Source organism: Alosa pseudoharengus, unplaced genomic scaffold, assembly GCF_046254945.1.
Source record: "Alosa pseudoharengus isolate Yale_2024_CS ecotype anadromous, Long Island Sound unplaced genomic scaffold, YU_APseudo_1.1 YU_APseudo_1.1_scf_13, whole genome shotgun sequence".
In the NCBI taxonomy this organism is placed as follows: Eukaryota; Metazoa; Chordata; class Actinopteri; order Clupeiformes; family Clupeidae; genus Alosa; species Alosa pseudoharengus.
In genome coordinates this window covers 4519830-4591242 of record NW_027468598.1, presented here as the reverse complement: position 1 = coordinate 4591242, position 71413 = coordinate 4519830, and the positions used below count along the sequence as shown (strand labels likewise).

Sequence of the window (71413 nt, the reverse complement as noted above, 5' to 3'; positions counted from 1 at the left end):
ACACTTGTTTAATCGTGATTGTTTTTTTTTTTTCGGATCTTGTTCATATGGAGTAAATAAAAGAAATGACTTTGCTTTCTAGGTTTTGCTTGATTTAGTTGTTAACGTTTGAGGGGGGTATTTGAGTAAGGACTTAGAATGGGTTTGGGGAAAGTGGGGTCGCCAGACCTCGTCATCCTTTTTTGTGGGGTCGCCAGACAAAAAGTTTAAGAACCACTGATTTACGGGGTCCGAGCAAAACGAACATGAGGTAGCATAGCTTTTAAGTTTTACATATGCTTTGATTGTTTGGGCCCAATTGTTCAAAAGAAACGTGATCGGATTTCGGTTATCGGATTTCAGTTACTGGATTTCAGCTATCGGATTGGATCAAATCTTGAAAATGGGTTGTTCAAAGGGAAACAAGGATCCTGAAATTGGATTAGATCACATAATCTATTCTTGGTTTTGATCCGGATAAAACCTTCACTTTGTGTTGTTCAAAACTTTTGAGTTGGATTGGAATACATTTGATGCATAAAATTAGGATTACCCTGCAGTGCTGTAACATTATAGTGTGCTAACCTCCACAACCTAATAGTATTCTAACAATTCCCTATTCTAGTGTGCTAACCTCCACAACCCAACAGTATTCTAACAGTAGTATTCTAGTGCGCTAATCTCCACAACTCAATAGTATTCTAACAATACTCTATTCTACAGGACTATGCATTTGTCATGGATAAGATGAAGGGTCTGATAATGGAAGGCAGTGTTTCCCACAGAATGGAATTGTATTTGTGGTGGTAGGTGAAGGGGGGTGGGGGTGGGTTCTGTGTTGGAGTCAAGATGAACAGCCTATAATTATGCAGTTATACTTGCCTTGCACGACAAGTCCTGACAAGTAGCTGTAACGTTATAGTGTGCTAACCTCCACAACCCAACAGTATTCTTAACAGTATTCTATTCTAGTATGCTAACCTCCACAACCCAACTGAAGGAACTGTAGGGGGCGATGTGGGTCGAGGTAGAGTGAGTGTGTGGTGAGCAGGCAGAGCCTCGATCAGAAGGCTCAATGGTATGGAGTGATGACACGGAGATGGCAGGTTTCGGTGCAACACAAGTGAACTTTATTTGAGTTTCAATTCATCTGTTCTTTCGTTCTTTACTTGTATGTGTGCTGCATCACAGAGGAAACAAACAGAAAATGGAGTAATCAGTGAAATGGGGTAAATCAGTACTGATCCCAACTCAAACCAATTGACATTTGAACAATAAACTGAAATCATATGGCTATATAAGGTACAACTAAACAATACTGGACATCCCAAGTCAACCAACATCACCTAATCATCTCTCACATGGGACTCCAACACACCAAACCAACAAACAAAGACCTTAACTTTACACATGATGACAGAGCTACTCTACAAACTGATAAACATCACAAAAGTCATAGTGAGGGTCATTAAAGTGATGACTTACGTTAACTCAAAGACGCACACAGAGCAGGACACACTGGAGTGCTGGGTTGAGATGAACAAAAGAGTGAACTGAGGGCGAGCAAACAATTTATCCTGGTCTGAGCCCCTGCTCCGGAGCTACAGGGTGGCTACAGGTAAACTGGGTGTGGTTAGGTGGCAGAGCCAAACAATCCTGCAATAGACCTCTGAAGTTCGCCTACAAAAAAGCAGCCATGTTTGACATCCGGTATCTGGCGATTTTTCCTATGGGAAAATAACATGGGGATTTTGAATTATCGCATCTTTTAAACTCTCGCAGGGATGAAAAAGTCTAAAATGCAGACGTTTTCCTGAACACACTTTTGTCCTCTACCTTCGAGTGGATACTGTGATCTCCGTTACGTGAAGGTGGCACACTTAGATTTTTGCTACCCCAGAGCTAACTTGCAATGCAACTTGCCATAGGTAGTTAGCTTCAATTAACAACCGGATCTCCTTATATGGGCAAAGATGGCTGTTTTGGTTCTTTTTTGTAGGCGAACTTCAGAGGTCTATTTCTCCACAGCACTTTCACCTCAAGCCCTCCTTACACTGACAGACTTTGGAAAGATTTGCAAAGATTTGGAAAAGATTTTTGAAAGACTACAGTCTCAGACCCTCTCACATCTAAAGACAAGTAGTAGAGTTTTAAGTCACAGACTATGATTTTGCAATGACTAGGGATCTTGCAGGGTCACTATTTACAAGACTGCAACACGATTCCTTTAAATTATTACCCATTGTGCAATAGATAAACAGGAACTGAAAATTATAGCCTACTAAACACAAAGTCGTATTTTCGTGTTTCTGCAGCATTGTTTCATGCGTGCGTTCCTTAACCGATATAGAGTTGTTCTGTCAAGTGGAAGAGCCGACTAAATATGTATAAGAAATGACAAATATTATAAGAATAACAAATAATTATAGGCTACAGCTGTGTCGGAGTCAATAAGATAAACAGCCTATAATTATACAGTTATACTTCCCTTGCACTACAAGTCCATATTGACAAGTAGCTGTAATGTTATAGTGTGCTAACCTCCAGAACCCAACAGCATTCTATTCTAGCATGCTAACCTCCACAACCCAACAGCATTCGAACACTAATGCTTCAAGTGGGATTTGAACTCTCAACCTAAGAAACACCAGTACAAGGCATTATACCACTGAGCAACTGACAGTGATACACATTGGGCAGTCACTTTCACATGGTGAAAATGTGTGTTGATAAACACATAAGAAAAACTCCAAGCATACATTTGACAATAAAATGAAGGGCTTTCCTGAAAGAGTACACCTGAAAACTTTTTGAAATTCTGGGGCAATTAGACATTTGTAGAGAAGAACACTAATGGATGAAATATAAATATGATAGACTTAATGATGAAGGAAAAATAGTAAACAAAGAAGTTCCCCTAAATGTCAGAGTGTCTCGGCATTCTGATTCTTGGCAACTAATGACTGTGTATGTTGATTGCCTGATGTCATTTAGGTGCTGTTCATTGGTGTGAATCTTCAATAACCAATAGCATATGCAGGTTGAGCCTAAAGCTCTACCAGGATTTGAACTCTCAACCTAACAAACACCAGCTCTAGGCATTATCCCACTGAGCCACTGACAATCCTACATATTGGGTAGTCACATTCACATGGTGAAAATGTGTGTTGGCAAACACACAACATCAAGAAAATTCCTAGCATACATTTGACAATAGAATTAAGGGCTTTATAAAAAAGAGTACAGATCTGAAAATGTGCACTGTTAATGGTATTCACCTAATCATGGTTGTATGGTTGTTATCCAAGAAAAAAAAATTACTCATAGGTGATATAGGATAAATGGGCTGAGTGGTCGAACTTTATTGGCCTATATCTCTGAAATGGAACAACATATCCAAATTATTTTGATAACTTTTGTGAGGCTTTGTCTAAACATTGTCTGTGAGAATTGTGGTGAAGATTTGATAATTTTTGAAGCCTGTGAAACTTTTTATGATGTTTGGCTTTTCTCTGAAATTGTGGCAAAAGTAAACATTTTTAGAGCATAAGACCAGGGTGGAAAAGATGCATCTGAATGTAGAGATTAATATGATGAAAGAATTTTCAGTCTAGGTCAATCTGGTAAGGAGAAATAAGGGTTTTTGACAAGAGCGCCACCTTTGGGTGCAGTACCCCAAATTTTGGGTTATGGGTAGTGGGGGGTACTGGTAACAATACTTGAAAATGTCAAGTTTCTAGGACTTACGGTTTATAGGAATATAGGTGATGTAGGAAAAAAGGCCTAAGTGGTCTAACTGTTTTGGCCTATATCTCTGAAATGGAACATAATATCAGAATTCTGAGAGATAACTTTTGTGAGGCTTGGTCTAAACATTGTCTGTGAGAATTGTGGTGAAGATTTGATAATTTTTGAAGCCTGTGAAACTTTTTATGATGTTTGGCTTTTCTCTGAAATTGTGGCAAAAGTAAAACATTTTAGAGCATAAGACCAGGGTGGAAAAGATGCATCTGAATGTAGAGATTAATATGATGAAAGAATTTTCAGTCTAGGTCAATCTGGTAAGGAGAAATAAGGGTTTTTGACAAGAGCGCCACCTTTGGGTGCAGTACCCCAAATTTTGGGTTATGGGTAGTGGGGGGTACTGGTAACAATACTTGAAAATGTCAAGTTTCTAGGACTTACGGTTTATAGGAATATAGGTGATGTAGGAAAAAAGGCCTAAGTGGTCTAACTGTATTGGCCTATATCTCTGAAATGGAACATAATATCAGAATTCTGAGAGATAGCTTTTGTGAGGCTTGGTCTAAACATTGTCTGTGAGAATTTTGGTGAAGATTCGATTATTTTTGAAGTGTGAAACTTTTTATAATGTTTGGCTTTTCCATGAAATTGTGGCAAAAGTAAACATTTGTAGACCATAAGACCAGGGCCAAAAAGATGCATCTGAGTTTAGAGATTAATATTATGAAAGAATTTTGAGTCTAGGTCAATCTGGTAAGGAGAAATAAGCATAATTAACTTTTTTTTCCAATAGCGCCACCTTTGGGTGCAGTACCCCAAATTTTGGGTTATGGGTAGAGGGGGGTAATGACTAAGCGAAGCTGCGAAGGCACCCATTGAGTTACTAGCTTTTCCTATTATTAGGGGTCCGAGCAGCGTATTATACTTCCGCCATTGGAGTCTATGGCAGCCCATATAGTAGAGGTCCTGGGAAAGATTTGTATGCGCTTCATTTAGCGGAGAATATCTCAACTGTTTTAGACTAATATGACCCCATTGAACAACGTGGGATGTGTGCCAAAATCGCTACCCGGGACGAAAGTCCTGAAAATGACCACAATAGGTGACACTATTATCACATTATAGGTGAATGGGACTTTTTTTTCCCTGTATAGATATTCTCATAAACTTCTACCAGTTTAATCTTCATATTAAGAGAAATACTTTTTGTATTACACTTTGTCTTAAAAATAAAATAAAATATGCAAATTAGCCAATGTCTCATTAAATATGCGTACATATAAACCCTTGAAGCTATAGATTTTCTGAGGTGATCACAATGTTCACAATGACCATGATTGTAAGGTCATAGAAGAGTGTAAGCATTCTGATTTGATATAAATAAAATGGCTAAAAAACAGTCAACCAATTGCATAACCTACAACTAGCAATAAACAAGAATTGCCTATTATTTATTAACCTTAACTTTAAAAGCTATTCCTATCTGTTCTAAACATTGCTGTCATCACAACTTTTTTTTTCAACAAAAGTTTACTTGGCAGCCATAGTGACCTGAGATCATAGCAGAGCACATGGTTGTCAAGCAAGATGACTTCAAGAAAAGTAAGGAAATCTACTCTTTATTCTTTGTGTTACTGTGTACACTTATTACGTGTCATTATCATAGGAGTTGTAATTTTGTGTATTTAAATAATTATAATGAATTTGTATCAGTTTTATATTTAATTTTGTATTGTAGCTAGCTAACTACAGTTTGTTAGCTAACTAGCTGCTAGTGTTTTCTTTTATTTTGCAAAATGGGGAAAATGTCATCACAACTTGTAATCACATAGTCTCAGACAAGTTGATGAAGTTACAGTTTCTTCATGTTACAGTTTCTTCATGTCATGAAGTTATTCCTCCCAAATAATAGATAAGTTGTATTACTCATATTTGAAACCTTATTTTACAAAATATCAAAAGATCTGGAGAGAGTGAAAGAATGACTAATCCATCCAGTGTCACATAGCTAATACTTCATTGACTGGGCTACAGCAGGAAACATGGTAAGATAAGCTTTAATTAATTCATTTCAATTTACAGTATCTGTGGATTATGGTGGTTAAAAAATAGAAAGTGACATGCCATGCTTAAGGCAACTTTTGTTTGAAGTAGGAAATGTTTTATAGTAGAAAAAATGAAATCTAGCTTTTTTGAGCAACCTAACAGTAGTATAATTGTTTTTTTTCAGGATGAGGTACCTCTCACTGTTGCTTGTGCTACACCTAAACCGATCAATCTTGACGAGTGCATCCTATGCCAGAAGAAGAAGCAATCTGAGTACCTCTCTAGTGGTGAAATTGGCAGGGGTGTTATTGTTTCAACTGAGCGACGAAGCGAGAGATTTAAGACCAGTGCAACTAAAAATGTATGTGTCTTTTGTAGTTCAGATTGCAAAACAGTTAAACAGAAGAAAATACACAAATTGTTCAGAATCTGTGAAAAACCAATGGCCCAGAAACTACTAAATGCGGCCATGTTGTTCAAGGACCATGTGTATACCCAAACAGTGGTAATGTGCGAGGTAGACAATGTTTTTGCGGCTGATATCCAATATCATGACCCTTGTCGTAAAGACTATTTCAATAAGTATAATACCAAAATTGAGGACATACTGAACAACCTTGAAAAGGAGGATTCAATAACAGCTGAAGACAACTCCTTGAAGGTTAGATTTTTAGCTCTTGGGCTTGATTTGAGCAAAACAGCATACAGTCTGACTTCCATCAGAGACAGACTCAATGAAGGTTCAACTCAAGTAGTGTCAAACCGAGCTGCAAAGCAGCTAATCATCAAGCTGTATGGAGACACTGTCTGCTTTACATACCCAAATAACAAACGAACATCTCAGATGGTATTTTCCACCAACAGTTCTCCAGAGGTCTTGTTAGAGTCGATGAGAGTTTCACCTATCAGACAGGTGGCAACTGAGCTGGCGCAGGAGTTGAAAGAATACAGCTTTGGACTACAGAAGAGCTTCTGTGAACCGCAAGACCTCCAACTGTCCAATGACATATTCATTAACAACCGACCACAAAGATGGCAGGAGTTTTTCTCCTATATGTTTAAGGGAAAAACAGCCTCTCAGCTGAAGACTGATGTAGTCTTTCAAATTCTGCATAAAATCCTAACTGATGGCAAGGAACCAACACCTTTTCATGTAATGGTGGCTCAAGGAGTGCACAGTCTGACACGATCAAAAGAGCTGGTAACTGCTCTTAACCATCACGGAATATGTGTCAGCTACAACACAGTCAAGAGGATAGATGTGGACCTTGCTGAACGTATCATCACTACAGCAGGTAACAACAGAGTACCTCTCCCTGCTGTCCTAGAAGCAACAAGCCCATTAAATGGGGCATTGGATAACTTTGACCGCAATGAAAGCACCCTGGCAGGAACAGGCTCCACACATGATACCATCCTTGTAATCTTCCAGAATGTTCCAATCAATGTAGAGAAACCATCAGCGGAAAGTGAGATCTCTGCAAGGTCTGTTGACAATCAGAGCCGGACCTCAGTGAAGCTTAGGTCTAAAGTCCTTTGCCAACAGATTATCAGGATGGGGTCAGTAAAACAGCGTGGGGAGATACACACTGACTATAAGGTATCAGAGACTGTCTCCAATTCTACTACATTGGACCTGATAGCTCCAGCAACAGTTGTTGATCAACAAAAATCAGAACTCTCTACCTCAGCAACAGAGTCTACCACAGTCGGACCTGTGATACACACTTCCAGGCAAACAGATATCTCACCCATGCCAACAGGCCCCATTGCAATGGCCACAGAACCTACTCCAAACACAAAGAGCTCCACTGTTGCAGCATCAGAATTCTTTGATATGTCAAGAGACCCCTCTCCCACAACAACTGACAGCTCTGCCAAAGCAACCGAGTCCACCAAGTCAATAAATTCAGACTATTTTCTGTGGATGGTCAATCGCTTCTCCAAAAAAATGACACATGAGAGGGACAGTGTCCCAGAATTTACAGCTGTGAGAAGTGCAATTGTGAATGCCAACTTTCATCCTACCACCAAAATTCTTACACCCATCCTTCCTTATCCCGCAACAACATTTGATGCAATCTTCACCACAATGATTAACTTTCAGGATGTGCTGAAACAGAAGGGAGATACCTATGGTGGGTTGTGGGCTGACGAAGGTATGTACCGTATTGCCAAAGAAATCCAACTTATGAAACCAGACCAGTTTAACAATATATTCCTTGGTCTATGTGGGTTTCATATGGAGAAAATTGTGTTGGCCTGTCTTGGTACATACCTGGAACCCTCTGGAATGTTTGATGTTCTAGTTGAAACAGAGTGCTACGGTACTGATGTCATTAAGACCGTGATCTCCTGTTCTCACTATGCTCGGGCCCGCACTGCCCATTCAATGATACACGAGGTCCTCACATCTATGATCTTGGAAGCATTCCTCTCCAAATACCCTGAGAGGAAAACAGAGCTAGAGGCACAGCAGGTCAACTGGCAGTCCAAAGAGCCCACACATGAAGAATGGAACACCAAAAAGGAGCTTTCTGACACAGTGAATGCAGCCTTTCAAGTCTACCTTAAGGAACGGGCATTGCAGTCCCAGTCCTTTAATTACTGGAACACATATGTTTCTGACCTGTTCCCAATTGAGGGATCTGACCAATTCTCTGCGCTCTGGAGACTGGATTCTCTACCTCAGTGCAATGGAGAGGGCAACTTCATTATTCTTTTTTTTTGGGAGAACAAATTACTGTCGATGGACATTATTCCTGCAGGACTGCTATCAACTGAAGGAGAAGTTCCCACTCCTCTATGATTCCTACATAAATGGTGGATTTGTTGTGAACACCACCAGGAAAGGTAGTGGAGTGCCATTTGACCAGGCACTAGAGCAGTGTTACAACCGGCCTGCCAAAGTGAGTGGAGGGATAATTGGGGTCACCAGGAAGAAGGAAGCAGTGGCTCTTTGGGGAATCATCAAGCATAAAAAAGACCAGTATGTTGATCTCCTTGAGATGAGGGATAATGTTGGAGGAGAACTCTCACTTCATCATGACTTCAGCTTGAGCACTACAACTAAAATAGTAAAGATGGTGCAAGACATAGAGGAATATCTCCTGAAGGTATGCAGTCCTCTACGAGACCAGGTAACGCTTAAGAATGTTCTCACTGGAGAAATTGTGACCAACGTAAATGTAGACAAGTTGTTGTGCTGTATCACAGAGGGCAGTGCTGCTTGTGCTAAATTTATCGATGATCGACTCAGAAATAAGTCGTTATCCATACACTCGACTATTAGTAAAGTCAAGTTTACTTTGCCAAAGACCACCTTGAATTTGGCTTCCAAAGCAGACATCAAAGATGAGACAATCAAAGCTCTCATGTTTATTGAGTATGAGTGTCACCGGGGGTTCACAGTTGAGGAGCTACTCCAGCATGAGATCACCAACTTTGCATTCTTCTTGGTTGACAAAGACGGTTACTTGAGGAAGAGTGCCAAATCACAACTTGGGACTGAGCTGCTGAAGTTGTGTCCACAAATAGATAAAAAAGGTCCAAATACCCTCCCACAAACACACGCCATCATTATCGACTTCATGGCATTGGTGAGAAAGGTCTCCTTAAAGAAACTTGTTCCACCCGTCAAGACTTTCCACGACTTTGCTATTGCTTTGACATATATGGTCACCAAAGCTGGAGGCAACTGTGGTGAGATCCATGTTGTTTTCGACACTTACAGAGACGACAGCATAAAACATGGAGAGAGGGAGAGAAGAGGAAAATCCAAAAACATGGTTGTCCTTGATGTGATCTCACCAAACCAAAATGTTCCATTGGTATTAGAGAACTTTTGGTCATCTCCCATTAGCAAAACTGCTTTTCAGGCTTTCTATGCTGAGTGGCTGACCACCAATTACAAAGGCACCAAACCACTATACCTTGGTATATCACCACAGGCATGGATTGTGTCAGCTGCGAGTGCTTCTCCATTCCCTCGGCTCAACTGCACACACGAGGAAGCTGATGACTGGATGATGTTCCATGTGCAGGACATTTTAAGTCACCGTACAGGATCTACATCACTGACACTGTCATCAGGTGATACAGATGTCTTTGTGTGCCTATAATACCACACAACAGTCAATTGGAGAAATCTTGGCCTCCAAGAGCTCTGGCTCATCCGCAACTCAGGAGTGAACAGATCAATATTGCCACTTCACGATATCTGCATAGCGCTGGGAGACGAGCTCATACGGTGTCTCCCCGCACTACATGCGCTGACTGGGTGCGATACAACCAGCAAAATATCAACCAAACTTGCAGCTCTGAACACTGTCCACAAACCAGACAACTCATCTCTGATCCTCAACTTCAACTGTCCACAACTAACAGAGAGTGCAATACAAATGGCGGAAACATTCTTGGTCAAATGTCTCAAACCATCAACAGACATGGAGACATTTGACGACCTGCGCATTGCTGCGTTTGATAGCCATGCCCTTAAGATGGACTTTGAGAGGACCGCTTGCACCTCAACTAATGCGAGAAAACACATACAAAGAGCCTATTATCAACAGCAGCTTTGGGTCCAAGCACCATTTACAGACGCCACCTCGATCTTAAATGCAGATGCTTATGGTTTTGTAAGAGAGGGGAATTTATTAGTCCCTGAGATTGTAATCTCAAAGCCTGAAGGTTTGCCAGATCCCTGCTCGTGTGGCAAGTGTGCACACAAGAATGGCTGTCCCTGTCGGGTAGCTGGTATCCATTGCTGCAAGTACTGCAAATGTAAGGGAGGCAATAGTTGTAAAAATCCTATCAATGAGTTCTCATTATAATCCCCATACCTGGACTCTGTTGAGAAAAAGTTGAAAGTTTTACCTTGCAACACAGGGAATAAACCTGTTGTTCTGTATTTTTCACTTTAAGTTAACGTTCCAAAGATAATAGCAAGGTTGGAAATAAAATGTCTTTATTAATCAAATGCTTGTTTTCTTTCTACAGTTACATTACATTTCTACAGCTACATTACATTGGTAACATCTACAGAAGCACAATTAAAAATATAAAACCAGAATTCTTACACTACATGGTCATTGTAAACATTGTGATCACCTTAGAAAATCTGTAGTTTGAAGAGTTTATATGTACGCATATTTAATTAGATATTGGCTAATTTGCATATTTTATTTTATTTTTAAGACAAAGTGTAATACAAAAAGTATTTATCTTAATATGGAGATTAAACTGGTAGAAGTTTATGAGAATATCTATAAAGGGAAAAAAAGTCCCATTCACCTATAATGTGATGATAGTGTCACCTATTGTGGTCATTTTCAGGACTTTCGTCCCGGGTAGCGATTTTGGCACACATCCCACGTTGTTCAATGGGGTCATATTAGTCTATGTCTATATTAACAGTTGAGATATTCTCCGCTAAATGAAGCGCATACAAATCTTTCCCAGGACCTAGACTAATAGAACGCCTGGCTAAAAAGTGCTGAAATTTGGCAGAAAGTTTCGGGACACTCCACTGACCACTCACGCTCATTTACGGATCTCTAAACCCAGCCGTCTAGCGCCACCAACGGGTCAAAATCTGTCCGAAAATTGAACCGATGGGTCGAAAGTTATGAAATTTGGCGCACTCATTCAGGACCGTCCCATGATCACTCTCACCAATTTACAGAACTCTATGCCCAACACTCTAGCGCCACCAATGGGTTGAACCTGGTTTGCATTCACGCATGTGACCATTGAACGGTGCGTCCGATTTTCACATATCAGGCACCGTTATGACCTAAGTTCAATGACCTGTATTACGTCACTTTCCGCCATATTGGACCTCCGCCATATTGGATTTAGTCCAAACTCTACGAAAAGTTTCAGCGGTCACAAATTTCATCCGATTTTCACGGATCTTGGCAGAGATGATATTCTGTCCGAGCCGCACAAACGATACTTGCCAGATTTTTCAAATTCCACTTTATTGGCCCATGACAGCCAATCAAATATGGCGATGAAGCCGCAAAATAGGAAGTGGGTTAACATCTCAGTGACACTTTGAGTTAACATAACAAATCTTGATACCATTTAGTGCTGCCACTAACGACTAATTTTCTAACGACTAATCTTTCGAATAATTTTTCGATTAGTCGACTAATCTAAACGACTATTTTTTTTTTTAATCAAGTGTTTGTTATTTTGTTGTGTACGTTTTATTTTGAACTCAACTAAAGGGAAAACGTAAAATATATATCACCCTACTTTTGTTAGAAGCTGTATTACTGTAAGTAAACTGTTCAAAAACATTATGTATTATATTATTATGTTCTATTAAATGTAGTTTCATAATTAAATAGCTTTCCAATAGGTTGAATTGGAGATTTGCTACCAACGTTATCAAGTGGTTTCAGTTTCTCTCGCGCATTGAATGAAAGCTCATACCACCATTTAATTGTATGCCTCTATGTTTGATGACACCAAATTAGCAAGTAATTCATACTGATTGCAGAAAAGTTTGTTTTCTTTTTCTGTCGGTCCGCGGTTCCTTGATCAATTGCGCAGCAAATTATCAGACGAAGCCCCGGGAATAATTTCACTCAGCGGCTCCGGACCAGCAATGTCCACGTTACGGCCGGTGCTGGTCCGCGCGGCCCATAGTTTGAGAAACGCTGGACTTTGAAAGGCGACAGGAGTTGAGGACTTTGCAAATGAGCCTAACATCAGCATGTTCAAAACAAGTAGGCTACAGGCACTTTGCGCGTCTTACCACATAGGTTACTTCACTTTATCAGTTGGCTTGAACGCTAAAAAAATATGCGTCGTGACTTATTGACCATGGGAAATGACGCGCACTTTGATTGTTGATATCACGGGCGGCGGCATGTTCGGTTTAACGTTTTTTTGTATGAATGAATTACAGTAATGACACGCCGTTGCGTTGTCAACGTGAGACACTTCACTTCACTTATTTCAATTTCCACAATAGGCTACTATATTAGTCAGAGTCTGGACTAGCATAACCTACTAGCTTAGCTCCCCCCACTTAGCTCTGCCTAATAATTAATTGCGCTGAAAGCAGGCAGGCACGCAGCTTTGCTGCTGGCGTTAACACTTGCGTGCATAGTGGGGTTTAAAACATGCCAAAGTCTTAGTAGCCTGTTTAACATCCAAAGACAGTCATTGTACTTTTCAAGAGTTAATAACATATGGTTAATATAACATTACAGCCGTGTGAGACCAAAAATAAATAGGCGGTCAATAGTAAAACGACTCTTTGACTAAAAAAATTGCCGTCGACTAATTGTCATGGTCGATTAGGTCGACTAAGTCGACTAATCGCGGCAGCACTAATACCATTAGTTAGGACACTGTCCCAATCACTCACAGCAATTTTCATGCATATAGATTGAACACACTAGCGCCACCACCAGTTCAATGCTGGACATGCGTTCATGCGAATGATCCTTGACTCTTTTGTCTGATTTTCACAATTGAGGTAGTGTCTGATTCCTTGGACCATACAGAGTTCATCGACCCCTATCCTATCACTTTCCGCCATATTGGACCTCTGCCATATTGGATTTACTCCAAACTCTACCAAAAGTTTCAGCGGTTACAAATTTCATCCGATTTTCACAGAACTTGTCGGAGATGATCTTCAGACCGAGCCGCACAAACGATACTCGTCAGATTTTTTAATTTCTTTTTTGTTTGCCCGTGACAGCCAATCAAATATGGCGATGAAGCCACCAAACAGGAAGTGGCCTAACATCTCGGTTATGCTTTAATGTATGAAGTCCAAACTTGGTACAGGGACTTGGTATCTGATTGTGGGGACGCACTAGGAAATTGGCATCATGTGGCCTCTATAGGGGGCGCTGCAATACAGGAAGTGAGATTGTATCTCAGCAACGCTTTGGTGTTTTTGGTCCCAAACACCAACGGCGCATGCTCTGCTGCGACGACACTGTCCGTACACTTGTCTGCCTCTGTTTGTTTGCCGGTCTAGTCTGTGTCCAATCGTAAACTTGTCTTTTCGTGTCAGTCGATGTTTTGTACAGTCCTGTGTCCGTCTAACCACCACAAGTATTATCATGAGGAATGAGGTGATAAAAACAATCTGGATCCTAATTATCACCGTATAGATCATCGCCGGTGAGAACCGCGCGCTGCTACAGGAGCAGGATAACACCAGGGGACTCACCTACACCCGGGAAGACCTGCTACAACTCCGGCTGTCCACGCTAGGCAGGATGAAACCATCGGTGTCCCTCCCGCCAGAAATCCGACGGAGGAAGAGAGGTAGGAGAGGGGGTGTTCGCACCCGGCTGAGGAATCGACCCTTCAGACCTCCGTAGCATCATCCTGGCTAATGTGCAGTCCCTCCGGAGCAAGACTGATATACTCCATGCCAAATGCAGGGTGCAGAGGTCCTACAAAGAGGCCGGTATCCTGGCACTAACGGAGACCTGGCTGAACGACACCGTTCCTGACAATGAGGTACAGCTTGACAACTTCAACATCTTCAGGGCGGACCGGACTGGGAATTCGGGCAAGGAGCGGGGTGGGGGGGTCTGCATGTACGTTAACAACAGATGGTGCAACAACATCAAAGTTCATGGCCAGGTATGCACACCGAACCTGGAGATGCTGACACTGTCCATGCGCCCCTTCCACCTCCAAGGGAATTCCCCACCATAGTGGTCAGCTGTGTTTACATGTCGCCCAGTGCGAACGTCACAGCAGCAGCTGAGCTAGTTGTTAGCACCGTTATTAGCATGCAGGCGAAGTACCCCGATGCTCCGGTGTTCATTATGGGCGACTTTAACAGCTGCAGGCTTGACAGTTCACTACCCTCCTTCCAGCAATACGTGGACATTCCAACAAGGAGGAAGAACACACTGGACCTGTGTTATGGGAACTGTGACGGTCGGCCCTGCGCCGCACATGAGAACTACGCATAGCTGCGTGGCAGCGCGGTGAACACGTCTTTCAACTGGCAAGTGCCCACACAAACATTTAAACTGAAACCACATAAGCACATTTTAACCCGCTTACTTTGATTTCATTACTTTCTTTTAGTGCACCGTCAACTTCTCAACATTTCATTATACCATATTTAGTTTGTTTGCTTCATTTATCGATTACATCATTCAAATCTCAAATCTACAATAACCACAACACACTAGTTTAATTTACGCATCTTACCGCTTTATTTAACTTCATACATATGAGTTTACATACACGTTAGTTTGCAATACATATAGTATCTTTTGTTTGTTAATTACTCACTGCCCTTTGTTTGAGTTTCTTTAAGTTCCGCGGGTTGATCTGTGGGAGTCGGCGAGCTCTTCCGCACCCGGCATCCAGACGTCAAGACGTAAAGATGGTCGCGGCGGAAGACGCCAGATTAAAAGTCCTTAGGACACCACCTGTGATGAAACGTCATGGGGGGAAGAGAAACTTATGTTTAGTTTAACAATTAAGTTATTTTCTGTTGAATATTATTTTTGATTATTTTGAGTTAAAAAATATTGTTTACTTACTTAGTATTTATGTTTAACTGATCTTTGTCTTCGTCTGTGTCTTCAATGTGAATATTATTTATTGTCTGTATCCCTCTTGTGTTCGGTTGGTCTGATCAGCCAGCTTAAATGTTCCCCCATGTCTCAGTATGTGAGGTCAGTTCTTTGTGTTCAGTTATGCTTATGTTGCTCTTTATTTCTTGATTTTGAGTTCTGTTTAGTTGACATCATTTTGGCCAAGAACTCTTTAGTTAACTTATTTTTGTGTTGAGCATTTTTCTATGATTTTGAAATGTCGCTCAATATTTTAGTAGAAATAAATATTATTTGAAACTTTATTTCTGCGCCCTTGCCTAACTGCCTTGGTCCCCCTTACAGGAACATTAACAACGCGTACACCTCCCGTGCTCACCCGCCACTCGGTTTTGCAGATCACAATGTCATCACCCTACTTCCGCTCAACAGACAGGCTCTGAAACGAGAGAAGCCTGAGACCCACAGCGCCAAACAGTGGTCGGAGGATGCCACGGCAGAGCTGCAAGGCTGCTTTGCATGCACGGACTGGTGTGTCTTTGAGGGGAATCTGGAGGAAAGGTTCCCTGTCATCACGGATTATATACAATTCTGTGTTGACACAATCATACCAACAAAGACCATCAGGACATTTCCGAACTCTAAACCCTGGATCACTAAACACATCAAACTCAGAATTAGGGAGAAGCAGGAGGCCTTTAAGAGGCAGGACTGGACTACACTCAAACACATAAACCGGCAAATAAAAAATGACATCTTTAAGGCTAAACTCAAATACAAGGACAGACTAGAGCATGAATTCAGCACCATGAACACAAAACAAGCCTTTCAAAAAATAAGAACACTCACAGGACTGAACAGTAAACACAAACTACAGGATAAATCAGACCCAAGCTCTTTTGCCATAGAATTAAACAACTTCTACTCCAGATTCGACACAGTGGACCACTCAGACACCTGCAGGACTCTACTGGAGGCCATTCCCACCCTGGAACCAGACCCCCAGGTCCCATTTACATGCGTCAGCAGCTGAGGAGATGCAAGCCTGGGAAAGCCCCGGGTCCAGACGGCATCCTTGCCCGGGTGCTAAGGGACTGCGCAGCTGAGCTCTCCCCCATCATCTATTCACTGTTTGCCGAGTCATACAAAACCGCTACTGTACCAGTGCTGTGGAAAACATCTAATATCATACCAATACCCAAGAAACCCCGCCCCTCCGAACTCAACCACTACCGGCCAGTTGCACTCACCTCAATAATCATGAAATGTCTGGAAAAACTGATCCTCAGAACCCTCCTCCCAGTTGTCAGCCCACAGCTGGACAGCCACCAGTTTGCCTACAAGGCCAGGAAAGGGACGGAGGATGCTGTGGCATGTCTCCTCCACTCCCTCCTCCAACATCTTGAAACACCCACAAACTTCGCCAGATTACTCTTCATTGACTTCAGTTCTGCCTTCAACACCGTCCAACGCCACCTGATGATCAACAAACTCCACTACCTGCACGTCCCCCCGACCCTCATCCACTGGATCCACAACTTCCTCAGTGACAGACCACAAGCCGTCAAGATAAGTGCAGTCACATCACCACTCACCACAATTAACACCGGCGCCCCGCAGGGGTGTGTCCTAAGCCCCTTCCTCTTCACCCTCTACACCAATGACTGTGTCAATACCACACCCATCACCACATACTTCAAATACTCTGACGACACCGCTGTACTTGCACTCCTCAACGACAATAACTCCATATCTGCATACCAAGACTCCATTTCCCACCTCACACAATGGTGCACTGACAACTACCTTCAGCTTAACGTCAGTAAAACCAAGGAACTTGTAATCACCAACACCAGAACACCATCTGACACAATCCACAACCCCACCTGCATCAACAACGACACCGTAGAAATAGTGGACTGTTTCAAATACCTTGGACTCACCCTGGACAATAAACTCAGCTTTGAGCAACACACCACTGACATACAAAAACGCAGTCAACAGAGACTCTATGCCATCCTAAGCTCAGATCACTTTCTGTTGCCCCCTGACACCTGCTCCTTCTGTACAAAAGCTTAGTCCAGCCCATCCTCCTCTACTGCCTTCCCTGCTTTTTCAACATGCTAACTGCTGCCAACAGAAACAGACTCACACGCATCACTCATACCGCAGCCAAAGCAATAGGCCTCCCCACCCCTAATCTATCAGATCTCAACAGTAAACTCACCAAGAACAGAGCACAGACCATCGCTCATGACCCCACCCACCCCCTCAATCCCTTCTTCATTCTGCTTCCATCAAGACGCAGATACAGGGCTATGGGGTGGAAGCGAGTACGCTTTGGGAAAAGCTTTGTGCCCTCTGCAATAGCAGCACTGAACAACACACAGGGGTGATGGATCACTGTGCCGCCCTCATTCCTCTGTAATGCCAACTGGTGATGGTTTTCCTGTTTGTATCTGTGTAATGTGATGTATATGTGCTGTATATGTGCTGTTGTGATATATGTGCTGTATATGTGCATCTATGTGGGTGGGGTATGTGGTAACAGGGTGGTGGGTGAAGAACCGTAACTGTGTGTATCTATGTATTTCATGTCTGTGAGGCTTGTATTGTATGGTAGGTGAAAACAAATTTCCTATGTAAGGGAAAATAAACTAACTAAAGTACAAAGTCCAAACTTGGTATAAGGACCTGTTACCTGATCATGATGACGCACTAGGAAATTGGAATCATTTTACCTCTATAGGGGGCGCTGCAATACAGGAAGTGAGCTCCTATCTTAGCAGCGCTTTGATGTATGAAGTCCAAACTTGGTACAGGGACTTGGAACCTGATTGTGAGGACACAGTAGGAAATTGGCATCATTTGGCCTCTATAGGGGGCGCTGTAATAAAGAAAGTGAGCTTACATCTCAGCAACACTTTGGTGTATGAAGTCCAAACTTGGTAGAGGGACATGGTAGCTGATTGTGAGAATGCACAAGGACATTGATGTAATTTGGCCTCTTGCTGTGAGTGCTTGCTCATGCCATGGCAACGCCATTCCTGCTATAGCGCACTGCTAGGCCCCCGCATTGCTGCTTGCAGCTATATTTGAAATACATTTCTTACATACGGTTCCTTTAAATCTATTCCACTCACGTTATCAGGAGAATACCGTAGCCTAAAGTTTTATTTCGAACACTTCGGGTCTCACTCATTGGATCCAAATAACCGAAATAGCAAACTCCATGTCATGGAGTCATGGTAGGGTAAGTTAGGCTATAAGCACATAGCCAATTAAACATGACCAGGGAAAAAGGGAACGGAACAACACACAATGATACGGTAACGTTAGCCTATGCTATGAATTAAGAATGCTCAGCTCAGCCAGGTTCGTTTGTGCAGTCAGCCTATGAATGTGAACGAAAATATGCCCTTCTCCAGTAGCAATAGGCCACCTTAAAATGCACCAGAATAATAGAATCACATCTACTCAGTAGTCTAACATTTTTTTTACCCCCTCTATGAGCACCCCCAGGTGAAAAAACTACCGGTTCGCGAACATTCTAATCACATATTTGTGACCGTAATACTGCAATAATACCGAAAACCATAATTTAGGTCACTAACGGTGAGGTTAATTTTCATACCGTGCTTTGCAGGGATCGTGCAGGAGTGTACTGCGCTGGAAGGAGTCAAGCAGGATCCATGTGACACCCCAAAGAATACAACCAAATTGAAGAGACCCTGGCTAGGACCATGTTTTTTTTTATTTATTTAAAAGGGACAGTGTACATTAATGAACATAAGACATGTAAATACACCAGATTTAACTATTCAAGCTAATTTCCGTCTTTAGTCCCTGGCAGGTTGATGTTAAGAGTGAACTGGGACATATAAGAGGGATACCAGAGTATAAAAGTATACACACAAACACATAAAGTTAACAGACAATTAACACTACTACGAATATGTGCAGGATGAAGACAGACAGAATATGATACAAGACACAGATTAAAATAACAGATGTAAAGCCATGCTAGACAAAGAAAGGGAAAAAGGAAAACAAAACATTTAGTAGCTTCACATAAAAACAAAAGTAGGAGCAATACCACACTCGAGATAAAAGCATTACATATGATTACATGTTTGTGTGTCTAGCCATTGTTTTATGGATTTAGTCAAATTGCTTAAGTTTGTGTTATTCCTTATTTCTATTGAGTTCCAGATGTGTGCTGCAGCTGCTCGATAGGAGAAGGCTGACTACAAAGGATGATTTTCTGTATGGAATCATGAATTCATGAAGTGTTAGACTGGTGATAAGCATTTGATTTTTTAACCAATGTTTTCAAAGCCTGCTTATAAAGTCTTTCCACTGATTGCAGTGTAGTTCTTGATGTCTGTGTCCAGTTGGTGAGGCAGTAGTTTATGTGTGAGAGAATCATGGCATGCATCAGATGTTTCAGTTGGTACATTTTGTGAACACAATCAAATTCAATTTAGCTAATTTCAGTTATGGAATACCCGATTGACGCAAAGTGCGTCAAAAAACACAGCCTTTCTTCTCTGTTACATTGCTCCGGAACTGTTCATCACAGCGAGACAGAGCAGAAGTGGGGCTTTCCAACAAGACTACACACTTGTCTCTACGATCAAGTATGAAAAAAAAAAATAAAAAAAATTAAATCAAATTGCATCATATTTACAGTCTATATACTTCTCTGCGTTCACCTGCGCACCCATTACTCTCGTTTGAATTACTCGCGAACCCGTGATCGCATCAATATGGCAAGCTACACACACATGAAATGCATGTAGAGCTATGAGCTTGCTGTGGTGAGATACATGTCGAAATATAATACTTTTTATAATACGCTTTTTATATTTTAATTTTTTAAATATAAAAATAAAATCAATGCTAGTACTAATACATGAAATGATCTGATGATGGCAGATCTGGATAGCCTAGACTCTGCTGAAAAAAACAATATATAATATGTGTGTGGCACTTACAATAACCAGAATAAATCCTTATGAATGAAGGTAGTGAAAATGCCCTAAAAACAGCTTAGGGTTCTAAGGGTTAACAACTGAAGCATCTAAATTGTACATGCATGCCATGATTCTTTCACACATAACCTTGTATGTAGCAATAGATAAGGTGATATGAAAGGTATCTGTGGACCCTAGCAGAGTATTTGAGCAAGTGCTCTGGTAGAAGTTATTTGCTGCAATAAAACCTAAAATGAGTCTGTGTCAATTCCAATATGCATTGGTAGATATTTGAGTTGCACTTGAGACCAATGAGAGTTAGAGAATGTGCATTTTGCAGATAAGAATAAAAAATAATGCTATGAGGGAAAACTTTGTCATTACTTAGCATGTACATGTACACATGATCTGAATATAAAGTTATTGAAAAGTTATAAATGGGTGTTACAGGTTTCTTTGCAGCATACGTTTCTAGAAAACACTGAACTACTTAGGCAATATAGCTGATCTGGAGAATAAATATAAACCTGCAGCAAACACTTTGGTACAATTAGCAGTGTATGCTATTCGTACCCTGGTGCAATTAGAAGTGAATTCTATTCGTACCCCGGTGCACACAGCAATGTGTCCTATTAGTACCCCGTCTGGTACAAATATCAATGTATGCTATTCGCACCCCGGTACACACAGCAATGTGTTCTATTAATACCCCGTCTGGTACAAATATCAGTGTATGCTATTTGCACCCCTGTGCATTTATTCTGGCATATTGATCACACAATGTAATAATAATTAAAAAAAACAAGCAACATGTTTTTTTTTGTTACGTAACAGGGTGTGAATAGCTCAGCTGTGTAATAGACACTCTGAATAAGGTATGCTGTTTGCATCAATGTATAGTTAGAAGTGGATGCTATTCGTACCCTGGTGTATATAGTACTGTATGCTATTTACACCCTGGTGCATGAACTAGCTAATTGTTGCAATCAAAACTTCCGTTTGAGAACCGATTTCTTGTTCAAATTGTGCGCCTTCTCTCCAGAGACGTTGATACACATGCACACTCACTCTGCCAAAATGCATCACACAGAAATCAAAACCCAGTCTCCCGCATGCCTGCCCTTGTCTGTGACCACTGTACTATCTGCTTCCACAAATAGTGTTTGCAGGTAAACTTATAGTTTATAGGCCTGAACGTCATATTCACGAAATTTCTGTTAACTAACAAACTGATGGTTTATGTGTTTACTGAACCAAGATTATGAAAATAAAACACAACTTTTCAATCTAAAGCTTTATCTGAACAGATATAGTGCCGAAACCTTTCAGAGTTCTTTACTTTCTGCTGACAAAAAACGAATGTCCGCCATGTTTTTTGTGCACGTGAGCAACGTCTTTTTTTTTTTTTTTAAGTATATTTTTTGGGCTTTATGCCTTTAATGATAGGACAGTGGAGAGTGACAGGAAGCGAATGGGAGAGAGAGCAGGGGTGGGATCCGGAAAGGACCACGGGGCGGGAATCGAACCCGGGTCGCCGGCACACGGCGCAGGCGCCCCAGCCAGCCCGCCACAGCTGGGGCCATGAGCAACATCTTTGCTCAGGGTGTGAATAGCTCAGCTGTGTGGCCAAGGCCAGGGGTGTAAATAGAGGGGGTGTAAATAGACACTTCGAACACTTTAATAGTGGCAGTTCTGCATTCAAGAGCATGAGAAGACCTGAATGATCAGAGCCAAATTTAGAGAATGACAGCAAGTGTCTAGGCTGGAATAGGTTGAGCATTGGCATGAAGATCAATACAAGTGAAGAGCATGAAGAGCCATCTCGAAGCTGAAACGGATTAATGGATGTTAAGAGTGACCATGCTTGGTGTCTATGGCTCAGTCAAATGTTCTGCTGTGCAGGAGTGTACTGCGCAGGTAGGAGTCGAGCAGGATGCAGGAGCAGGATGTGGCAACTACAGTAAGGCACCTTAAAGAGAAAGAGAAACTGAAGATTCAATAATGTCCATGATGGATTGACCTGGATGTGATCTGGAAAAAACATGACCCCATGAGTGGTGGCACGACTCAGGAAAGAGGGGAAGGGGGAACCAAGGACACAGACCTTGGGGGGAAAGGGGCGCGAACGTGGTTCAGGCTGTCGGGAGATGATCAGGCCGTCGGGAGATGATTGAGATTGAGTAAACCAGGGGTAGCAATATGCACCAATTTAGCAATGCGAAGTGCAATGGAGAAAGCCAGGAAGCAATTAAAATACTGTAGCCAACCGCAGTAGCTAACGGCAAGAGAAGGGGTTAGCAGTACAAATGATGAGAGGATTCCAAGGAACGGAGCAGAACTAGGCTACACGCTGGAGTGCTTCCATGGTCAGGAGAGTAATGGAGCAATTCTACATGCTGGTGTAGGTGCTCCCTTGGTCAGCAAGGAGAGTGACGGAGCAGAGCTATATGCTGGTGTAGGTGCTCCCCGCGCGTTTCGCAATTGCGTAACTGACCATTCACAAGTCCCACATCTCTTAGTTATTGTTACTTCATCTCTCAAACATTGCAGAATCTTCATGTTTGCCATTGGGAATAACGGTCAGGGCACAACAAACTTAACTGAGTGCCATAGACATAGTCAAACAATCCAACATCCTATGTGCCTCAGGGATCAGTATTTGGGCCCCTGCTTTTCTGTATTTACACCACTTCCTTGGGCAAGATCATTCGCGCCAATACAGTTCGCCATCATTGCACGGACGATAGGCTACTGAACTTTACCTGTCTTTCCCACCAGAGGACTCTACCGTCTCTCATCGGATTTCTGCATGCTTAAGGATATTTCAGTTTAATCTCTCCACAACTAAGCTTTTGGTGTTTCCAGCTAAAACAGCTAATCCCAACAGATTAACATCCATTTTGACTCCTCTTCCCTGACCCCAACTAGATCAGCATGCAATTTATACCTCCCCACAACAACAAGATAACGCAATAGGAGGAACAGAGCATGTTAAAGTATTGACTTAATCCTGCCTATGTGATGTAATCGAGAAATGGAGTATGTAGTGTGGGGATACATCCACTCTTATTGGCTGTCTAGAATACAGTCATGAATGAACTCTTAAATCTCTTAAACCTATCTCAATTTACTTCTTTCCTTAGAAGATCTTTTCCCTAAAAACCTTATACAATGATAGCAATAACTTAATGTAACAATTCTGATAACACGGCGCCCCCTCCCCCCGGCTACTTTGCCAGCCCCCCACAGTGCATGCCAGACACAACATTCCATGTCCTGCAGCTATTGGCAGAGAGACAGGGAATAGGCACACACAAAAAACGCACAATGCACACATAAATAACATACAGATTACAATACCCTTGCATGTGCTGACAAAAATTACACTAAAAGAGGATAAAAAGACAAATCTTGGTCACACCCTATTTTTAAAGGTCAGCTTCCCCCATCAACTCAGGGCCTGTTTCAACAGTGAGAGGAATGTACAATCTCTCTTGGCACTTGACACTTTGTTTTCTTGTTCTTTTCCATATGCACCCCAGGCCATGTGCTCTGCGCTGCTCTATATAAGGATGAGATGGACATTGAGGATGCAGTGTGCAAGCATGGAGGTGTGTGTGACTACTCTACTGCTGCTGGTGTGTGCAGCCTGGAGTGAGGCTGCCCCCGTTTCCATCTCCATGGGAGACACAGCTGCATCTGAAGATGATCAAACTTTGGCTGAGGTGAAACAAGCATTCATGATACTGTATGGGCAACATGTGTCCTGATTCATTAATCAATTATGCATGCAGATATAGGTCAGGGACTAATATAGCTTATTCTGTTACTGAATGCTTTCCACTTGCCTTTTCTGCCTTAGACTTTTTTGCACATTTCAGGTCCTCTGCTGTAGTTTGTTATGACATACTGTAGCACATGAATGTATACCTTTTTTGTTCACATACATTCACACAGACATTGCTCTCGCTTGTTCTCTACTCGCCAGGACTATCTGGAGCGCTTCTTCCTAGATGTCGGGACTTCAAATGGAACTATCATGAGGAGTGTGACAGAAAATGCTTCTTTCAAAGACAACCTGGAGGCGATGCAGTCTTTCTTTGGCCTGGAAGTGACAGGCACACTGGATAAGAACACCATTGAGGTGATGAAGGCGCCCAGATGTGGTGTCTCTGATATCAGCAGATACGGGCACTTTGCTGGACGCCCAAAGTGGGAGAAGAAACTAATTACCTACAGGTAAACAGAAGTTGATCACAAACATTATGGTACAGTTGTGGTAGTTGTGTGTGCACCAGTATTCACACTGCACATTTTTCTTTATGCTATCGTAAGGTCTGAAAGCGGTAAGAAAAATACACCCGTTGGTTTTGTGTAGACGTAAGCTCACAGGACACCCATGCCATATAATACAATAGAACTGTGACAGCTAGCATTTCACATACATCCAGCCGTGTGCATGTACATGCCTGTTGATAAGAAGTGAGCTGGGGTCTCAAAGCAATGCATGTGGCTGCATTACAGGATAACTATTTACACCCGTGATCTGAGTCAGAGAGAGGTGGACTACACCATTGGCCAGGCCTTCAAACTGTACAGTGATATCATTCCTCTGGACTTCAAACAGATCACCAGTGGCACTGCTGACATCATGATCCTCTTTAAAGGCGGATGTGAGTACTTAAAATAAGGGCATTACGCTTGAGCTCAACAATGTGCTTAGTGAAATACTACAGGATCTTCATCATTTCTCCAACTGTATACCAGTACAATTAAGATGGTCCGGGGTCAAAATTGTATTTCCTAACTCTGTATTCTGGTTGTGACAGTACCTGCCATGTTGACTGTCCTCCATATGCCCTCCACTGCATTGTAGATCATGGGGACTTTTGGCCTTTTGATGGTAGTGGAGGTGTCCTGGCTCACGCCAGCTCTCCTGGTCAGGGTGAAGGTGGCGACACCCATTTTGATGATGATGAGAACTGGACCCTGACGTCTCAAGGTGACTACCTCTGTCCCACTGTTTTACCTGCCTTTCACTCTTACAGGAAAAAAAAGTTATTTATCCTCTGCCTCTCATTATAACAAGTTATTGTTGTTTATTCTATTATTGTAGTTATTATTGTTATTATAAGTTATTGTTTTATCCTCATCTTCTTTGGCTATGGTTGTTTAGCAATGGCAAAAGAAGAATAACAGGAAATCCTTGAAAGGTCCACAGCTCCCTGGGATTGACTGTTTTCTGTGCTCCCCTCTACCCCTGCCCTCTCAGGAGTGAACCTGCTTTTGGTGGCAGCTCATGAGTTTGGTCATGCACTGGGACTGGACCACTCCAGGGACAGAAGTGCCCTCATGTACCCCACCTACCAATATGTCAACACTAATGGATACAAGCTGCCTGACGATGACCGGCGAGGAGTTCAGAATTTGTATGGTACTGACATATTTAATCATATCATATCACATCATATCATATCATATTAAATCATATTTTATTAAATCATATTGCATTACGTGAGCCTCACCTTTTATCAAAAATTCTAGGTGTACGGAAAGGTACCCCTCCAGACCCTACACCCCCTCCTCCTAAACCAAAGCCAGAGCCAGAGCCTGAGCCTGAGCCTGAGCCTGAGCCTGAGCCTGGGCCCAACCCCAAAGATGAACAGTGCAGCCGCAATCTAGTGTTTGATGCTGCCACCTCCATCTTTGGCGATCTCTATTTTTTCAAGAATGGGTGAGAGACAAGAAATGATTGCATTAGTTAAATTAGTTGTGTGTGTGTGTGTACTAAATGTATAACTTTGAATATTTCGTCAGATATTATTGGAGGAAAAGTACAATGTTTAGAGGAATTCCTTTAATCAAAGTGCAAACAACATGGCCACAGATCACTTATGTGGATGCAGCTTGTGAAGTTCCTTTGAAGGCAGTATACCTCTTCCAAGGTGGGTATCCAGGCTCCACATACACTGATAAATCAGGAACTATTGTCCATTAAAACCACATACAGTAGTGTTTCCGTGGTCCCGCCGGCGGGATGGTTACCCCCCTCCCCCCAACATTCTAAATCAATTGTATGCACCATATTGCTATGTAGCATAATGTTATACACCATTTGAAAGCTTTGACTCTTGGGAATCCAAAAATGACAACTTTTTCATGTACAATCTGTATAGTGCTTTACATTCTCAGATTAATCTTATTATGTCTCAATTAAATTTGATCCAAAATGCCCCCCTCCCCCTCCTCCGCTTTTGGTGCGCTGCAGCACAATAAGTAGATGCAATTGGGTACTGAAATATTCACAAGAATCCATATAAATTGAATCTTCATGTTGTATTATCCAATATTAGTTGTACAGATGTATAGTCTATCTTATACACACTCATTGAACCAACAAAATAAATGCAAAAATAGAGACTTTTTTGTAATTATTCCATATTTTGTGTAGTCAGTCTATATTAGAACACCTGACATACAATCTAAATAATCCACAAAACCTCAAAGTGTTACCTTTCATTTGAGACCAGGATTATGCTTCTACACAAAGGGGTTCATGTGCAGTAAGCATTTCATTGTCAGTATGCATTTTGGATAACCAAAAGTCCTATGGGGAGTTTCCATAGGCATTTTACAAAACGCATGAGCATACCTTGGCAAATAATGGTCTATATTTCCATTCTATATTGATCTACTATATCTACTATATTGATCTATTGATGGTATAGGCCCCAAAAGAGGTGGGAACAATGCCCTTGTAAATAGGCATAGTGCAATTTCAGGCAAAAACTTGAGATTTGTATTGAGATCCATGTGGTTAAGTCTAATGTTTGTTCACACGGCATCTTTACAGGCAACAAATTCTGGAAAATAAACCCGCGAGACAAAACCATTTTGCCAGGTTATCCAAAAACATTAAGCAGCTTGGGCTTCGCCTCAAGTGTGGACAAGATAGATGCTGCACTGTACGAGCCCCTCACAAAGACCATTTTCTTTTATAAAGGAGCACAGTATTGGAGGTATGTGACATATTATTTCCAAATAAAAATATCTGTATTTACAAAACAAATCATAACACCACTACTTGTCTTACATGATTGCAGCTATAATCCCAGTATAGAACAAATGTACAAAGGATACCCAAGGGCTTTATCTGTGGGCTTCCCTGGAATTGGTAACAAAGTGGACGCAGCTTTTGAGAATTACGGTAAGGAATATTTCAAATACGCCATTGAAACAATGAGTGCCTCCCTCAGGGCAGTAAACGCATGACACCTCTCTCTTCCAGGTTACCTTTACTTCTCCAACGGCGCGAGGCAAGTGGAGTACAACTACCCCTACTTGAGAGTGCAGCGCACCCTCCTCAACTATGGGTGGCTCAACTGCTACTAGTAGTAGACCCCACCACATGACAAAACATCACTTAATACATCCAGCAGCTTGTAAATACCTTTGCACTAACTGATACATAATGTACTTTTTTGTTACATAACCAGTTAGCTCTACAAACATGATTGTGTGGTTTCTGTGAAGCAATCAGGAGGAGATGCAGATCCGTCCTGTCCAAAAGAAAAAGTCAAAAAGTTTGAAAACACTGGACAAGATGCAACCAGAATTCTGGAGATTTCTCCAATTCCCTTCAATTCTGTAGTAAAACCAGCGATCCTTGATTACTAACCCCTCTGGTAGTACCATGTTACAGTTATAACTTTGATCTCCAAGCTCATGTACAGGGAAAAGAAATCTTTGTCTTGTCTATGCTATAAGATCATGTCTGCCAAATAAACAGTACAGCCTTTCCAGCTACTATACTTGATATGCTCGACCTGTGTGGGCATTGCCCTTAGGTTTGAGACCTGTGTGAGCATTGCCCTTATATGGTTTGAGAGTTGCTGTAGAAATGGTTTGCCCTCCAGGGACTGACTAACATCCAAGACATTAATTCAGTCAACGGTCAGCAGGTTGTGATGTGATTGCAGTCACAACAGAAGTAAAGGAAGGGGTGACTGTTGATGATACTGCTGTCTAATTTAGACTACTGCGCTGTGTACGCCCACTTTGCTTCTCTTCCTTTACTTGGTTTACAACATCTAGCCTTATCCTAACAATTCAGCAAAATGTCATTGATATTAAAGCATATTTTATTTACACTTATGCTGGCCATGTGACAGAACTGACTGCTAAATATAAAATTACAAAACTACAAAAATATGTCACCATGTTTAGTGAACCATGAGACAAAAGCTGTTTTTTATTCGTAAATATATTGCTTCAAGGATAATTTTTAAAATGATATAATGTGTTTAGACGATTCAGGTAGTCACTATTGCAGCTTTTGCATACATAAACCTTTAAGAAATGAACCTTCAGAAAAGGGTTTCACAGAATGACAGAGTAACAACAATTTCAAAATTGGGACATTTAATAAAAGTTAACTGAATGTGTATTTACAACTGTACTTAAATATGATCTACCATGTTGCAACCAGAAAAACAGAGCAACTTTTTTATATATATATACAGCATTGTGATTCACACTCCTTAACCATTTCTGCAGTTAATGGTGGCATCCACCAGGCTCAAAGTACATCCATGGTTTACAGTCCCCACAAACAGCATTCCACTGCTTCACTTAGTGCAGTCATCATTCATCATAATGCAGGGATGACAGGAACTTGTCAACGTCCAAGTCATCAGGGAAAGAATCCAACAGCTTCTTCTGTTTCTGTGAGCAATATGAAATTTGATGTTAAAACAGACATATTTGCAGGATGTACATCAAAGCCCCTCATCACACATCATCATCATTCAACCCGGCCAGGGTTACTCCTGTGCTGAGGAAAGTATCACTAGTCATTCTTGATTGGCTTCCTGTAGCTGGCAGACTACATTCAAATCCCTCAATCTGCTCTATAGGGCAGCCACTGGATCAGCCCCATCCCACCACCATCTCAAATAGGGATGTAACGGTAAATGTGGTATCGCCAGACTCAGAGAACGGCTGGATGAACTGGAGAAAGGTAAAAAATCAATTGTTTGACTCAAGGGGAGGTGGAAAATGAGTGTAATTCCCCAAATGGTGGAATATCCCTTTAAATTAGGGTTTCTCAACGGGGGCGGTACCGCCCCCTGGGGGGCGTTCGTACTACCTAGGGGGGCGCTGGGAACGTGAGAGGGTTTTTTTTTTTTTTTTTTTAATTTTAAACTTTCATGGTTTTCACATATTTTTGGTGCAAAAATAGGCTACCTGAAATAAATAGGCTATTTTCATTTATGGGTTTCTAACCCCTCTACCGTCCCAGCTACATTTTACTGTTTATCTATGCTCAGTGGTCATACAGTGCAGTTCGGGCCTGCACACGCCCGGACTCACGTTCCCCAGCCCCAGCTATCGTCATCTCTATAGCCGGTTTTCCGCTCGCTGTTGTTCTGCAGCTGCTCTGAGCGTAGTCTCCACGAAAAGACCGTTGGATTGTTACAGTGCATATGTTGTTCACGTGATGTGCACTTGATTTTTGTCCATGATAAAATGACACGTCTTGTTGCCTACATTTAATGTTCCTATTGATTTAAAAAAAAATCATTACAACCAATGCTGATGTGGTAGTGTTTTTTTTTACCCAACCAGTCTCCTATTGCTTCTAACAGTGGGCTAAATCTGCTCAATAATAAAATAGGCTCATAGGGACATTATCTTATAATTCCAGAAGAAACCAAAACAGCACAGAAATGGGCTCGTTTTTTTAATTTAAGCAATATAGCATGAGTTTGAGTGGCCCACCCAGGTGTGTAGTTTTTAATTTTTTTAATTGTGTGTGTGTGTCCCTTTGTGTTCACATTTCCTAGGTGATAGAATGATCCAACAAGTGCTGTGCCTTCTAGCGACAGCCCTGGTACATTCAAGAAACATTTAAAAACTCACCTTAACCATCATCAACCATAATCAGTTCATTTAATTAAGTCATACTTTGTACAAAATATACAACTCTAATTTGACACTTTCATTGCCATCATGTTAACTAATGTTGTAATGTAACTATAATGTTAAGTCCCTTTGGATAAAAGCGTACGCTAAATAAAATATAAAAACACATGGGCACTAGACAGTACACTGATGAAAAGGATGAATGGTAGTGTTTGCAGATGCAGGTTGGTGAAACTCACTTTCGCTTTCTTCTTGCTGCTGGAGTGCTCCTTCTGGTCAGCAGGGCTGGACTCGCCGGGCTTGCGCTTCTTGCTTTTGGCTGCAACCGTGGGGGCGGCTGCCTCCTCCTGCCGTAAGCTGTCCTTGAGGGGCCCCCCGGTGCGCGCCGCGCGCGACAGGATCATGAGCGTGTGGGCGGCCATGTTGATGCTGTTCTCGCTGCCCGTCTCGCTGGCCGGGCTGCAGGAGGGCAGCTCGGGCGTGGCCGGAGGCAGCAGGTGGCGTGGCGTGCCCTCTCCCTCGCGCCCCTGCCTCTGCCTGCCCGGCGTGCGGAGCCCGTCCAGCGAGTCCTCCTGCAGACGGCCCAGGCCGGGGGTTCTGGGCAGCGGCAGGTCCAGGCAGCCCAGCCCTTGCTTCCTGGGTGGGGTGGCTGCAGGGTGGAGGCCCTGGATGTCCTGGAGCATCTCGGCAGCTTGTTTGGTCAGCGGGCTGGTCTTGCTCAGGGCCTTGCTGGCTGCTGCGGAGGGAGCGGAGGCAGGGTCCAGCGGGGCTGGGGATGCAGGCTGGCCCCTCTCCTTCCCCCGGTGGGCCTCCAGCTCGTTCTCCTTGTTGGCGGTGACAGGAGAGGCCCCCTGCGGGGCCGCTGTCCTCTCTTCCGTCACCGCACGGCCATCTTGGGCCTTAACCGCTTCCTGTTTGCCAGACTCTTTTCCGTCCCTCTTGGCTCCTGTGGACTTTGCGCTCTGCAGATGCGATCGCTCTGACGGCTTAGTGTTCTGGGCCACATTGCTAGAAGTGCTTCCTGCGTCGGGCTTCTCCGTCATGTGGGGTTTCCTCCTGGACTCGAACCGTGTGCTGGGCCCCTGCTGGACTACTGCTGCTGCTGCTTTGGGAGCGTCGGAGCTCTTGTCCTTCCCTGCTGATGCATCCGGGATCTTAACCGATGTGTCCCTGTTCTGTGGCGCTGTAAAAGCAGAGGGCTGCGGAGTTTGGTCCTCCACCCGAACCGTCTCCACCCTCCTCTTGGACCTGCTCCCTCCGAGGATGATGGGTTTAGGGGTCTCGGCACGCCCGCCCTCCCTGCTTGTCTGTTTCTCAGTGGGGGGCGAGCCGGTGGGGGCCGGACTCCTAGTCTGTGTGGCGGGCGCTGGAGCTGGAGCTGCTGGCGGGGTTGGTGTGTTTGAGGAGGGAGCGTCGAAGCAGAGCATCCTCACATGGCCCGGAGCACCTCCAGCCTTCCCTGGCTCTGTGCTCTGACATGGCAAAGGAACAGCTGCTTTCGGTGCAGGAGCAGCCATCTTCTGTGGTGGAGCAGTAACCTTCTGTGGTGAAGCAGCCATATTCTGTGTTGGAGCAGTAACCTTCTGTGGTGGAGCAGTTACCTTCTGTGTCGGAGCAGTTACCTTCTGTGGTGTAGCAGCAATCGACTTGACCGTTTTACCTGAAACATCAACAAATGCTTCTGTTGTTCTTTATGGGATCAATATTTTTCATGTCTTACCTCCAAGTTTTTTCGAGTAAAAAGAGTCAATTTAAACTAAAACATTAATTCAATAAAGCTTCAACAATCAGAAAGAATATAACTAACTGCAGTATGCATTATGGCATTTAGTACAAGCATACCGTTAGCAGTAATTGCATTTGTGTACATGTTAACAGTGTTGTAGAAGCTATGTGGAGCATGACTACTTTAAAACTTCCTTCAATAGCAGAGGAAAAAAGAAAGTCTCACCAAGGTTGCTGGCATCTTGTTGAGGGGCCATATTGGGTTTTGCTACTAGGGTTGCTGGCTGGGTCACAGATGTTGTGCAGGGCAAAGTTAGTACCTTCAAAAAGATTAGACGTGTGTGACTTGACTTCATTGCCAAAAAGCATTTGAAGACGCATCTGTTTAAAACTCATGTCTCTAGCTCAGTATGTCTTTTCAACGCAACAGAACAAAATAGAAGCGGCAAAAGATCAACTCAAAATGCTGCGGTGCACACCACTGGGTCGTGTCACTTCCTCTAGCACATTCTAATTGAAAACAAAGTAATCAAACTGATATTGTCTGATACAGTCACAGTGACTCTCATTGCATTCAGTTAGGACACTGTTAAAAAAAACTGATACACACAAATGTAAACAGAACAAGAAGAGTCACAAAATACCACGTTCATGCTTCAGAAAGACATGCCATTGAAGGGCAAGTTTGTGGCACATAGTATGGCACAACAAAAAGGCGCTCTAAGCGATGCTGGGTAACATCACTCTGTTGACGTTCAAACAAAACAGAAAGCTAGCTCGCTACTTCCTCCCCCTCTCTCCCGTGCAATTGAAACTCTCCTAAACGCGCATTTTGTCTGTGATATGCCAGAACAGTTTGTTATGTTTTTATAAGCAAGGTTTGCCCAAGTTGTTTTGTGGCTGTTTTTGGATCCTGGGTTGTCCACAGAGATAGCGTTTTTACAGTGTATTCAGGACACAGGCAGCTAGCGGATGGTGAGGTGATGTTTGCTGTAAGTGACACAAAATGTTTTACCCTAATAAACGTATAACATCGCTTAGAGTATCTTTAAAAATAGTATGATAAAATTATCTAATTTTTAATGATTAGGGGTGTTACAATTTCAGTTTGAAGTCGATTGAAGTCAATCTTGAACTTTGAAATCAAAGGCAGTCAATGTAGCAGCACTCCCAATGTCACATCCAGCATGCATGCATCTGATTATAACATTAAACAAAATCAGATTTGCCAGGACTTAACTTTTAGTTCTTAATGAATCACTCGGCAGATGAAAATAATAAAGATAATTAAATCAGTAATGTCCACAACTGCATAACCTGCACAGTAGTTGATGCCGAGCTGGTAAGAGACATTCATAAACCTCTGCGCATCAATGGCGGTGTTATCTGGCGTTAATGTGACTTAATCCCACAAGCCACTTTCAGACATGACGTCCGGATAATGCCCTGGTAATTGGGCCCGGATCTCACGCGGACTTGAGTGTTCACACAAGACCCTCACGCACAGACTTTGCCTGGGTGGGTCTTATTCATACCTGAGTAAATAGTCTGGGGATTCAGGTTGTTATGACGTTTGTTTACTACATTCAGCATGGACATGGTGGTTTATATCTGTACAGCAATACTGGCAATGGATTGCATATGCAGCGTCGAGGAGAGAGAGCGCGAAATTCAGGCAGGTTGGAGAAGATACAAAGCAAAGATACAGCAGCTTTCTTTGCCATAAGACTTGATCGGAGGAGGAAGAGAGCTGCTGCATTTTGGCTGCATGCCCAGCAGCAGCAGCACGAGAGAAGCACAATGAGCCATGAGAGACCTAGCGGTGAACTGCTCTGGACAGATGCTCTAACTTTAATGATGAACAGTGGAGAAATCATTTCCATAGGAGTCGGTGCACTTTTGAGTTTGTTTTAAATCTGGTGGCACCTGCATTAACGCGCCACACTACACTACACTGGAGCCACATCAGAGACTGGCCATTGTCCTGTGGTGGTATGCTACGCCAAGTGAATACAGGACAATAAGCGGTCTCTTCGGTGTTGAAGTGTCTACAGTGTGTGTTCTTGTGTGAGAAGTTACCTCGGCCATCCTTAAACGTTGTCATGTATTCAGTCAATGTAAAATGACAGTTCAGCATTGATCTAAAAAGAGACGTCATCACCACTCCCCCTTGCTACGTGTGAATCACCTGCGTCTTACCCTTTTGGGTTCAGAAATACGTTCAGCCGCGTGACATGCGGACTTAGTACGAGGGGCCAGGTAGGGTAAGGTCCGGGTGATGTCTAGGTCAAATAATACGGACAAGTGTGTTCAAACATACAACCCACCCGCGTGACTTCTGGATCATGTCTGGATTCCAGTGTATGTCTGCAAGGGGCTATAGTGTCCCACGCACTGGTTTGGTAACAGTCTGGCTGGAACAAAACAAATGGCACATACCTGATTGGGCACAATGGTGAACTTCCCTGTGTTGTTCTGACCCATCACGGATACGGGCAACATTACACTCTGTAGCATAGACTGGACTGGTGAGGATATGATGAAGGTTGAACCTGAACACGTTTGGAGAGCAACACTGGTGTTACATTTCACTATACTAACAATCAGTTGAAGAGAACTACAGGCACTGCTATTTCATCTGCATGACTTTACAACATGTCACAAGACGCATAAAAAGTGTTGTGCCGTACCGTAAGGCTGTGGTACAGTCCGTGACCGCGGTGGCGTAGCCAGAACTTGGGGCAACGTGGTCAGCTTACTCTGGGTAGCCGGCGCTCCTGGAACCACAACCACGCTGGACTGATGGTCTCCTGGTAGCATCTGGTCCGTCACCACAAAGTAGCTGCTGGGTCCGGTGCTGGCCGGCAGCAGCTGGAAGAAGCCGTCTCCAGCACCTCCGGGGGCTAATGGCTGATGACCGTCCTGAGTGACCTCAGTCCTCTGAAGACAGCTAACTGCCTGGACCGTTTCCTCGGGGGTTACCCCGGAGCTGGGGGCAGACAGCAGCACCCCCCTGGCCGGCGACTTGGCGGGGGAGGAGAGGTATATGGTGGGGATGCGCTCCTCGCTGATGCTGGAGACAGCCTGGCTGAGTGACGTGTCTGTGGAGGGCTGCTCCTGCTCATCACTCACTATGATCTTCAGAGAGACAATCTGACCGGGGTCGGTCTCCGCAGCCGAGGAGGACGAGGGCACAGCTGCGGGACGAGCAGCTGGAGCCGATGGGGGCAAAACACTGACCCCTGAGCCTCTCAAGCTGTCTGGCGTCTGGGACTTCTGCACAGCTTGCCCTCCTTGGGACAGAGGGCCTTGTTTTTTGGGCTGGTCCACTTCTCCAACAGGCCCCTTGTTATTAGATCCACACAGAACCTCTGGTGCTTTCTCTGCGGAGCGACTAGCACCATGTCCCTGCGCTGATTCTTGCTGCCCCTCATATCCGGCTGTGGCAACAGGAGCCGAAGCGCTCAACAGGAGGTCACGTGCTGTTCCTAGCAGTTGGCTGCCCGCTATGGCCGGAGGCTGTTCTGCACCGGGGCCTTTGCTGACCTGAGACTGCTCCTGTGCCAATGACACAGAGTCGGTCTCAGGAACCATCGGGTCGTCTACATCCATATTCACTGTGTCCTCAATGTCTGTGCTCCTGCTGGCCTGAGAGAGGTGCTGAGAGGCCCGCGTGTGCCTTCTGCCCCCCCTCTGCTTTGGGTCCGCAGAAGACCCTCGGCCTGAGACCGGGCTCTCAGAGGCTGGCTGGCTGGGAGGCAGCACTGAGGGGAGCGCTGGAGCAGGATTCTTGGATGCATTTGAGGACAGAGTGGACTTCCTCTTGTTCTTGGCCTCTTGAGCTCCTCTCGCCCTTGCTCTAGGTACAGCTGAGGGCTCGGCACAGGATGCAGAGTCTTCCTGCACAGGACCTTTAACATGGAAGACATTTGGGGGAAGGGTAGAATGGTCATGCTCATGTTCATGTCTATGAGCTTATGTCTACAGGACATGTGTTACACCACCACTTCAACACTTCAACAGAAGAAAATTGATTAAATCTACTCAAAATCAACCAAGAGCGTCTGTCATTACCTAGGTGACCAGTATCGGTGGGCTCCTCCACATGACAAATGTCCTCGCTCTCCTGGTCTCTTTGGCCTCCCTCAACCTCCTCAGCACCGGTGGTTTTCTCTTTACCTGGAGTCAAAAGCAGTCTTGTTACAGAGAACGTGACCTCAATACTGGCATCCCCTTTGGGCTAATACACTTTTAACAGAAAAACAGAAATAAGATCTATTTTGGCATAATCCGTGACAAAAATAAAGACAGCAAGGATCACAGCGAATGCCCTTGCCCTCAGGACGTACCGTAGTCAAAGAGGTCGAAGAGAGCCTGGAAAGCAGGGTCAGACTCCGTCTGCTCTAGAATGTCCTGAATGGCATCATCAGTCATGTGGATCTCTCCCTACACAAAGAATCAAACAGCCAGGTCATTACGTGGATCTCAAAGTGCAACAGCATGTTTAGACAGATAAGGAAACTAGCATATTACCTGTAGGCCCAGAATTTCATCAATGGACTGGTCTTGATCCACTGAGCTGCATGCTGCCTTTGAAGCTTGTGGACTATTGTCACTAAGCAGGAAATCAAATATTGAACTATTTTAGACAGCACATTTCAAGGTCCATATGCTTATACTGTATGCATTAAGATGCATTAAACATGCATACATTTCTTTTTACCTGGCAAGTATTTTGTTAATATTTTCAGCAAGCTTTTCTTGTAGCGAACGGTCCTTCAGAATCTTCTCACGGGCATTTTCTATTACCATTTGCTGTGAAAGCAAAACATTTCCACATGAAAGATCTTGACGCCTTTTAAGTAAAATGTGAAACATAAAAAAACACACAATGAGCAAAAAATACTCACAGGGAAATTCTCTGACACCACTTCTTCGCCTTGTCCTTCTTGAGTGAGACCACTGGACGTGATGTTTGCCCGTGACGTTCCACTCCCTGAGGCCAGGCACCCCCCTCTTCTTCTAGGTGAATCACTGAAATGGAAGGACATTTGGTCAGGCAGTATCCCAAAGTGGTTTTACCATGTTATTAATGATAAACCATTCATTCCTATTGACTTAACCGACTTCAGCCTGTTACTACCAAATACAATGTCTTACCATTTCCTGCGTGCTGGAGATAGCGGCCCAGGAGTAAGCCTCTGGTCAGGAACAATTATTTGCAGTGGGGTATTGTCTGAATAAAATGAGCCAATTGTTAAAACCTGTTTTGTGATTGTAAAATCACCTCAATGTACTCAATGGTTTAAAAACAGAGCTCTCTCAAACCAGAAATGTTAAAAATGTTAACAATGAAAATGCTGGGAAAAGGAGGTGGAGATTGCCTATTCATTCTTACGGCTCAAGTTGATGGACAGGCGGCTCACATCCTGGACATGGGGGTGACTGAGAGTTAGTGGGGACAGCCGAGCCTGGGAGACACACACAGGGGTGGAATGTCCAGGAGCGCCATGCGGGGTGGGGAGGGGACTGGGCGCACATGAGCTGGGAGAAGGAGCCATCACACCACTAGGACTGGGACACGCCATAGGACTTGCCAGGGCCCGGTTTCTTATGATGCCATTTTTTGTACGCACTGTAGAAGTAAACAAAAGACGTAGACAAAATAAGCACCATCACAACATTCATCGCCTCCAAAGCTTAACCTCATAATATACACCTATAAACAAATCTTGTATAAAATGATACAACTCATGGTATAGAATTATAAAACTGAATTGTATGAACCAATTTTGTTTACATGCTGAAAAGAAGTCTAATCCAACTTCTAGATATAGCTTTAAACCACTACTGGTCAAAAGTTTTAAAATGCCTCAAATGTTCTATTTGTTCTTCAAATTTCATAAGTTTAAATGCAATAAATGACCTGAAATAGGGAAAAGAGCTAAACTGAAAAGAGCTAAACTGAACATTGCACATGGGCCTTCAGGGAATAGCTAATGGGTTGCAACTTAGAAATGTTCTTTAGACAATTAGGCTAAATTAAAGTAAAAAAGCCTTGCAGGTTGATGAAAACTATTTGCCGTTGTCCCAGCTTCCATTTATTACTTTAAAATCCCTCTGTTTCAACTGAGCATTTTACCTTCTTCTATGATGTTATCATAGAAGGTATACAACTTTGGTCTGTCGAAGACTGCTCAAAACAGGTCCCTGCAACTTTTACCTCTACCTATACCAACACAAAGTAGTAACGTAATGAGGTGCGGGATGAGGTATTCTCATGGGGTGTACATTTGAACTTTTTCCAAAGGACGACTTATGGGTAGATGGGGCACACAAATTAGAGCCTGCAGTGGGAACATGGATCAGGGAGTACAGTATGTAGATTGTAATTAGACTACTTACTCCTCTGGCTGGAATATACAATTGGAGAGTTCTCCATACATCTGCAAAAAACATGAAATAAGATGTACTTAATGTTAATGTCTGAATATTACCAATATATTATATACGAGTATAAGGAGTATGAATCCCTACTTGATCTGATTAAGAGTGATATCCAGCTTCTTCCATAATGATGACAACATGGCAGGGGCATGATTTTCTTGACTTATTTCTGTGAGAAGACAATCAGTATATAGGTAATGTCAGAGGATCTATCCCATCCAAGATTTGGAGTGAAAATAAACTTAATTTCGTCTCAAAAGAGCTCATCGCTTACCCTTTGTTTTGGAAGCTACATATTCATTCAAAATAGTTTTCAAGTTCTTCCCAAAAAGTGACTGAAAAGAAGGCAGAAAAGTAGCTTGGTCATTAATGTTATTGGTCTTATGCGTTTAGGCGCAATGTCAGCAAACGAATGACACCAGTAATGGCCGAATACTTGTATACACTCTAGAATACTTACAAACACACAGGCTGGAATAAGTCCATCCTCTGTACTGTGCTCTGCATACTCTTTCAAATTGGGGCTTTCCAGAATGAATGCTCTACTTGTGCCACTGAGACCTTCTTCTTGTAGATACCCTGTCGAGACGTACACCAACATCATCAGACATAAGACCTAATATTTCTCAACAATGTTTGACATTCTGTAAACACTATTTACGTTTATATCGGAAAGCTGAACTCGTCGCGTTATAACAACATGAAGCGGAGTGGAGGGTTACAAGTAACGTTAGAGTTAACGATCGGACACGATGTCTGTCGACCACGATAAAGACCTTAGTGTTATGTTGTCAACAAAACCAGACCTAGTTTAAGAATAAGTTAGCTTCAACGCACAGACACACTCCTCGGCATACTCTCATTGAAGAGGTGTTAGTCCTAAACTACAAATGGGTCCGTGCCGTTTAAACAATGACAATAACAAACTCGGGCTATCCTTGAATGACCAGTTAACGTTGCCAAAAAACAACCAATGTCACAGACTAGCGAGCATTTGGCTAACCAATGGGCTAGCATTAACCTACTCAAGGAGCGGGATCCGTACAAACAAGATCTTACCAAGAACAAGTCGCGCAATATCAGATGGTAGCAACATGATTGAATATCTCGCTAATGTTATAACTCCAACAGAATCACATTTTCAACTTAACTTGACCTACAACTGTACACAACTCTATTTTCCACCAACATCTTCGCTAACTGTGTAGTCAGTCCCAAATCCGAAAACGCGCGGAAACTCGCTCATGTCACCCGGAATTTGGCGAGTATCTGTAAGAACGGCATTGTGGGAAATGAAGTTCATAATCTGCCAAAATATCTGTGTCTTTTTAATTACATAGCACATATACATCACAGGTGCACATACTAATAGCAAGATAACATAGTAATAATCAAATAAAAAAAAGTAAAGGAATGTTTCGCGAGTATCTTCAACACCGCCTCGACACTACCAGAGAATGTGTAGACGGGCTCTGACACTACTTTGTGGCGATGTGAAGCTGCAGGCACCTACGGATATGCGTAAGTGCACCTATAAATGCTATCAATATAAAAGTCCTAGTTTCCATTCAAGATTGATGTTACGGTAATATACGTTTTGCTAAAGTTTTGTATGAGTGAATTTGCCCAATATTAATATTTGTATACATATATATTTATTTATAGAAATGCAAGCAACACGATCATTTTAACCACTTTATAACAAACGCTGCTATGATCTAATTTTAGTATATCCTGTGTACATGTTGTTATTTCCCTTTTTACTGTCCGTTGCTGCTGTCTTCTCTAGGAAAACCAACATGGCAGCGGCCAGAAAGCACAAACGCGTGGCTGCAAGTCAGCCAGGCTTTTTATCACTCAAAAGCTCAACAGACACCTCGGAATTAAACATTGGTCGGAAGAAACGTGTTAACAAAAATAAGAAAAAGAACTGGAATAAATTCAGTGACATTCAGGATGTGGAGGAGTTTTTGGACGACGTGCGACTTCAGGAGAGGGCCACGGGGTGAGCAGCAGCACAGTTAGAGTTAGCAAGCTTAACGCCAGATGGAGAACTGATTTGTTTTACTTAAGACAGCCACGTTTGCTGTAATATGTCGGCGTGATTTGATTGTCATGAAAAGAATGACAACATGTTATGTTCTATGTTATGTCGATCTAGCGAGCTATCCATTTAATGCATTCCATCAGATTACACAAGTGATGTCAAACATTTGCCCAGGTTGTCGTTGTTAACATATAATATTGGAACTAACTTATGCGGTTGCGTTTTGCTTCTCAGGGGATTGATTGCAGACAAATCAGATGACAGTTTGTTTTTTTTGGACATTGGGGAGTCAAAGAAAAAGGAGAGTTTGCCTACAGGTAATAAATGACGTGGTGATAACTCAATTTGAAACGTAATATTAATTTAAACATGGGACAGTCTGGCTGGTAGGCCTGCATTTTGTTTTGTTTGCATGCGCTGTTTTGATGATTAACTTTTTAATGTACTTTGTAGGTGGTGAAGAGGAAGACAAGAAGAAAAGGAAAAACAAGCGACCCCTGAAGGTAGACCTCATACTTCAGGCAAACTCCCACATCCCGGCACCGAAAGAGTAAGCATTTATATATTTTTTTCCTCTCGATTCACACCAATTTTCTGGTCTTGTTTGCATTGAAACTGCTAAACCTTTTTTCTGTTCACTTACACTCACTGGTCTAAAGGCCTATAACTAAGGCCTGTTAAGAATTGTTGGTAGACTCTCTGTCAATGGGAGGTGATGAGGCACAATTAACCACCTGAATAGGGCTTGTGTAGCTCAGCTGGTAAATGAATGGACTGGCAACACAAAGGTCAGAGGTTCGAATCCCACCAGCAGCTACTTGGTGCAACCCTTGTACAGCCGGTGAAAGACATGCCCATTGATGATTCCATCCTTGCGCTCACAGTATTTCCTCGGAAATGTGAAGACAAACACTTGGAACCTGGGGGGGCCGTTGTGTGAATGGCTCCCTAGGAACTGAGGGCATACACAATATAACCAATATATTTGGTAGTGTTCAATAGCTGGCCCTAGATTTAGATAGATACTTTATTGATCCCCAAGGGGGAATTCAATGTCTTAGTAGCATACAGACACAGCATGCACTTACAGCAGAAAAAGTAAGTATAAAAATATATATATAAGTATAAAAATATGAAAAACTCCACTGTAGTACTGTAGACAGTAGAAGATTAAAAAAAAAATACTTTTTAGATTTGGAACAAAATGCAAAACTGGTGATATTGGGGGTCTTGTAATCTCATTTTCTTTACCCACTTGGCATCAATCAGTATGTTGTCTGCAAGTGCACATGAAAATACTAAGGATAAATCGAGGTGAGATTGCATTTTTGGTCATTTCACAGGACTAAAATGGTATGTGGGGTAAATCAGAAACCTTCTCTCCTGTCAGCCCTGATATAATGCTTTGACCAACCATCTTGATGTTGATGGGGCAGGTGGTAGTCTAGTGGCTAAGGAGCTGGGCTAGCACGCAGTAGCCTGAATAGTTGTGGGTTCAATTCCCGGCTTCTACCATTGTGCCTTTGAGCACTTAACCACCTGAGTTGCTCTGGGGGGAAATGGTTCTTGTAATATAATTGGCATATGTAATTCGCTGTAGATAAACGTGTCTGCTAAATAAATAAATGTACAAATGTACATGTTGCTCATGAGATCACACAAGCTAATTGTGTTGTACTCCTTCAATTGTGTCTACAGTATCCTCGCCCACCAGCAGCCCAATGCCAAGAAGCTGCGACGCAAGCAGGAGCGGGCAGAGCAGCTGGCAGCCAAAGGTGTGGTGCCTCGCAGAGAGAGGCTCCTGGAACTCCGCAGAGCAGCCTTCGCAGCCGGAACGCCAGTACGAGAGAAGACTGTTCCCAATAACAACCCTGAGAGGGCCTACTACGACTTGTGGGGAGATCAACGTGAGCAGCCTTTTCTATTGACTTCTATTGACTGAAGGTTGTTGGCTTTGGAATTTTTTTGGTGTTGATGTTTGACGAGCATTCCTATTTTACAGCCGCAGAGACAGCAGATGGCTTCTACCTTGAACAGACCAAAAAGAAGCCGGTTAAGGTGAGCACTGTTGAAAGACTTGATAACTGCATTGAGGTATTGATTGATGATTGGGGGAAGGATAGAGAGGGTAAATTGAATGTTCTAGTATTTTTTGTTTGCATTTGCTTCTGATGTTGACGTGGACAACATTTTGTTGTTTTCTTTTCAGCGACCAGAAAAACTGAATGAGAGGCCGTCAGAACTTCCAGCTATTGAGGTCATTGCACCTGGTGGTTCTTACAACCCAGACTTCTTCTCCCATCAGGTGATACTACCGATCACACCCTCTGCCCCTTTGGACACATACCATTTTATAAAATGATTGTTGTTGACTGTCTTAAGTTCAACATAGTGTTTGTGATATCAGCTTTGTGACTGTGAATGACTGCAGTTGTTAGCATGTAGTTAGCATCTGACGTGTGTGTTTTTTTTTCTTTCCAGGAGTTGTTGCGGGAGGCCCATGAGGTAGAGGTGAAAAAGCTGAAGGCAGAGGAGCGTCTGGAAAGGCAACTTGCGGTGAATCGTCAGGAGCTAGCAACTGAGGTATAGCCACCCCCGTTTAAACTTTACCATACAGCTCAGCTCACTAAGCTAAAATAGCTGAGGACACTAGAAGAGTACAGCTCAAATAAATGAATTGCTGAATCTACATTAGCACAACACAGTGCAGCACAACAGCTTATTGTTCTGATGTAGAACACTGGGGCAACAGTCCTATGCACAATGTAGTGCAGTTAGTTCTGGTCACATGTATAAGTATGATGCCCATTAACCGCTCAGGGTTCCCACGCTTCATGGAATTTCCGGAATATCATGGGACTTTCGAAAGTCTGTTCCAGACATGGAAAGTCAGGGAGTCATGGAATATCAGGGAATTTTGTTGTAGCAACATTTACTTGCCAGATTACATTAATACAAATATTTCCACTCAGAACTGGTGTATGTCTGGTTATTAGCTTTAGTGCTTGCTTGATTAGCCCAACTTTGTTTATTCAATGCCCATTTATTCATCTCCCGCTCTAAAAAAGTAAAAGATTCTTGGGTGCTAAGCGGCTGCTCGGAAATCATTGGTCGGTATATCGTACCATTCATTATTTAGTAAGTCATGGAAATTTAGGTTTTTCATCAGGGAAAAGTCATTGAATTTTATATTTGACTTAGAGTGGGAACCCTGATTGTTCAAGCAAAGTAGAAGGATTGATCCTTCAGGACCATTTGATTGACTTGCACATGCAGGAGACCACATTTAAGGAGCAGATTCAAGGGCTCCTGGACGAAGAGGAGCAGGATGAGGGTGTGGCTGATGAGATGGCGGGAGACGAGGAAGACACTGGCATGGTCTCCAGCTCACAACAGGAGAAGAAGACGGAGAGACAGAGGAAGAAGGAGAAGGCAGACAAACTGAAGGTGAAACATTGATGTTTGATGTACAAATATCCTGTTCTCTTTATGGCCCACAAAACTGAAATGCATGATGTTACTTTGCTTTCTATTTCCCATTATTCTCCATTATTTAATTGTTAGCTTACTTTGTCCTTCAAAGTTGTTTTGGCATAAAGCATCTGCTAAATGTACATGTATACTGTTCTTTTGTTCTATCTATTCAGATCTATATCTATTCAGTTCATTGAGGGACACAATGTTGCACATTGTATATTTATATCAGTGTTGTACTGCTCAGGCACATACAGTGGATATTGGCACTTGTACTTCTTGTTAGATCATATAGATGATAATGTCAAGACTGCTTATAAAGTAGAGTATTAACACCATTATAACCATGTGAGGACTATGACATGCAGGTGCATGGCACTGTGCTTACTGCCAATGAAACCTAGAGAGCAATGAGTGAGATATGACTGGTCTTTGCATGTAGGGATATTGAGGAACACACTGTTGTGGTCAGGCTAGAGGTTCTATACTGCACTGACATGTGGTGTGGAGAGAGTGTCCTTCTGACCATGTCTCTGCTGTGGCCCCACAGGAGCAGCAGAGGAGGACGGAGCGGGAGGTGACCAGCAAGCGGCAGCAGCTCTTCCAGCTGCGCTCCATCCAGCTGGAGCTGAAGAAGCGTGACCAGCGCACCCGTCTGAGACAGAGCCGCCGCAAGGCCCTGCAGCTCGCCCAGAAGACCCAGCCCCGCCGCCTGGGACGCCTCAAGTGAGTCCACAGAGCTCTAGCACATGCATGCTTCTCTCTCTCTCTCTCTCTCTCTATCTTACACACACGCATGTTTCTCCTCTCTATCTCAGACACAGACACAGAGAACCACTAAGCAAAGAGCAGCTGTGCTGCATCCAGAGACTTACAAGTATCATCATACATGCTGATCTGTACACACCATCAAATTGATCTTCAAACACACCAACCACACAGCCTTCTGAATAAAATATGTTAATGATTTGGCTTGTTTGTTGACTAATTTGATAAAGCCTATTAGTGTGTGCATGGCCTTTACATTCAGCTCACACAGACAGTAGAAGGTAAGAAAAACTAATAAAACTAAATACTAAATATACTATATAAATTAAAGGAAAAAATCCACAGCGTGCTTGAGGGTGATCAAGCATGAGACAGGGCCGGGACTGGCCTGTAGTTCTGTGTGCATGGTAAGGTGCTCAAGAGAGTGAGTGTCATAGTGAAGGGGCAAAAAGTAGTCCAACAGTAGTGCAACAGTGCAAGAATAAGTTTGAGAGACCAGCATAAATAATATGGACGAATAAGAGAGTAAAGTATAATGTAGACAAGGTAATATAAAAAACTATAAAAAAAAAACGATGTCAGTGCAAGAACAGGTTGAGGTAATAGGGTTACAGCCATTCAGTATTGTAGCAGAAGCCATTGGTCATGTGTGCTAATATAGCATGAAAAACAGTGTAGCAGTAAAACAGTAGTAAAAACATTAGGCTGTGGACAGTAGTAAAACAGTAGTGGGCAGTCAGTACTCAAACATATCTCAGATGCGTTTGGTAGATGTGTTGTCTTGGTGAAGGTTAAGTTCTCACTAACTCAGATTTAAAGGGGAACTATGCAGGGTTTTTTTTTTAACTTAATTTGCCTTAAAAGCTTCGGAGTCATTGGAATGATTTATATTACTTTTTTCGGGTTGAATGGTGGCCGTCTCGCTTCCCCCTAGCGCCTGTGAGCGGGAAAAAAACACCTTAGCAAGTTTGGGCAGGTGGGCCGACGGACTCGGTGTCAGGAAGTAACCAGTGTAACGAATTGCTTTACTGCACTACACACATACACGCTAGGCACCGGCTAGAACAAGGTAGCGATGGAGTTTCTCAGACATTCATCATGGCAGAGCCAGCGAAAAGAAGCAGAAAGTGCGTAAACCGTTATCGGAGGAACAGGGAAGAGGAAAACGACAGACTGACAGATTGAGGAGTGTCGTAAATCATATATTCTGAGGCTGCAGGGGGAGCTCTGCAGAGAAACCTGTGAGCAAAAAGCGAGAAAACAGCAAAGAAATTGCCAAAACTACATAGTTTCTCTTAAATAACAAATCTTGAGAGAAACATTGAATTGAATGTGCATTGAAAAAGTATTTTATCTTTTACTGAAAAATTGAGTGAAAACAAGTGTTTAAATTTGTGTTCAGTTCACCATAGATCTTTGCATCACTGTCTACTCAATTGCATTGTATGCTCCTAGCACCACAATAATACATTTATGACTTTGGTTCTCATTGGTCACAGGTTCCAGAATCCTGATCTTGATGTGCAATTGAGTGATGAGTTAGCCGGCTCCCTTCGGAGACTTAAGGTAAGATAGTCGTCCGACAGTCCCATCACTAAGTATATCGCTGTTCTATGGCCTTTTCACAACATGTTTTGTTGTAACACTGTCTTACAGCCAGAGGGCAGCGTACTCAAGGACCGTTTCAAGAGCTTTCAGAAGAGAAACATGATTGAGCCCAGAGAAAGAGCCAAGTAAGACAGCTTCACATTTGGACAGTGTCTATGAAGTACAAATACTAGTGTTGTTTTATATGAAAATAACATTTACATTGCTTTGTTTATATCAGGTTCAAGAGAAAATACAAGCTCAAGTATGTGGAGAAGAGAGCTTTCAAGGCCATTACATAAAGACTGGTGCATATGAACCTACAGCCAAGACTGGGCTTATTCGGTGGATGGAGATCTTTCTGATGAGCTGTTGGAGCACACCATCTGGGACCACTCAATGTCCTTGCCAAGAAACCTGAAATTAAAACACATCCATCCTTAATCAACCAGTGGTTTGCCTTCTGCCATTGTGATAATTAGATGGCTTCACCTCAAGGACCCTTTCCTTCCTTCCATGACTCGGTCACTCATCTCAGTGAGAAATCATGGGAGATTTCACATCAGTGCAGACATGGTTTTCTTATTGTTCAAGGAGCCTGTGTCTGTGTCTCAGATGCCCTGGTCTAATACCCCCCCCCCCCCCCCCTTAGTATGATGCTGCTGTTTTCATACTTTTCAGTAAAAAGCAGATCACACTTCATTTGCCCCTGTCAGTGTTTAATTCAAACTACATGGCTCCCTGTCAAAACAGCTGCCAGGACACTGAAGGCGATTAAAGACCCACATTAAGTCAAGATTTTCAATCTTGTGTTATGAGTTCTGTTTGTATTTCTTCGTAATGACATGTCAAATCAAAAAGGTAATAAAAGTGAAGTATTTGACTTATCAGATGTTTGGATGTCTTCAATCTGTTGGGACAGTATAGGGCTTACAAGTCATTTTTATTGCACATCTATACATTATAATGGTTACAGCCATGGGTGACACTACAATTCTGAGACATTTATGTTTTTGTTTTGTTTTTGGAGACATTGAGCATGTGAGAACTGAGTTGTCCTCTATTTCTTGTTGATTAGATTGCGGAGCAGTCAGACATACACAGGATCCTTAAAGGCTCACCTTCACAGCACAGCAATGTGCTACCAGTACCCTGAATGCCTATCCAAAAGAAATCACCAGCAGAGCAACCTTTGCAAGCGTTCGTTGTCATTGATGTCACAGCAGTCATTGATGTTTCATTGAATTAGACCACCTAGAACACCTCTAAAAGGCTCAACAGTGGTGTCTGGTGTCCTGGACCCACCCCCCTCCACACTCATGAATAGACAATCGGCCACAAATTAGATGGGATGGGGTCTAAATTGGGAAATTGTGGACCCCTCAGAAAAGCTTCTGAACCCTCAGAAAAGGTTTCAGTAGGTTGAACATTTACTCTCATTTTGTAACCTCTGTGAGACTGATCAGTAAATCAAGACACTTAGGTTTTCTCCATTTAAAAGGATCCAGGTTACCCACAATGCACTTGTAGATCAATATTCAATTTTCAGTCAGATGATTGCTATCAGGCAGATCAGGTGAGACGGACAGCTTTCCACTTCCTATTGTGTCTCCTATGTTCTGCTCTCTGGTTCTCTCTCTCATCCCTTATGTCCATTCCGCAGGATTAGTTGTAGCTCTGTAGTTCCCTCCTAAAACAACCACTCAGCCCTGGGTGTGATGTCGGCTACAATCCTCCATTAAGTCCTTTTGTCCCTTCTCCCCCCTGCTGAGGGCCAGTCACATTCAGCTATGTACACTCACTCAGGATGTGACGGGACAAGCTATGTGCACTCAGTCAGGATGTGAGGACATATAAAGCCTCTTGTATGTGTTGTGCCAATAAGCCTATGTATGTGATTTTTCTCAGCATAGGAAGTGGAGCTGCTTCAGCCTCAAGATGGAGTGTCATTCTTAAGCCCCCTCCATGGCCCTGAGGACTTCATGCATGGTGTGGAGTGAGGTCAGCGGAGGGGAGAAGTTAATTGCCCCCTCCCCCACTATTAGTTAAACCTTTAATTACCCGTGCCGGAGAGTATTACCCCAGGCAATACAGTGGGCGAACGCTGAGAGTCCTGGTAAAGCTGATTATCTCATAATGTAATCTTTTACCTAAAAGGTAGCCCTGCTCCTGCCCGCTTGCCAGCCCAGTGCCTCTGATCTCCAGCGCCCGTCAGGTAAACCCCCTCCATTAATCCCCACGCTACCCCAGGCACGTCCATGCCAAGATGAGCCAACTTAAACAGGGCTGTCAGCCATGTACTCTAGCCTTGAGCTCTCTCAGACATGTCTATGCAAGGTATTCAAGGAGGACAGCTTGAGCGGGAAACAGAATTGGACAGTATGCTGATGGCAGAAGCCCCTTTGCTTATGTGGCCACACTTGACTGTGTGCTTGACTGCACTCTTGGAATGGTACTCTCTCACCTCTGCTCTTTCAAGCTGTGTCTATACAAGGCATTAAAGTCCCTCTGCCTTGGTGGAGCCATGCTGGCAATGCATGACAGCGCCAATGCCAAGGTTATGACTTCAGTCTACAGGGGCACATGTTGGAATGTAAATCCTCATTGTCTTTTGGGTTGGACGTAAAAGCCTCTCTGGGTCTCTATGGGTCTGTCAGTTTGCAGTCCGTTCTCTTTTTTGCAGGAGTGAAATTAACATTTTTTTTATATATATATATTTTTTATATATATATATATATATATACATCTGTATTGTGTGTGGTACCCTTCTCAACTGCCATCTGTTGATGCCTGTGCACCTGGTGCAACTTCCTTTTGCCAGCCTTCATACGCAGCTCCTGTGGGCAAGCGTGTTCTGCGCGGCTGCACCAGTCTTGCGTTGGCCATTCTGTGGTCATCTGTTCCCGTGGCCGGGAGTCCCAGGGGGGTGTGGGGGCTGAAGCAGCAGGCTCTGGCAGGCTGCCCGTGGAACCAGACTCGGGAGACTCGGGCACAGGCAGGGGTTAAATGCCGCCAGGTGTCCAGATGTTCCTCGGGGTCGCGCTGAGAGGTCCTGCTCTGGGGCTGGATGGCCTTGCGTGGAGGACGAGCAGCAGCCTGCCAGAGGGACGTCCACATGACGAGTGGGCTTCCTGAGCGCAGAGGAATCGGCCAACTCGCCACACATTTCTGCCTTTTCTCCCAGGCTCGGGGCGCTAGTCGCTGTGGGTCGACATTAATGTCACACTGGATAACCAACAGGCACGAGTAATATATACAAACAGACATTCTGAGATTGATTCTCTCTCCTCAAAGACAATGCTTGTAACTCTTGCCTGGAGGCTTAGACAGTGAGACAAAACTGAAATAATTTCTTCTTTTCTTTTCTTCTCTTTCTTTCTCTCTCTGGCTCTCTCTGTATCTCTGCTTGAGTCAGTAGTCCTCCACAGCCTCAAGCCTTTCTGTTGCTCCCCTCTCTTGGATTTGCATGTGTGTGTGTGAATGGCACGCATGTCTGTATGTGTGAATGTGTAATTGGGATTGGAGGTATAGCCTTCATGTTTATGCTGACAGTCGTGTGCATGTGTGTGTGTGGTTATGTGTGCCTGTGTGTGGTTGTGTGTGTGTGTGCGTGTATGGCTGTGCTTGTGCCTGTGCCTGTGCGTGTGCTCAATCGAGCAAATGAACCCTTGTGCACTTGGGGATGAACATCACAATGAAGGCAGAAGCACCGAGACATGCATGAGTGTGACAATCAGCCAGCTCCACCACCTAGACAATACCAGGGCAAAAAAACTCTTATTTCCTATAAGAGCTCCCAGGGCTGACTTGGAAATACAGGCGCCGACACACTGATTGGATGAAAATCACTGTAACAATGTAAAAAATAAAAGAGGAACAGGACTAGAGAGAGCCTGGATGTGTTTGGACTGGAAAAGCAAGGGAGGTGAGGAGGGGAGGGGTAAACAGGGAGAGAGGGAGATGGAGGGAGGCAGAGAGAGCGAGAGAGAGCGAGAGAGAGAGCAAGAGGGAGAGCGAGAGAGAGAGCGAGAGGCAGAGGGAGGAGCAGAGCAGTGATTCCCTGTGCTAATCCTCTAGACACACGCACGAGCCGGGTGCCTGAGCGAGGGAGCGAGAGATCGAGGGAGGGAGGGAGGAAGGACAGGTGGAAGGGAAGGTGCGGAGAAAGAGAGAGACGCCAAGTCAGACGAGTGGCAGCTGAAGAAAAAAGAAGAAAAAGGGTGGATAATGATGATGACAGTTGAGAGGGAGAGAAAGGACAGGCAGATGGGGGAGGTCTGATTCCAGAGCCATAGTAACAGAGCAGAGAGGAGAAGAGAGGAGAGGAGAGGGAGAAGGAGAAAGAGAAGGAAGACTTCTTCTGAGCACCACCAAACCAGGGACTCAAGTGCAATTACTAACCAAGTGAGCAAGAGAGCGCACGCAAGAAGAGAGAGAGGGGGGGAGAGCGGGAACCATAAAGGAACGCACAGTGACAGAGGAAAAGAGAGAGAGAGAGAGAGAGAGAGAGAGAGAGAGAGACAGACACACACAGTGGGGGGAAACAAAACACTGTGGTGAGTGTGGTACAAAGTGACAGCAGGGTTTAGGGGAAGCGGAGAAAATTCCAGGAGGACATAACAGGCAAAGAAAATGGAAGTAAGGAAAAGCACATCAGAAGCTGGTCTTCAGCAACCACCACTGGACAAGAACACTTGAGGAGAAGAACCCATAGCCTGGTAGTGTGTAAGTCAACCATCTTTATGTATGAAAGAGAGTGTGTTTGCGTGCGTGTGTGTGTGTGTGGTGTGTGTGTGTGTGTGTGTGTGTGTGTTTGCGCGCGCTACGTGTTTGGCTCAGAGTATATGGTCTGTGTTTGAGGATAATGCCTGGCTGTGTTGCTGTCGGGTAAACGTGCTGTGTGGATTAGACCAGATAAAGCACAGAGAGAGAGAGAGAGAGAAAGAGAGAGAGAGAGAGAGAGAGAGAGAGAGAGTGTGTGCGTGTGTGTGTGTGAGAGTGGGTGTGTATGGGTATGTGTGTGCATTTGTGAATTATGTACTGTATGCTTAATGAAAGAGGCCCCTGCGTCCAGGCTGCTGGTCAGCGCTGGTGCGTCTGCAAGAGTGAAGGTGAAAGGAGCAGCTGGCCGCTCAGCTGAGAACAGGAACAGAGGGAGGGAGGAGGGAGGGAGGGAGGGAGGATAGTGCAACAGAGGAGGGCAAAGGTTAAACCTCCAGCAGGTGAAGAGGGGATGCTTATGAAGAGGGACAGTGGGGCACGTGGGGTGCACTGTCCCTTATTGCTTCTGCTTTCCATCCACTTGTACAGAGCAAAGGAGGAAGAGGAGAGGAGAGGAGAGGAGAGGAGAGGAGAGGAGAGCCATGGGTGCCCAGTGAAGCTGCCGAGGGTGGTCTTTCTCTCTCACACACCCGCTGCCTGCTGCTCTGGTCAGGGAGAAGATCTCGGCGTCCCGGGGGGCTGGTCACTGAGCCCCAGAGGACAGAGGAGGGTCTACCACCCAACATCAGTAGCACCTGTGAGACGCGTCCGGCTGAAAACTGGCCATGGGGGAGTGGACCATCCTGGAGCGCCTCCTAGAGGCCGCTGTCCAGCAGCACTCGACTATGATTGGGAGGTAAGGAGCTGTTCTCTGGTCTGGTCTGCTGTTTCTTCTACTATTGATGGAGTGTTTTCTCCTCTCCTGTGATGGCCAAAGAAAGAGATCTTTTTTGCCCACTGTCTCTGAATGACTGTCAGCAACACAAAGGAGTGCACTGGGAATGGTTTCCTTGAACATATCAGTTTGTCCTGTGTGTGTGTATGCGTGCGTGTGTGTGTGTGTGTGTTTTTGTGTGTGTGTGTGTGTGTGTGTGTGTGAATGCGTGTGTGTGTGTGTGTGTGTGTGTGTGTGCGTGCGTGCGTGCGTGCGTGCATGCGTGTGTGCGTGCATGCGTGTGTATGTGTGTGCATAATGTGTGTATGTGTGTATGTGTCCGTGTGTGTGTATGTGTGCGTGTGTGTGTATGTGTGAGCGCATGCGTGCTTATGTGTACATTAGGGGGATTCATCTATATAAACTTGTTGATGCGTGCGGCTCCTATGTGCATTAGAAATGGCTTGGCATGCATGTGTAGAATAGCTGATGTGAGTCTTTACCATGGGCATACCAAATGAGCTTTGTTTAAGACAGGAGAAAATAACGAGATTATGTGCCAACCGCCTGCATTTAAGCAAAACTGAACATCTTACTCGTGTGTGTGTGTGTGTGTGTGTGTGTGTGTGTGTGTGTGTGTGTGTGTGTGTGTGTGTGTGTGTGTGTGTGTGTGTGTGTGTGTGTGTGTGTGTGTGTGTGTGTGTGCATGTTTGAGAGTGTTTGCACTGGTATGTAAGTGAATGTGAATGAATGTGCATGTTTTAGTGTGCATATGTGCAGATGCTTCTGCATGTGTGTGTGAGTGGCTGGCAAGAATGTGCGTGTGCGTGTGCGTGTGCGTGTGTGTGTGTGTGTGTGTGTGTGTGTGTGTGTGTGTGTGTGTGTGTGTGTGTGTTTCCACTATGATGATAATAGTAGACTAATGGGGACTCCCTGTCCAAAGTGGCTGGTCAGATGCTGGGCTTTAGCATTAATCTTCAGTGCAGAGCATCCTGAACTGTGATTGGCTGAAATGGAAGCTTCTGCTGTGCCTGTATTTCCAGCTGCACAGGGAGACGACAAGACCTTATGTGACATCAGCAGCCATCAGCCATTCCCCCCCCCTCTCACTTTCTCTCTCTCTCTCTTTCTTCTTTTTCTCCACGCCACTCTTCCTTTCACCCTTTCTTCCTCTCTCCCTCCTCCACTCTTCCATCCTTAATTAAACAGAATGGGTAAAAGCCCCTTGTCTGATCCCATTGAGGAGGGCTTTTTCTCACCCCTCTTCCCCATGTTGCTGGCTGTCATCTAATGGAGAGAGCATGACGGTTTGTCGATGGTCTGCATTAAGAGAGCTTACCAGCTCTGTGTGGCTCAGAATCATTGTCATTCATCACAAGATGTGTAGACCTGCTGGGTTAACTGACTGTACAGCCCAGTGATTCTCAGACAGGTTCTCAAGTGGAGTTGATCCAGCAAGTATGTTATTTAGGACATCTCCCTTTTTAATTGAGAGTGCAGCATTGCCATTGTAGAAGATATTATTTGTAGATACTAAAAAGACAGAAACAGAGTTGATCCTGGATGCAGTAAATGTCAAACATTTCCACATGCTTCCATTGATATTGAAATACCATTTAATATATAGTTTATTAATACCTTATAATATCATTTGCTTCTGCTTTTCTTCATTTTCTGTCCTAATTTTGCCATTCTGGTCTCTACCACTTTCCCCTCTATCTCTTTCCCTCTTTGAATCCATCTGTTATTTTTGTCACTCTTGTCCATTGACATGGCATGCAGTGGCACATAACCTACATGATCATTTAGTAACATGGCATGCAGTGGCACATAACCTACATGATCATTTAGTAACATGGCATGCAGTGGCACATAACCTACATGATCATTTAGTAAGCCACAGTTCGATCCCTCCCTCTGTCAGTCATTCTTTTTCTCACTCCCTTGCTCCTGATTTCCTGTCCATGATGAATGTATTTTCTCCTTGTTAGAGGTGGAGGTACGGGAGGAGTGCCCACATAACTGTCTAGTGCGCTCCCCCCCCCCCCTGTCTGATGCACTTGTGCGAAGCTGCCTGTCACTAGGGGAGTCTCCTGTCTTGGCACTGTTTAACTCTCCACCGCCAGAGAGCGGCTCTTGGAAGAGAAAGCGACTGGGTTCTGTCCTTCTAAATTTGGGCTGTGAAATGAAACCCATTTCATGGTCGAGTAGCAGTCTCCAGTGGGGCCTCTCCAGCGCACACCTATATCTATCACAACGCAGCAAAGCAGGAGATATTACAGAGACGCCACAGACATTAGTCAGAGCAGCGCTCGCCATTACATCAGCGGTTAGCATGACCTGACAGCCCAAAAGTAGCTTTACTTAGCTGCACTCTCCAGCGTGAGATGGGGCTGGCGCTTTCTCAGGGAAGAAAATGGAGAGCGGCAGAAAGTGTGGTGAGAAAAGAAGAATGCCTCTGTGGATGCGTAAGCCCTGGAGGGAACAGACTTCAGCAACAGGGCTCACACTCTAGAATCCACATGGCAAATGGCAGCCACTGCAGAGGTTGACGTTAGCAGAAGGGCCCTGTGTTGATCTGGTGCTCAGGGAAAGTGCTGATGATTGATTTTAGGGTGAAGTAATTTGTTGTATTTCTAAAGGTTCACTGGGAGATCAGTTACAAACAACATATTTAGATGTCTGTAATGTAAGTTGCTTTGGATAAAACTATCTAAATGTAAATGTAGAAGGTGCTTACAGTATACTGATTTACGGGCTACATTAAAATGTATACACTTCCTGAAAATAGACTCTCTCTCTCTCTCTCTGGCGCTCTTTCTCTCTCTCTCTCTCTCTCTCTCTCTCTCTCTCTCTCTCTCTCTCTCTCTCTCTCTCTCTGCCAGTATGTCTGTTTGTGGCTGCCCCTCAGTGACTCTTATTTAGATATTGGATTCTGCTAGAGAGTTTGCATTTGTGCTGATGTTACCTCATGAGCCATGTGTGTGCTGAGCGGTACGGTGGGCCTGCTGGTGCCGTGACGGATGACACTGTTGATGGGAGCTGGCAGCAGCCACTGCTGGGGTCTAGCAACACAGAGCAGCGCAGAGCTGAGCTCAGGAGGCCGGGGAAACTCCCCCATCTCTCTGACAAAGTGCAGGAGAAATGGACTCGGACAAATACTGGCTGGCTCTGAGGTACAGCTTGTGGATTGGGAGTGGGGGCAAAGAGGGGGTGATGGTTTGCCTTGTTTTTTGTGTTTGAAAAGGTCGAGAAACCTTTGTTGTCATCTTTATGCAAACTACCGTATTTCAAGGTGCTGACCGTACACTACTGTGTGTTTGTGTCTGGGTTTGTGCATGCGTATCTACATGGAGGCATACAGTATGTGTGCAAATGTAAAGCAGGCATTTGGAGTGATGGTGACTGTCACACTTCTCAGTTCATTTGGACAGACAGACATGTGTTTCCTGGCTGGCTAATATGAGACTTGAGATTTACGCTGTGAAGATCAGTTGATAGGTTCTGTACGCCATCAAAATCAGCTTATGTAACAACGTGTCACCCAGTGCATGTTTGTGGAACACCTTGCCCCCCCAGCCACTGTCCAGATCTCTGCACCCCCCCACCACCCTCCCCTAAACACACACACACAAACACACACACACACACACACACAAACACACACACACACACACACAAACACACACACCACAGCCCCAGGCAAAGGGTCAGAGGGGCCTCCTGAGCTTCCAAAATAACATGGGCTATAATTAACCTCCCTCTGCTCCTCCTACTCCCTCTGCTCTTCTGCTGCACACCTACAAGGCCTCAGCTATCACACACACACACACACACACACACACACACACACACACACACACACACACACACACACACACAGAGACATATACACACAAACATGTTGTCTTCATACACTTGCACTGTCTGAGATACAGTCAGCAGCATACTCCAAGATTTAAAGAACACTTCCAGAGTAATTACTCAATGACCATTTGTTAAAAGTAGTAATTTTTACAAAGTACATGACCACCAATCAGGACATAGTTCCAAGGATACAACAGCCCAATTAGGACACAATAAGGACATGACTGCCAACTAGGACACAATGCTAAGTATACAATGACCAATTAGGCCGCAATGCTGTGGACATGACTACCAATCAGGACACAATGCGAAGGACATGGTCTAAATTGAGGGCAAAACGAGTCTGTTTTGTTGAGGTGTGCAAGACTTGTTTAGAACACTGCCTCCAACTATTATGCCTATATTACTGTAGAGTTACTCTTCATGTCTCCAGTTTGTCCTTAATATCTTGCCATAGGTCATTCAACTATAGTTTTTCTATGACCTTAATTGTGACTGAAATGTCAAATAGACAGTGGCGCAGTCAGAGATGCAAGCTAACTCATATACATATATTTGCATTCCCACACACACACACACACACACACACACACACACACACACACACACACACACACACACACACACACACACACACACACACACACACACACACACACACACACACACACACACACACACACACACACACACACACACACACACACACACACACACACAGCTTTACACTGTGATTATATTTCCTCCATATATAATTATATTATCTCCAGGAAAGATTGCAAAGAACATTGTGCAGTATAAACTCATTTATTCATCTATACGTCCATCAGACTGTCCATGCCCCCGTCCACTATGTCAGCATGTCGGCTGGTTTGCACTGGACAGTAGTGTGTGAGGGGCTGAAGCAGAGCCTCCGAGGAGATGTGTAAGGAGAGGCGCTTGGCCTCCACTTTTTGTGTGTGCAGTTGTGTTCTCACTGCTTCGTTTATTCATCTCGAGTTGGTGACGCCTGTGTGATGCTAAGGCACCCAATCCTTGTGTCTGTATGACGTTAAGATTAAATGTGGTTGTGAAAGGACTGTTGTCTTTGTATCAAAACAGATGGGTAAACAATCAACAAGCGATTAGATTCCACAAACATCGGGGTGGGGGTGGGTGGGGGGGAAAGGGAAGGGAAAAGAATAAAAGATGAATAATGGAAAGCGATGTGACATTTAGAGTTCAAATTGAATAGAGAGGATATTGCCCAGTAGAGGGGAGACTGGAAGAAAGAGAAGTGGGAAGAGTGACAATAACGGCAAGGCATTTGACCATGAAGTACAATGTTTATTATGTGCTATAACATGCTTATAAACATTATGTTACATCATGGATGTTTATGCTAAGAGGATGTATGTATATTTTTGCTGAAAGGATGGAACACATTTTATTTAACACCCAATATTCCAGAAAGACAGGACAGACCTTGTATTAAAATGACCTTGTACACCTGTATTAAAAATGCTTTCAAAACGAGTGGAATTGTTATAAGGATGAGGGGGGGGGGGGCTGTTTGGCCTGTAGTTGCTTTCTTGATTGTTTGGTAGCTCAGAAGTGTTTAGCTGACTGCCAGGTGTTTATATCTGTAAACCTTCTTGTGTGAAGATATCTGTTTCATTTCAGTATGTATAAAGTATGTCATATTCAGTATGTCTGCTTTTGAAATGCATTCTCTAAATTGTCTCAGATATACTATATCACACACTCTCACAGCATCTCACCATGTCCCTGTGCTCTAGTGTGACCATTCTCTCTCAGCACTGACAAGATCAAAACTGGCAGCCAAGTCTAGTCTAAGCCAAGTGATTGCTGGACTCCTGCAGACCTAGAGAGAAAGAGGTTGATAGAGAGAGAGTAATAGAGAGAGAGAGAGAGAGCAATAGAGAGAGAGTGGGAGGGGTTGTGTATGAGGCAAGGGGGAAAGGACATGAATCAGGACACAAAGAAAAGAACAGAAAATTAGTTTCTTTCAGCTGGAACGATTTGCAGTATATTGATGCATCATGAGGAAAGATGGAGTGTGTGTGTGTGTGTGTGTGTGCGTGTGTGTGTGCGTGTGTGCGTGTGTGCGTGTGTGCGTGCGCGTGCGCGTGTGTGCACGTGCGCGTGTGTGTGTGTGGCATGAAATAGTGTGCTTGTGCCCACTGTTGTCTCTCTGGGCTGACAGTAGCAGCTGTTGTGCTGTGTGTGTGTGACTCAAAGTGAGAGGACAGGATGACAGAGCCAAGTTGCCAACAAACACACACACACACACACACACACACACACACACACACACCACACACATGCACACAACTAACCATAACCCAACCAAATATGTTCATACAGGCAACATAAATAAGATAAACATGTCATTTTCAAATACAAGAACCCTGACTGCGTGAAACCAGATGGCGAGAGAGATAGAGAGAGAGAGATAGAGAGAGAGAGAGAGAGAGATACACAAACATAGACCTAAAAACCCACAAATTCATACACACAAACAGTGCAATCAAAAATGTAGTTCTACAGGGTAGTTATAATTAAATACTCCCAACAAACAATTCATTAAGCAGAAAAAACACTGAAGTGGAAAGACTCTACAAGACGAATTGGACGGCACATTTTCACAAGTTGCCATTCCCAGACTTACACATGGTGCTGTAGTATCAGAGCACTCCCAGCCTGACAGCATGCTCATACCCAGAGCTGCGCTGAGGCCTGCCAACATTATGCTCCTGCTAGTTAGCACATCCATTCATCAGGCCAAATGAGTGCTCTGCCATCGCTGCTGCCGTAACACCGCTATCACACATTAGCACATACAGACAGATGCACTCAGATAATCACACAAAATGTGTGTGCAATGCGCTATCATACACACACATGCACACGACTGTCAACTCAAATAGCTTCAAACTGTCCTAATCACAACATGCACAATCTGAATGAAGAAGAGAGGAGGCACCAAGATCACTTATTTTAAATAAAACACAAACAACAGCAGCAGCAGCAGTAATGTGCACTCATTGCACTCTGGCCTTCATTTCCAGCATGCTCCACAAATCCTCCCGCAAGCAGTAAACCTTTTCATACAACCACACTCAGCAGCTCAGGCCTCCACAGACTTCTGATGAGCTGGCCAACATGCGGTGACATTGACTATGGCTTCTCGCTGCTCCCAGGAGGATCTTGGGTGATTCAGTGGCTGTGGGTGGCCCCCCCACAGGGTTCTGCGTGGCTATGACATTGGTGCGCGTGCGTGCAGGCGTAGGCGGTTGTGGGGGTTGGCGCCTCAGACCTGGCACAAAGCGGCATCCTGCATGTGCCCGTGAGTGTGAGTTGGCAGGCCCACCGAGCATTGGCAGAGCCAGCCAACCTCTCCTGCCGTTTGTGGGATTGTCCTAAAGGGCAGATTTTAATCTGGATTACACTCCGCCTCCTGCAATCTCACTGCTGCTGCACTCTTTGCTCTCTTCCAGCCGCAGTGCCAAAAGAAAAGCCCTTAAAGGGCCCAAGCCGCACACATGCATCTCCACTGGACGAGTACACACACACACACACACACACACACACATGCATCTCTACTGGACCAGTACACACACACACCCCCTAGCAGCACACATGCATATCCACTGGACGAGTACACGTACCTCATATGCACCACAATTTGCAGATGAAATGATTCCGAAACACTGAAATCTGTTTAGGTGCCTTAGGACCTAAAACAAATTATGTGTTTTGTATGGAAGATCAATAATCCTGATTTGAAGACATTTGTGTGTGTGTGTGTGTGTGTGTGTGTGTGTGTGTGTGTGTGTGTGTGTGTGTGTGTGTGTGTGTGTGTGTGTGTGTGTGTGTGTGTGTGTGTGTGTGTGTGTGTGTGTGTGGGTAGGTAGGGGGGCGGGTAATGTGTGTGTGTGGTGTCAGGTGTGTGTGTGTGTGGGGGGGGGGGTGCCTGTGTGTTTGGGTAGGATGACTGATGAAATGGTGTGTGTGTGTGTGTACGGGAGGAGGGTGGTGTGTGGGTATGGTGTGTGTGTTTCGGGGGTATGGTGTAATGGTGTGTGAATATGAGTGTGTGTGTGTGTGTGGGGGGGGTTCTCAATCATATAGGGTTGCATTGATTTGTTGATTAACTAACATTTATGAAATGCTGCATGAAGGGAACATATGAGAGCTGAAAGCACAGCCACATCCCCAACACTCTCTATACCCAAACAGCCAACAAAGCTTCTCTTGCATGGTCACTCCGCTTTGACATGTCCAGCAAACAATTAGCACTGGCCAGACAGTATGCACACACACACACACACTCATACTCACTCATCTGGAGACATGAGTGTGCATCAGGACCACAGTTTTAATCCCAACAGATCTCCAGACTGGGAGGAATAACACAATAAAGGGACAAGCAGGCAGACAGGCAGAGAGATCCATATTATGCAACACCTTCAAACATACAACTCACTTACACAAACACACACCCTCATGCATACACAGACACACACAAACTTGCACTCCAACATAAACATTTATATGCACTTTTCCTGCAAACAAAGACTTTCTTATGAAGAGATATTTGACATCCAAAACACATACTGAATTATAGATTACTTATCAAAACTATCATGGATCAATATGAATTTCCCCTTGGGGATCAATAAAGTATCTATCTATCTGTCTGTCTATCTATATATCTATAAATCTGTCTATCTGTCTATCTATCTATCTATCTATCTATCTATCTATCACAGTGCATTGAGAAATGGTGGTCAGTGAGTTCACAGAACTCATTCAGTGTGTGTGTGTGTGTGTGTGTGTGTGTGTGTGTGTGTGTGTGTGTGTGTGTGTGTGTGTGTGTGTGTGTGTGTGTGTGTGTGTGTGTGTGTGTGTGTGTGGAGGAGGTATGCATGCCTGGTGAGAATGAGGTGGCACTGTTCCTGGCAGAGAAACATGGGACAGAAGGGTCTTTCCATTTCCAGCCCATGTCCTGTGTGTGTGTGCGTGTGTGTGTGTGTGTGTGTGTGTGTGTGTGTGTTCTCTTTTTTCCATTTCTGGTTATATCTGTGAGTGTGTCTATGTAATGTATGTAATGAACGTAGCCATGTAGGCTTGATGTGGCAAAAGGGTTCTACCCTTCATACACACACACATGAATGTCTGTACACACGCACTGACACACACGCACTGACACACACGCACACACACACACACATCAGAGATAGAGTAGTAAGCATACAGTCACAACAGATAGATCAATTGATGAAAAATTGTGTGTTTCCCTCAGAGAATTGAAATCTTAATAAAGGCAGACAAGCTTCTCTTTCTTTCTCTCTATCTCTCTCTTTCTCTCTCTCTTTCACTCTCGCTAGTGCTCTGTTACTATAAATAAAGCAGCCTTAACTCGCTAGTGCTGGCAGACTGCGGAGAGGGATAAGCTGTGCAGCAGGTTGTAAGTGATTGTCCCTGCGTTACCCTGGATGCTGCCGCTGCTGCTTGGTGCTCTCATGGGCGACACAACCTGCTACTGAGCCCCCATGGCCACAGGGCGCTGGAGAGGCAGGGCTGCAGGTCCTTATTAATGATGCTCTTCATGACACAGACCGCACACACACACACACACACACACACACACACACACACACACACACACACACATACATACACACACACGCACACACGCACACACACATTTACTCACTCATACACACTCTCATACACACTCCTCTCGTCTCTCTGCCCCTCTGTTGTTGCCGTGGTAACAAGCGGAGGAAGAGAAGAGTTTCAGTGAGATGGAGAGAGGCAAGAAGAAGAGGAGGGAGGGAGGGAGAGAGAGAGAGAGAGAGAGAGAGAGAAAGAGAGAGAGAGGGGGTATGTGGGTAAGAGACCCAATCAGCTACCCCTCATCCCCATCATGCTCCTGTGATAAGCAGACACCCACTAGAGCGAATGCACCAGTGCTCCCCTGCATGTCTTCACAATGGTTCTCCCATTGTACACATAGAGATGTGCAAATGGCTCATATCTGTTAAGAACATGCCCTGCTGCAGCTGCAGGTTCTGCCTTTGTTTCTGGATGGCATTCTAGCCTCTCGCTACCTTTGAGTGGGTGTGATTTGAGTGTTTAATTGTTACTAATTGAGGCTGTAGGTGACACTGCCAACTGTGAAGCCCGGCAAAACATCGCTGCTATGCATGAGGGCACGCTAAACAGGGCACCGGGGCCAATCCACACACTTGACATGTGAGGGAATCGCTTGACATGTGAGGGAACACAGTCACAGGTATTTATTTTGGTGACAAATACACACACACAAACACACACACTGTTTTTTCCAGATGAGGATAGATTGTTCCTTACCTAAAGGACAGTGCATTTAATGTTAACATTCTCCTTAACAGGAGCTGTGATTAACACAGCAAAATAATACTGATCTTTATGTGTGTGGCTGGAGAGAGAGAGAGAGAGATAGAATTTCAGGGATAAAAGGGAAAACACACACGCACAGGAAAGAGTCGAATCCCAGGGATAAAAGAGAGAGAGAAAGAGAGAATGGGAGTAGAATAGAGAGAGAGAGAGAGAGAGAGCGAGTAGACATACAGGGATGAGAGAGGGAAGGGATTGATGGCGGAGAGAAGGAGTTGGAGGGGGTTGGGACATAGATAATCTAAAGCTATTCGATGGCATTAAAAAACCCCTAATGCAAGAATCCCTCTATTGGCCCTGGTGCAGATTAAAGGTTGTGGGTTTGCGTGTGAAAGCCATTATATAATTCATTCTCTCTGATGAGATTTTCTCTCTTTTTTTCAATGTTGTTTTTTCCCTCTCCTCATTGGCAGGTTAATTTTTTTTTTAATTCAAGGTAAATCTCTGCTGCATTTGCGCTCTCCCAATGTGTGTGTGTGTGTGTGTGTGTGTGTGAGAGAGTGAGAGAGAGAGAGAGAGAGAGAGAAAGAGAGAGAGAGAGAGATGTGTGTGTGAGAGAGATTGTGTTCCTAATTCTTCTTAAACATTAATTTGGCAGTTTGCTCCTCTCCTCCTCTCCTCCTCTCGTCTCAGGCCAGTCTGCTCTGTCTGTCACAGGCTGCAGCTGCTTGATAATTGCATGTTTGTGAGCGACTTTGTTTTGGCACTGTGGGTTTTGATACTATTGTAAATACTCAGGGCTGGATAGTGTAAGCGCATTATCTGTCAAAACAAGGACAAAAGCATTATTTTTCCCCTCTCTGTTTTTCCTTTACTTTTATCTGCCCATGCGTTCATTCCTACCCTGCAGATTACAGGTGTCTGCGGTGCCCTTCATCTTTCCATACAGCATCAGCTGTGACCTCTGCACTTGATGGGAGATGCAGGCAGAGATTGCAACTGACTTTGGTCAAGATTAAACCCCCCCCCCCCCCCCCCCCACACACACACACACACACACACACACACCCTGTGCACCATCACCAGCAGCAGCACCAGCAGTGCCAAGCTCTCTGCAGCTCCAGCGCTCGTCCACACCCCTCCCAGTAGTCCCCATATGCAGCTTGCACTGCTGATAAATCCATTCAGATTGGTGGATTAGAGGCAACACAGCCCTAAATCGCATCAAATATTTATTTGGCGTGACACCTTTCCCTGTGCCCTGTGAGTGACTGAGGAAGCGGTTTGAACTGTCAGCATTTCAGCATTTCTGTTGATGGTAACAGCTTGCATCATTTTGGCAAATTAGATTTATTTAATCTATCAGATGTATTAGTGAGTCGCTTATTTGTTCTCTTACTCATATCAGCCACAGTTGTGCACCATTTTTGGCAGATAATTTTTGGGACCATATGAATATGGATTTGGAATGTGGAAAAGGGGTAAAGGGGAAATATGGGAATGGGGTCAGAGTGTTAAGTGCTGCAGCTGAGGCTTTGCCTGTCTAGAGGCGGGCTGCAGGGAGTCTGCTTTAAATATACATGAGAAATGTGTGGAAGTAAATATGAGATGAACCAAAGGAGGTGAAGAGAGGAGAGAGGAGAGGAGAGGAAGAGGAGAGGAAGAGGAGAGAGAGAGGGAGAGGGAGAGGAGAGGAGAGAGAGGAGAGGGAGAGGAGAGGGAGATGAGAGGAAGAGGAGAGAGAGAGGGAGAGGAGAGGAGAGGGAGAGGAGAGAGAGGAGAGGGAGATGAGAGGAAGAGGAAAGGAGAGAGAGAGGGAGAGGAAAAGAGAGGAGAAGGAGAGGGAGAGGTAAGTGGCCAGGGAAGGTCTGGTCTCTTCAAAATATCCAAAAGTAGATACAACAACAAAAACTGCCCTCTAAAAATAGAACATTGGTAGAACAATAGAACACACATGAAAGAAAATATCTTTCTTGTGCATGCAAATGCTTCCATACACAAACACACACATACAATTTAATATTGACTATTTCTGCCTGAATGAAAAAGAAATCAAAACAAATCGGTATGATTCCATGTACTCTGTCTCCAAACACACACTTAGATGTCTTGGGGGCTCTGAAACGCTGCAAGGTGTTAATGTAAAAGGCATGTTCATTCACATACTGTGAAAATACACCCCTCTCTGTTTTCCTTGTTCTCCTCCTCATCCCCTCTCTCTCTGCAACACAGACAGAAATAGCTTAGAAGGGGCTCCTGCTCATCTGTTGCTATGGTGAGCAGAGGAGATGTTAGGCTTGAGACCACTAAATGAAACATCAGTCTAAGCTGTGCTGTGCTGTGCTGGCAATGAGGGTTACCAATGGGTTGAATGGCATGGAAGCAGCTAGAATTAGAACCAGAGTGCAAAGGTGATCAAAAGAAGAGGTATGAGAAAATTAAAAAGCAAAAATACGGCTTTATTTTTCCTGCCTACCTGCACTGACTTAGATTCCTGTGTGCTGCCTCGGCAAACTGTGAGGCAGTTTTACAAGCTTTTGTTCTTCTTCTAGATGTAAACTTAATGTGCATTTCTCTGCTTTTCTCCCCCTCTCCTCTCACCCAATTTCATTCTTCTCTTCTTTCTGTTTTTCTTTTTGTCTCCCTCTCCATTTTTTTTGTCTCTGTCCCTTCCACTGTTCCCTACTTCAGGATCCTGCTGACAGTAGTGGTGATCTTCCGCATCCTAATCGTGGCCATCGTGGGGGAGACGGTGTACGAGGATGAGCAGACCATGTTCATCTGCAACACCATGCAGCCCGGCTGCAACCAGGCCTGCTACGACAAGGCCTTCCCCATCTCGCACATCCGCTACTGGGTCTTCCAGATCATCCTGGTGTGCACCCCCAGCCTGTGCTTCATCACCTACTCCGTGCACCAGTCGGCCAAGCAGCGCGAGCGCCGCTACTCCTTCCTCTACCCCATGCTGGAGCGGGACTACGGACGGGAGGGCGCTCGCCGCCTGCGCAACATCAACGGCATCCTGGTGCAGCACCCGGACGGGGGAGGGGGGGGGAAGGAGGAGCCCGACTGCCTGGAGGTAAAGGAGATCCCCAACGCGCCGCGTGGCCTCACGCACAGCAAGAGCTCCAAGGTGCGGCGGCAGGAGGGCATCTCGCGCTTCTACATCATCCAGGTGGTGTTCCGCAACGCGCTGGAGATCGGCTTCCTGGCCGGGCAGTACTTCCTGTACGGTTTCAGCGTGCCGGGCATCTTCGAGTGCGACCGCTACCCCTGCCTGAAGGAGGTGGAGTGCTACGTGTCGCGGCCCACCGAGAAGACGGTCTTCCTGGTGTTCATGTTCGCCGTGAGCGGCATCTGCGTGGTGCTCAACCTGGCCGAGCTCAACCACCTGGGCTGGCGCAAGATCAAGGCGGCCATCAGGGGCGTGCAGGCGCGCCGCAAGTCCATCTGCGAGATCCGCAAGAAGGACATGTCCCACCTCTCCCAGCCGCCCAACATGGGCAGGACTCAGTCCAGCGAGTCGGCCTACGTCTGAGCGCCCCTGCCCGGGCCTTCCTCAGGAGGGAAGCAGGCGGTCAGGGGCAATGGACACAGCAGGATGAATGGGTGGACGGGTGAATGCAATAACGGAATGTAAAATGAGGCGTGGATGGAGGAGACCCACTGGAGCCTTGGCTAAGATTGTCTGTGTGACAGAGGGGGGTAGATGGGCGGGCAGTGAGCTGTGAAACACCTTATTCCCTAAGATGGTGCGACTGGCACCGGCTGGCTCAGCCAGGGGAAGGTGTCGACTGAATTCATCATTCAAAGTGTGCGAGACTGAGGCCATGACTGAGCTGAAGCCATTTCAGCATTCCCCCATTTCCAGCGTGGGAGGGAACGATGGATAAACACGTTAGAGAGAGGTAGAAAGAGAGATGGAGAGCGATTGAGAGAGAGGGAAGGAGAAGGAGGTGAGAGAGGGCTATTTTATTTCTTTCCCAGGGATCGAGGCTCTGGATAGCCTCAGGGTCCTGGACAGGAAGGACAGGAGGATGGGAGAGCGGAAAGGCTGTCTGTAGGAAGCTGATAGACGTCCGCTTCACAAAGCTGCTCGACAGGAACAACAGCTAACGCCACGACCTCCTCTTCCCCTCTCTCTTCTTCATTCCCCCTCTCTTTTGACCCCTCCTCTTTCATCCAGAGAGAGCGAGAGAGAGGGAGGAGGTTGGGGGAGGGGCACAGGAGAATGGACAGGACAGGACACTGTCCAAGTCCAGTGTTGCTGTTATGGTGCTTGTGCCAGAAGAAAAATACTGTTTGGGTTATGTCTCCTGGCAATGACTTGTATTATCACAAACAAGAGAAGGAGATATAAACACCCTTAACAGACTCTTCTCCTCTGGCATCTATTCCACTCACCACCTGTTGGACAACACCACGGGCAAACAAAGTCCTCTTGCTTTCATTCTTTCTTTCTTTCTTTTTTGAACCCAACATTTCTTTCTTAAGACTCTGAACAGAAACCTTGAAATGGCACAAAGAACTTTACCTCAGCACAAGTCAAGCTCCTCTCGTGCAGTCCAGCTGTCTGTCTAACTGTGCATTCCTTCCTCTTGTACTGCGAATGAATATGTTTGTGTAACTGTGGGTTTGTGTGTGTGTGTGTGTGTGTGTATGTATGCGTGCGTGTGTGTGTGGAGTGAGTTTTTGGATGTGTCTGTGTCAGAGAGCCATTTCCAACAAACAGAGGTTATAAAAAGTTTTATTGAGCACTAATTTATTTTTTTTTTTTCATTACTTTTTTGTGACTGTGCCATCCTTTGAAATTACCACATTTTTGAGAACTGCTGTATATCATTTCACATTTAGATACAAGAACATTAATTTACCTGTTAAGACTTAAAGTAAAATATCAAGGTATGATTGTGGACAAATGGATTTTCATTTTTTTTTTATTAATTGCTCTTTTGTTTTCAAAGCTCTGTTTCTAAACCATTTGTTTTTTGAGAAACATGTTTGCTTTTTTTTTAAAGAAATACTAGGGTATTTGAAAAAAGCATGTTTTTTAAGATAACACTACTTGTTAAAATGGAAACCTATTTGTCAAGGATAATTGCTCAGAAGGGGGATTGACCCTGTTTTTTTTCTTGAAAAAACCACCCCTAAAAACTTCCGGTTTGCATTTCCGTGTGTTGATCCGCATGCCTTTAAACGAAAAAGAAAACAACGCAATGTGAAAGGTAAATGTATGTTGCACCTTCATTTGTGTGGAGATGTGTGGGGAGGAGCCTGCAGCAGGAAAGGCTTAGTGACACCAGCAATAAACACCTCCACTAGCGTGCAGCTTTTAAGGTAAATATTTAGGGGGCCTTTTCTGCAATAAATATGGGAAGTGACTCCCACATCTGTGCTCTGGAAAGAGGACACTTGTGGAACACTTCCTTCTGACCAGAGCAGAGTAGTGGCCATTTGTGATGAAGGGGGTGAGGCCTGTGTGTACTCCTGAGAGGTTGGGTGCGTGTGTTGTGCAGTACTGTAGTGACCGCTTCTCACTGAAAGCTACAGGGTAGACCACAGTAGTGGAGCTGCTATTAACTAGAGAACAATGAAGCTATCGCACAGATGAGTGCCGTGCACACATGGAGACCATGCATCACGGCAGATCCATTCCTTGTGCCTCTTTATTTATGCTTTTGTCTATGAGGAGTGTGCATGGGCATGTCACATTGACATCTTAAACGTCCTGTATATGAACGTACGCGTACGAATGAGAACCCTGGTCAGGACTGCACAGCAACATCCCAGCCACACTCACCTGTGCATACCCTTAGACATTCATCACAAAACAGGTGAGAGAACAAGAGGAGAGACGAGAGGCGTTCTGCATCTTCAGTCAGCTCTTGTGCTCTGGCCATTTACAATTGATCTGTTTAGGGTTTGGGTGACGGGTGCTGAGCTGCTGTCTGAGTCAGGAGATGAGCCTATCAAACCCAAGGCTGGTGGAAGCAGACTCTCAAGAGAGGAACAGCTACAGTTGGATGGAAACAGGTTAGGGGTCCATCAGCTCCACCTGAAACATCCCAGCACTGTTCCTGCTCTGGGATAGTAAAGCTCTCTCTCTCTCTCTCTCTCTCTCTCTCTCTCTCTCTCTCTCTCTCTCTGCATAGCTCTTCATTAGGACAGCAGTGTCTGCAGTCTACATGACGGTCTCTGTAGCATTCTCAGAGTTTAGATGGCAAGAGATGTACAAGAGGTTTGAATCCTGTGACTTCACTTGCTGCTGTAAGGCCGATTCACTCCATGTCAACAACCGTCAGACAGTCAGAACACCTATTGTGAAACCTCAGTTCTATCTGAGTCTGGCCATCTGAACAGAATGTTGTCCCGTCTACCTCTCCTTCTTCATCAGTTCCTCCATCTTTTTTCTCAGCCTGTTCTGGTCTTTTCTAGGAAGGAAAGCAGTCACTTCCCATGGTCAGTGCATTCTGTATTGGCCAGAGCTATAGTCTACTGTTCCTCCCATGGTCAGTGCATTATGTATTGGCCAGAGCTAGTCTACTGCTCCTCCTATGGTCAGTGCATTCTGTATTGGCCAGAGCTAGTCTACTGTTCCTCCCTACACTACTTTCCATCCTGTTCTTGTCTGTAAGTTGATGTTTTTTTTTTATTGATGTGGAGTTTTTGCTTTTTTTTAGATTATGTTCCTCTTTGCTTGTGGGTTCATCACTTTGTTGTGCATTTCTTTTTTGTACAGTACTGTAATTGCAAGATGTAATGAAAGGGTAATGGGGAATCTGTGTAGCAGGGCACTTAAGGATGTTTGAAATGAGTATCCTAGGGAGACATTCCAAATGTTTTCTCCCTTGCCAAAGTAATATGCAACTTACGAGTATGTACTTGGGGGTTTCAAAGATTTCTTTGGTACGTTAACTGCATGTACAGTTAAATGGTTGGAATAAGCATGTTTTTTTTATGTAACTTACTTTTCATTTTTGTAAATCTAGCTCCTACATAATTTACATGAAGAACTTGTAGCTTTTACCTAAATGAACACTAAGAACTATTTGATGAGTGTAGCCACCCAAACATAAATAACTTAAACATCCAGTAAACTTTTGTGCATATGATAGGGCTTCAAACATCACTAATCCCAAACGTAAAAGACTGCTGAAATAGACCAAGCACAGAGATCAAAAGCCTGGGGTCTTGATTCAGTAGCTTCATGCAGGTACATCCATCGTCTAATATGTTTGATTGGACTTTTATCTACTGTTGTGTCTGTACAAAGTTTCAAGTTAAATTTATGAAGAAAATAAGGGTATCAACACGGATTCTCTGATTCTATAAATGAGAAAGGCTCAACATAGGGATCTAACCTTAAGCGATTCTCAAGCCATTTTTTTACTTAGAGTAAAATGGTTGACTGTTATTTCCTCTGTTAAACGGACTAAGATTCATTTAGGATTTGGTACTACTTTATATAGCCCTTTGTGTCATCATATACTACCTTTGCAAAATCATATTAGGTGACCAAGAAAAAAACAACAACATTGTACGTTATCTCAGGAAGTTTTAGCTCCTTTTTGAAAAACAAATTCTTTTTTGTAATTTTGGAGAGTTTGTACATACAAATTGGAAACCTGCCCTTTTATACAGAGGACAAACCAACTCTTCCATTTGGTTGTCCAAAAAATTTACTGGATACCTTTCCACTTTCCTCAGAGAGATTTCACAGCTGAGGGTGAGCTTTGTTTTTGAGGCTTTTTGGAATATGACATAATTCTCTGAGTTCCACTTGGACGTGGGCATCACACTGTAATGCCGGTACAGAGATGCAGAACGCGGCTGCGTCCATAATGCTCCTACACACTAAGCAGCCACGCAGAAGAGTTCTCCGCTAATCACGCCTTACAGGGCGCCTCCTGGTAATCTCTAACCTCTGGCCAGCAGCCCTGTCCAATGATTGGCCCTCTGCTGGACTTTACCAGTCCTTGCCAAGATATTACATCGCCTGAGTGACTTCAAACCAGTCAGCATTGTCCTTAACCTCTGGGTCATTCTTCGTCTATGTAAGGGAAAGCAGGAAGTGTGAGGCAGGGGTCACCGCAGAGGAACCACACTGTTTTTTTCTGCATGTTTAAAGCTGGAATGACACTTGGAAGAGGAGGCAATCGGTCACTGTAAGCTTATTGAGTCAGAGTGTGGATAGGAGCGAAATATATCCATAACCGGTGTTAATTACTCATGGTCAGGTCAGGTCAATCACTACTCCACAGCTCAGGGTGTTCCTGTGGCAGTGGCGGTGTAGGCAAGGCTACAATGCAGGGCAAGCACAGGCAGACAAGAAGAACTAACCACTCCCACTCCATAAATTCATGCCACTTGCTGATTCAAGTGTATTCAGGTGTCCACTTCAAGTGCAGACAAGTTTAAGTGCACAATGCTAACCACTCATAGAATGCTTGTAAACACCAGGGTCCTCTTCTCTAAAGGGCTGACTTCAGTCTCCTCAGAGCTCACTGAAGGTCACATCTGTCTGTTAGGGTGGGGTAATGAGAAAACTATTTTGAATTGCGATGCATAGTAATCAGAGAATTGTAACAAAATTTTCATACTGATAACTTTTGCTCTTTGAACCCTTTTGTAGATATTTAGTGACACATTTTGATACATAAAGCAAAAACAAAAATACAGCTGAACTACAAATTTTAGAGTAACTTTTTGACACTAATTCTCTTGAACTCGTATCTGCATTTCCAAAAGCCATACTGTCTAAAGACATGAACAATGTAGGATTACAGGGAGTCATTTGGATCCAAGATGGAAAAAGCCATAATAAGACGTCCTTTATCAATTTGCCCACTAAATGTGTGTGACTTAATCATTCCGAATCCTCCTCCCCCATGGTGTTATGCCATTTTTTATGAATCACAGACAGAGAAAGCTGCATTACCATGCCATTCAGACTGCCAGTGCTTTAAGGCGGCGGTCTATGCAGTAATTCTGGATTATGCATATTTACACTCCAGCCAGGGCAATCTGCAACCTTTTAATCCGTCATAATATCAATCGAGTGATTACTTTATCTGATGAATGAGGCCTAGTGGTGGAGCTGAGAGTGGGGGGATGAAATTTGATACTCACCTGAAATTTTGTCCTTGAGTACACATCACACAATTTGAGTACACATTAGGCATTGTCTGTCAGACAGCGCTGGAGATGATGAGGCTTTTATGTAAACTGAAATCATTTGACTGTTATATTA

At 44.1% G+C, this 71413-nt stretch overlaps 4 protein-coding genes across 4 annotated transcripts; 3 read left to right on the top strand and 1 right to left on the bottom strand.

Annotated features, from left to right (window-relative positions):
• The first annotated feature begins 23905 nt into the window (after nucleotides 1-23905).
• mmp30 (matrix metallopeptidase 30) lies at nucleotides 23906-28111 on the top strand. Its single transcript, XM_076281866.1, has 10 exons — nucleotides 23906-24027; nucleotides 24291-24541; nucleotides 24827-24975; nucleotides 25179-25304; nucleotides 25575-25736; nucleotides 25847-26036; nucleotides 26120-26247; nucleotides 27156-27321; nucleotides 27406-27509; nucleotides 27591-28111. Exons 1-10 carry the CDS (start codon nucleotides 23908-23910, stop codon nucleotides 27692-27694), a joined length of 1500 nt encoding a protein of 499 aa, XP_076137981.1. The 5' UTR covers nucleotides 23906-23907; the 3' UTR covers nucleotides 27695-28111.
• A 95-nt stretch (nucleotides 28112-28206) lies between these two features.
• On the bottom strand, nucleotides 28207-39633 carry npat (nuclear protein, ataxia-telangiectasia locus). Its single transcript, XM_076281865.1, has 17 exons — nucleotides 39458-39633; nucleotides 38859-38977; nucleotides 38673-38733; nucleotides 38489-38567; nucleotides 38357-38397; nucleotides 37350-37586; nucleotides 37112-37187; nucleotides 36862-36985; nucleotides 36675-36766; nucleotides 36485-36566; nucleotides 36301-36397; nucleotides 36026-36130; nucleotides 34642-35862; nucleotides 34391-34503; nucleotides 32178-32271; nucleotides 30466-31886; nucleotides 28207-29026 (listed from the first exon to the last, which is right to left on the bottom strand). Exons 1-17 carry the CDS (start codon nucleotides 39492-39494, stop codon nucleotides 28946-28948), a joined length of 4080 nt encoding a protein of 1359 aa, XP_076137980.1. The 5' UTR covers nucleotides 39495-39633; the 3' UTR covers nucleotides 28207-28945.
• A 559-nt stretch (nucleotides 39634-40192) lies between these two features.
• On the top strand, nucleotides 40193-47162 carry nop53 (NOP53 ribosome biogenesis factor). Its single transcript, XM_076281864.1, has 12 exons — nucleotides 40193-40403; nucleotides 40680-40762; nucleotides 40899-40995; nucleotides 42144-42352; nucleotides 42448-42503; nucleotides 42655-42750; nucleotides 42927-43028; nucleotides 43722-43892; nucleotides 44470-44645; nucleotides 46187-46253; nucleotides 46344-46420; nucleotides 46516-47162. Exons 1-12 carry the CDS (start codon nucleotides 40198-40200, stop codon nucleotides 46574-46576), a joined length of 1401 nt encoding a protein of 466 aa, XP_076137979.1. The 5' UTR covers nucleotides 40193-40197; the 3' UTR covers nucleotides 46577-47162.
• Nucleotides 47163-51820: 4658 nt separating this feature from the next.
• gjd1b (gap junction protein delta 1b) lies at nucleotides 51821-65701 on the top strand. Its single transcript, XM_076281448.1, has 2 exons — nucleotides 51821-51891; nucleotides 64855-65701. Exons 1-2 carry the CDS (start codon nucleotides 51821-51823, stop codon nucleotides 65699-65701), a joined length of 918 nt encoding a protein of 305 aa, XP_076137563.1.
• Nucleotides 65702-71413: the final 5712 nt, after the last annotated feature.

What these genes read in the sequence shown, in the direction of transcription:
- mmp30 (XM_076281866.1), top strand. Translation starts at nt 23,908, where the DNA reads ATGGAGGTGTGTGTGACTACTCTACTGCTGCTGGTGTGTGCAGCCTGG. An exon ending in AAGAAACTAATTACCTACAG is followed by an intron (nt 24,542 to 24,826) that starts GTAAACAGAAGT and finishes GCTGCATTACAG; the next exon opens with GATAACTATTTACACCCGTG. An exon ending in GGCAGTATACCTCTTCCAAG is followed by an intron (nt 26,248 to 27,155) that starts GTGGGTATCCAG and finishes GCATCTTTACAG; the next exon opens with GCAACAAATTCTGGAAAATA.
- npat (XM_076281865.1), bottom strand. Translation starts at nt 39,494, where the DNA reads ATGTTGCTACCATCTGATATTGCGCGACTTGTTCTTG. An exon ending in CTTCGACCTCTTTGACTACG is followed by an intron (nt 36,131 to 36,300) that starts GTACGTCCTGAG and finishes TTTTGACTCCAG; the next exon opens with GTAAAGAGAAAACCACCGGT. An exon ending in GCAGCAAGAAGAAAGCGAAA is followed by an intron (nt 29,027 to 30,465) that starts GTGAGTTTCACC and finishes TATTGCTCACAG; the next exon opens with AAACAGAAGAAGCTGTTGGA.
- nop53 (XM_076281864.1), top strand. Translation starts at nt 40,198, where the DNA reads ATGGCAGCGGCCAGAAAGCACAAACGCGTGGCTGCAAGTCAGCCAGGC. An exon ending in GTCAGGAGCTAGCAACTGAG is followed by an intron (nt 43,029 to 43,721) that starts GTATAGCCACCC and finishes TTGCACATGCAG; the next exon opens with GAGACCACATTTAAGGAGCA. An exon ending in AGAAGGCAGACAAACTGAAG is followed by an intron (nt 43,893 to 44,469) that starts GTGAAACATTGA and finishes GTGGCCCCACAG; the next exon opens with GAGCAGCAGAGGAGGACGGA.
- gjd1b (XM_076281448.1), top strand. Translation starts at nt 51,821, where the DNA reads ATGGGGGAGTGGACCATCCTGGAGCGCCTCCTAGAGGCCGCTGTCCAG. An exon ending in CACTCGACTATGATTGGGAG is followed by an intron (nt 51,892 to 64,854) that starts GTAAGGAGCTGT and finishes TCCCTACTTCAG; the next exon opens with GATCCTGCTGACAGTAGTGG.